This window comes from Sinohyriopsis cumingii, chromosome 17, assembly GCF_028554795.1.
Source record: "Sinohyriopsis cumingii isolate HCF-2022 chromosome 17, ASM2855479v2, whole genome shotgun sequence".
In the NCBI taxonomy this organism is placed as follows: domain Eukaryota; kingdom Metazoa; phylum Mollusca; class Bivalvia; order Unionida; family Unionidae; genus Sinohyriopsis; species Sinohyriopsis cumingii.
The window spans coordinates 66,407,184-66,479,272 of NC_142977.1; the positions used below are offsets into that span (position 1 = coordinate 66,407,184).

Consider the following 72,089-nt stretch of genomic DNA (forward strand, 5'->3'; position numbering starts at 1 on the left):
GCCGAAATCAGGAGTGAGAGACAAATAATTTGGGCTTGATGAAAACCTTGAAATTTGGGATCTATCAATAGCGTTCATGTAATGAATGATACAAAGTTGCAATAGTCTGTCTTGGTTACGGGGCACGCGTACTGTCATTAACGCTTGGTTGTTTTTGTTTCTTAAACCTATTATAAGGTCCTAAAATCCGATTATTATAAATTAAATATTAAAATGTCCAAAGGTCTCTCTCTCTCTCTCTCTCTCTCTCTCTTTTGACCATTTTAGCCGGAGAAGGGCGAAAATCCATAAAAGGCGAAATAAGGAACCAGCAAGAAGTAATTGAAACATAAAAATGTATTACAATTGTTCTAAGTCATTAATATGATACATTAGAAATAAATCAGTGATTTTATTATGTATGGTACAAATGCAATTGCATCCAGTCAAAGTATCGTCTTGATAAACAGCACTTAATAACTTCGACAGTTGAGTTCCTTTCGACCCATTAGAATATCCATTTCCGGTGAACAGAAAGAGACGTCAGTGGAAAATGCTATATACTGACACGTATTGCTGTAAAGTACACCGTCCTGACCCACGATACCTAAAACAGAAAATAATGCTATACCGATTGTTGTCTTTAGTTATCTATCTATCTATCTATCTATTTATCTATCTATCAATTTATCTGTCAATAAATTTGCAATTGTTTCGTATATTGAGCTTGATGTTATGTGTTTATATATGTCATTGTCACGTGCTTGAAGTATCTGTTCAGAATTACATCCTGATATTGAGGCGAATGTTATCACTAAATCAGCTATTTGTTTCTTATTAGAATTTCATTACGTATCATGTTTGTAAAATGTACTCATTTATTATTCAATAAACGAGACATACACCTGGTGCCATCAGTTGATGCCACTAAAACACTTGTGTGTTCATTAGTACTTTCAAGACTGGACTATTGTAACTCAGTTCTGTCTGATTCATCTCAATATCTACTGCAGAATCTTCAAAAAGTTCAAAACACAGTTGCTCGGATCATACTTAGAGTACCACGATCAGAGCACACCTCCCCGCTGATCTGTACCCTACACTGGCTATCCATTCCATCCAGAATCAAACACAAAATTTGTTCTCTGTGCTACATTTCACTGTCAGACTCTAGTCCAACATACCTATCTGACCTCACCCCTGTGTACACACCAGCAAGATACTTACGCTCCTCTTCCGACAATCGTATACTCATTATTCCCACTATGAAAACAAAGTCATATTGACAGCGTTCTTTTGCATACCAGGGTCCAGCAACGTGGAATGAATTGCCCACTGAACTTAGACACAAAGACACAGTGATGACATTCAAGAGGGCTCTCAAAACTCACTTATTTCGACAGCAAGAACAAATTTAAAGACCTAATAATGTTTCCTACCTGAAATATTCTCAGCATGTTTTTTATTTTTTAATGTTTTTCTAATTTCATGTTGCTTGTTTCTGGAATAATATTATTATGTTTCTTTTCTTATAAGTGTTGTCTAATGTTGTAACGCGCTTAGAGCTTCTAAAGATTAGGCGCTATACAAAGTCGTTATTATTATTATTATATACATATATTAAAAGTGCAAGCATTGGGGCTTAATTATCATTCTTTATTGACTACTTTTCTACTAATGTAAGCGCTAGGTTATTAATTTATTTCTAACGATTTGCTGTTTAAACATGTATATGTGTATGCGTGTGTGTGTTTTAACAATTGTACATGAATGTTATGAGATTAATGACTGAATTTTGAGACAAATAAATAAATACTCATAGTCACATTATCTTCAGGACAACTATACATATCTTAGCAAAATTCATGTCTTAATCAACATTTATTTAAAAAAAAGGAAACACCTGTAAACAACTACTCTTGATTTGTGGATATTTGTCACCTCAAAGGAAGACATGACAAACTGTTTTATTCTTCTGAGTATGGTTTGTAGACTGACGTTTTTCACAATGATTTTTCCCACCTGAGAATGGTATTAAATATCGCAAATCTGACCCCTCTGATTGACCCTGCTTTCCTTAATGTTGTGTAGATTCGATTATCAAATGCTAAGTGCAATGAAGATAGAAGGATTAGACTTGTATAGGTATGCATGCAAAACAATGCAGTCCGTAATTTATGTGTGACTGAATCAGGAAGCAAAATTCCTAAATGAACTTAGCTACATACTTTTCTGGCATGTTAAGCATTGTTGGCAGGGACAAGCCTTTCTCTCGTAAAGATGGTATTTTTCAAATGAATATTTCACAGCAGATGAACATATTGTTGTTCACATGAACGTAATAAATTTCACTAAACTGGAATACTAGTAAATCTTGCATGTTTAACGCCTTTAACATCTATATTTTACTACCAACATATATCGTCTTTTTGGACTAAATACAATCAAATTCACAATACGGGAAGCTATATGACGCATTCTGTTCTGCAAGTTTGTTGTTCTCGAAACTGAAATTTAGTAGCCACGTAGGTACAAAACATGTTGCCAATGTTTCCAGTTCGTAAAGTTCTCTATCATGATAATAAACAGCTTGCAAAAATAACAAACAACACGAAATATGACCACAAAGAAATCAGATACGTATATGATTAAATCAAGGTGAATCTACTCTAAAGAGTTAGAAAGTTTTGTGCCTGTGTACGCGTGCACAAAGTAGTACTTCAAAACTGTCGTCTTTGTAACCGTTTCTACGTTGCCAAGGACGCAAAAAGTGAAATGAGGTTGCTCTTGAATTTGCAAAGTTATACATCTTACCAGAAACGATATAAGTTTGGCCTCCGAACAAAGGACGGCCACAATCAGTTTCAGAGTTGGGCAACACCACAAAGAAAGTACCATTACGTACGCCTAATGGATTGGAGCCATTCTGAAAAGATAATGGTGAATTACTATTACTCTTCGCCATTGCTGCTTGTGAATCAACAAAATTAAGTTTGAGATTTTCAGTCCTATTACATATTTCATAATTTGTTAGAAGAAGTAGCATTGTTTAGATTCCGTATTCAGATTTCTTCAATTATAACAGTAGTTTACTGTCCGTTGATAATACAGGATGGACTGTATAGATTCTTAATGCATCTTTGAACGCGTTTGTTTGTTGTAGTAACTAACAGAGAAATACATAAGCTTCCTGCAGTTCATAACATTATCCATCTAATAAGCAAGCAATTCTGGTTCGATTATCAACGTTACTGGTACTGTTAATGGGTGGTGTCTGTATTTATTTCATGCAGATAAGTAAGCGACACGTGTCATTTGCGCCCCTTAATATAATATACGCTTTAACGCCGTTCAACAATAGAATTTGCAGTTATCCAATGAGCTGGAAATGTATCTAAAGGTCATTGTTTCATGCTCAATAACTACTGGGTCATATTTTGTTTGGCAAGGAATGACTGTACTTTCAAGGAGCGTTTACGCTACTTGAATAATAGACCCGTAACCTTGGCACTCAGTCGATAACCTTTGGCCTCGATTATTTACAGTAAGTAGATTTGTTTCTTATTCTTATGATATGGATATATTAAATCGCAAAGAATCTATGTAAACACTTCAGCATTTAAATCAATTTGGTAAATTTGAAGCATTCTAGCAGTGCAAAGAAAAACATGGAAAAAATACATCTCCCTATATCTACCATCTGAACTTTTAACAGTACCAATGTTCTCGTTGGATCATTTCATGTTTATATGGATTTAGCTTTGGAAAAAGAACGTACGCTTGACTCATCCTTAGAGTGCAAACGCAATAATAAGACTTTGGTATAAAAGTTTCATTAAAAAAAGGACCCTTAAGAGAACAATTATTAAAATTAAATGCAAAATAGATAAACAGTTATGACACAGGGCATTGAGTTAACACTGTTAATAAGCAGTTAATCCCCCATTTTGTTCATCTACTCACTTAAATATTCTAAGGTTAATCTCCACCCATGAAGTATTGGATGGTTGTTTAAGTAATAAATTGCCATTTTCTTTAATCATTCAGAACTCAGCTATAAAGCTTACGTGACGGGATTGGTTTTAAAGATGTATCATAGTCAGATGTACTTACTTTAAATATTTTTTCCAGATGCATCGTGTAACCTCCGCAAAAAGCCAAATCTTCAGGGTCACCACGATTGCGTAATATCTCCGTTAGATGTTCACCTATCACTGTTCCTTCGGCGACTATTGTATAGAACAATTTTTTTGTATAGCGACGAAACTCCACTTTCAGATTTTCTAATTTGCCTTCAATAATTCTGAGTATGTATGTATGTATGTATGTATGTATGTCTTCAAACCCTACAACAACAACAACAATAATAATAACAGCATTAAAACTGAAAAAATAATATATTTATTAATGTCGAATTTATCAAACTTTCTCATTGGTCATATATGCCTTTAATTGAATGCAAGGAAAATAATAATTATAGTAGTACTAATTTGTTTCGTCGACAATTTATCTACGTTACCAGTACCTTAATCTCCACAATTCTTACTTTTGTTCTCCGCCTTTTTGCAAGTACAAAGACATGGCTAATGTGTATTATGATTAAATGAAAGTGGCAATGGCCGGACTAGTTTCTGTTGTAAATTACAGGTAAGATACCTTACTTCTGTAATGGGATGGACATGCTTTGTGCTGACGTGACGTGAATTTTTCGATTGAACTGAACGTTATCCACATTTGGAATGAATCATTGAAGGAAAACATATTTCGACACATGATATGCAATTAATAATAACGAGAGACAAGATTCGAATCATTCTTTCCACTGAACCCGTTTCCAAACTTTAAAAATGCTATTTTCCTGGATATCTGATATAATAATCAGAAAACAGTACCGCACCCAGAACGGCATATGCAAGTGTAAACATCCCACCCTATAGTAACTCCTTGATAAGCAATACAAACTGTACAGCGCATGTCCTGACTGTCCATGTGTCAGAATGTTATTGATTACCACGCGCACTCAAATCTAGCTCTACCTAAAATGTCGCAGACCACTCATAAAATTCACTATATAAACCCTCTCCAAGATTATAAACTGGTTCCGTGTTTTGAAAGTCACCAGTTTGCATATTAATAGTATAATATGGAACAGATAAACGACATCAATACACCAATTCCATCCTCCTATCAGAACACTGAGCAGAATAAGAAGACCTTTGTTTGGAAAAATATTTATTTTAACGGTAGAAGTAGATGATATAGAAGTAGTTGTCTTGATGATTGGCAGTATCGTTATGGGGTCTATGTAATTAGAACAAGGAGAAGAGTAATTGTATTATTCTCAGAGCCACTTCTTGCGTTTCCTATTCGTGTAAAAACGTGAATTCCCGAAGATTATTATATTTTTACCAACCTGTTTTATCACGATCTGGACACATGATATCCTCCCATTTGAGCATTCCCCCTCTGCATAGACAGCATGAGGTCTCGTGTAAAGTCATCAATAGTACCAATAGACACTTTGCGAAGATTACTTGTGTCTCCATGATGCAAACACCTTAAGAAACAAATATTCGATTTAATCGATTAGGACATCTGGAGTATATTGTAAAGCATGAAGAGTTGAAACTGTGTATACATAAAATCATCTTTATAGCAAATATAGTCGTAGGCATCAATTTTAAAGTATACTAGATAATGAATGACAATGGATGTGAACAAAATTAAATTAAAATAATATTAAACAAATGAGTATTGCCTATAAAATTTAAAACTTAAAGGAAATCTGTAAGGTACAAATAAATAATGCTGATGTAAAAGTAAGTGATAGTAATTAGATTTGTGGAATAAATAAGTGACTGTAAGATAGAAGATTTTGAATTTCGAGCTTCTGGTCCAAACTACCCAAAAGTATGCTTCGTAAGGATATCTCTCTTGCTGACCATTAACTACGTTTTCAAAAGCTAGATAAGGATATAAGGATGGAATGCAGAGAATGCATTATAACAAGAATAAATATGAATTTCACCTTTTCTCAGGTCCCGAATATCTTGACTGCTTGTTAACACGATTTTAACATCACAGAGGAAGAAACGATTCGGATTTCTTTTATAGTCCCAATCAGATATCGATAAACTCTGATCTGATGGTCATATGATAGAATGACGAATTTAAGGTTTCTGTTCCTCAAGCCGCGAAATCATCGTTACCTCAATGAATCACTTACTAAAGTACAGCATAAATCAAGCGCAGAGTACTATATTTAAACACTGAAATTCATTGACCTTCTCAGATAAAAAATAAGTAGCCTTGGTACGTATTCTAGAGCAATTACGCACATATTTTAATTTATATGTCCAGTCTCCATGCACTGTGCTCTAGCTGTGTAGTTAATTGGCAATAAATATTATGTATTTGTTTCAAATGCTTGAGATGATAATAAAGTGAACATCAAATGAAAACTATTTTTATAACCCGGTGTCTGAATAATGATATGTAGGATACAAAGTTTCGTTTCGTTTATAAATTACATCTCAGAATATATGTTTTCTTTCCGTTTATAAATTGCATGCTTTTACACACCAACTATTTCCAGTCTATTTTCGATCTGACGACGAGTTATACCAACATCTAAGACAAGTGTAATCAATATTTTACAGTATTTTACAGTATATAATTTTAATTTCCTAACACACAGTATGTGGTCATCGGTGTTTCTTATACTTGTATACGTCCAGCAACTCTAGTAGCTTTAACAGCGTATATTACGCTTTGATCAGATTTACTTCAATTAATTGGAGCAATTACTAAAATATTTATTCAAGTGTTAATCCTCATACAAATATATTTGTAAAACAAGTTTAAGTCTTTGATTAAAAATAGAGCAAGTAACAAAGAGGTCACAATGAAGTACGTACTACGAATTTATTGTCCAAAATTATTTGGATAGTATTGTTGCATGTGCCCGTTCAACAAACCTCTTATTGTAAGACAAAATTGTTGGATAAAACAAGTCTGTGATTACGAACAAAATATGAACAAACATAAGGGTTCTCTACCTCGTATATTGTGATTAATGGAATGTGAATCGTAATATGACCATCTACTAGACAGTATTTTGGTATTACTATTCTCACAGTATTTAAGTTCCCCTACCTTCATGACTATTTCCTGCAATCTGATATTTCTGGTCTCTTTTGAATTTCATTTGATCACACGAGTATAAAACGGTAATATAATAATTTTGGTACTTCCCCCCCCCGCGATAAATACAGCTAAATATATCTAAAATATGTTCTAATTACACGAAGGTGTACGAGGGCAAAAATATCATCTATCTATCTATCTATCTAAAATAAGAGAGAGAGAGAGAGAGAGAGAGAGAGAGAGAGAGGCTGGGGTTAGAGGGTTGGAGGGACATACATAAACTTGGGTCACGACGTTCCAGTTCGTCTTTTGAGTGACATTCCGACATCAACATATGACTGTTACATCAAGGCCAATACGCGTCATATCGTTACATCTTTTAAGGTCAATAGTAGTCATATTGTTACATCTATTAAGGCCAATATGAGCCATATTGTTACATATAGTAAGGCCAATATAAGTCGATTGTTTCGTTAGGAATGAATGGCTGAATCGCTTCTCGATTAGACATGCTCTGAATTTGGCCTAATGTGGTATTTCCATGGTTTTAAAAAAATATGGGTCTAACCAAAAATTCAAAACACAAGGTACCCCTACCCCATGATAGACGTTACACCAATGAATGTGTCATTGACTATTCTAGTGTACACTTTGCAATCTCACGAGTTTCCCCTCTCTCATTCTTTCTCCAAATCCAACGTTTCGAAAAACATCGATTTACGAAAACAGGAAAGACTAATTATTTATAAGTTCTTTCCTAACTATGCTAATGAGCTAAGTACTTGTATTCCGTTGTAAAACCATCAATAATCCCAAGATGTTTAGGGAATTGTTGTTTTCTGTTTGAAATTTACTTAATTTATTTCTGATCTACTGACTATTTTCTCGTTTCTGAGTCATTGTGTTTTATGTTTATATGTCCTCTATGACAACTATTTTAAAGTTTCCCTATTTATTATGTCAACAGAGTAAAAGGTTAAATGTATGAGCCCTTATAAAAAGTTATCGTCAGCACACGTTTTTTTAAATGCGTCAGCTGAAGCTAAGTCATCTCACTCGAGTCGTACATTTTAGATGACAACGTATACGACAATCGAATCAACATACACACTACATATTCATCTACTATAAGGTAGTGTACACTGAAGTGGGAAATGGGATTGGTTCATCGGACACAATCCACACAGCTCTTGAAATAGCCAATAACCAACTCATTTCACATGCCTCGATTTATTTTGTATACTTTATTGTATTTGGATATGATCCTTGTTTTTTACATACCGCGTGGGAAACGTCACCATATAACGTCCTCGCAAACATAGTTGAATACGCATCTAGCCCAATGTTGCGAGTGTCCAATAACCTGCATATCTTCCGTACTTGGTGATACTTTCAACAAAGTGGAATTGAGATAGGAACATTTAAGATTTGCCTGGAATGCTAGTCGACGACACCTACATTGTTCCAAATTTTTAATTTAGCTAAATATGAATTAAAAATGTTAGTGAACATGATAAAAAATACAAAGCCAGTGCAAAGAAAAATCGACAAAGAAGGCATATATATGGACAAAGAAGGGTCATCTTCTACCTAGGGTTCATGGGCCCCGAGTGGCAGAGTGGTCTAAACCGCTCTCCGTTACGGATCACTGCCATCTCACATCTGTCTGCGTGAGTTCGGGTCTAGGATTCGGTCAATGTAGGTATGTCAGAAAGCTTGCCAGTAGCTTCTCGTGGGTCGGTGGTTCTTCCCGGGGTTCTTCCTCCACCATTAATACTGGCCGCCATGCATAGCCCATCGTGTGCTGAAAAATGGCGTCAAACCCAACATCAACAACAACTACCTAGGGTTTAGAGCTACTGTTAGAAATTGCTTAGAATAAAAGTATCTTAAGAGATCAAGGGAATGTAAACTATTACATTACCAAGAGGAAGCATATAAGTACACTGATGACTTTATTATAAAACCCTTGCCAATATTACAGAATATCACCCGTGTCTGGTCTAACTTAAAGAACACCACATTGTAAAGATGGTCCAGAATGCTATATCGAGTACAAAACTTATTCGATTTAAGAACGGTTATGTTGAGAGAGTATTCACGCTCTACAGGGTACTGTATCTAATTAACAAGCAACATTTTACAATGATAAAACCAAAGCAAAGTCCTTAAAAATTTCTAATAAAGATAGCTAGCACGATAAGGACAGACTACGACAATTCTAATTTTAAAGACTGCAATAATTGCATTTGAAAGATTGTAACTTTAAAATTTGTAATTGATGATCAAACAGGACATTAGTAAATTTTAAGGATGTAAATGTTGTTGTTGCTGTTGTTCTAGGATTTAACGCCATTTTAGCACAGGATAGGCTATACATGGCGGCCAGTATAACTGGCGGAGGAAAAACCCTGGAAAACCCAGGGAAGAACCACCGACCCACGAGAAGCTACTGGCAGGCTTTCCCACGTACTCACGCTAGCCGAGCCTTGGACTCGAACCCACGCAGAGGTGATATGGCAGTGATCAGGAACGGTGAGCGCTTTCGACTACTCGGCCACTCGGGGCCCCGGATGTAAATGTATTATACGTTCGAGTATTTTAAAGCCTGATTTAAATTATGCTATTATTCCTGTATTATTGATAGAAAATTGTTTGCTATTAAAATTTCTGTAGAAAAGATCCCGTTTTGTAAATTATACTGGAAATAATTGTAAAGAGTAAGAGGATAAAAAGCCATATGTCGAAGTTTTACACTTTCAATTTAATTATGAATGTTGTCCAGAGTTATAGTAATAATTCGGCACTTGTCTTCAAATATCAATGGTCCGTTAAAGTTGTCAAGACGTATATTGTAAAAAATATTTCCTTTTAGCCCTGACGAGTTACCATGCAAATCATATTTAACATATTAATTACAGTATTATTTGTAATTCTGGTAATTGTTCCATATTAGTTTGCGGATATATTTTTACAAATACTATGTATGTATGTATGTAAGTACGTACGTATGTATGTATGTATTTATGTATGTATGTATGTATGTATGTATGTATGTGTGTGTGTGTGTGTGTGTGCGTGCGTGCGTGCGTGCGTGCGTGCATGCATGATGCATGCATGTATGTATGTATACATGTATGTATGTCTGACTGAGTGAATTTTTTTTCTGTATGTAAAGGTCTGCATGATCCTATGTCTTAATATGGAGGAGTCAATTATTAGATTCGTGTTTTTGTGGTTTGTAATTTCCACAGTTATATTATGGAAAGTATTGCAAATATATCCCTATGTTGAAGGACTGCTGAATATTATGTCTCAGTCGTGTGAGCTTTTGGAGTCTGTGTTAACACATTTGTCTGACTTGTCTGAGACCCAGTTGATGACGTTAGCAGCAGACTTGTCTGTTGGGATGAACGTGAGTGTATGCTTATTGCTGTTGCAACTGTTTGGTATTTCTGAGAGGAAGGTATTGTCGTTTGCAATGTAGACATTTTAGACATCAATTATCACCTGTACGGTAATTTCTTATTTCTGTTGGCTGTTATAATGATTGTTTGTGTCTGAACATCTTACACTTTTATGTTTGGAGATCGGTCTGAATCGTAGTTTCAAATGAGGTTACGTGTCCATTCACCCATTGCTGTGCTGACTTAATATGATATAATTCTTGTTGAACCTGTTATATTTAAGCATTCAAGTCCTTCGTTATTGAGCAGCAGCGAGGCTGAACAGACCTTTTACTGAAACGTTATTTTTGAAAAATAAAGCTTCCTACCAAAATGAAAATATAAGGTCACTAATGCCAAACCATAACCTCTTACTTTACCGAGAGTTTACCTAATAGGGTTAGTTTATTTTGTTATTTTACTTTTGTCGTTAGTGTTTCTCTAAATTTGTATGTGTGTTTTCGTTTACCCACCGGACGTTTTATTGAGGTCGCACCCTCTCTGCTACCATAATTAAATCATTATTAGATCAATAATGACACCAACTATGGCGTCTTATACTGCTAGAATAGCTCGAGAAAGATTAGAATCAAGAAAGAAATTTCTTCCTGTTCGTGATTCTGTTAGACGAAAACTACAAGAACGTCCAGAATATTAAGTTGAATTTGCAGAAGGTTCAGAACAATTATTTAAACCAATTGTCAAACCAACAAAGAAAGTTGTTACAGCAACTGAGGCGACTCAAAAAGCTCTTGAAATAAAACCTATTGATATTGTTGGCCGTCTGTAGCAGCTCAACCACCACCCCAGCATCCTCCCCAAACACAAGGTTCAGAACTAAAATTATGGATAAAATTACGCCTGAAGGTATTGCTGCAGTCAAAGACCAAAACAAATTGCCGCGTTTGGATATTATGACAGAGATAAGTATGTAAAACTCAAGTATATTAATACTCTAAAGGCTGCTGATTGGAGGAGATATTTATAATTTTGAGGTCTTTGAGAATTAAATAGATGAGTATATTAATAAAAGACAATACAAGATAAAGGACAAAAGGAAGAAGAAATGAAGCAGCAGCTTAAAAAACAAAGCTAGAAAGATCACCTCATAAGGTTGTGGAAGAAAAAAGCGGATAAAACAACAAGTGAGGAAGAAAGTGCAACTGGAAGTGGTTTTCTACTCAAAGAAGTGGTTTTTCTACTCAAGGAGGTGGTTTTATTGCTTGTCCGAACAATGCTCTTTCTGACGTAGATAGATTAAAAATTCTGATCAGAGAAAACCGCGCAGGAAATAATTCCAGAAATTATTACTGAGATATCTGATATTTGTCAAAGATTGTTTAGAAGCGATGTTATAGATCGTAACATTTATCATGTTGATGATGATCACAGCGACTGAAAACAATTAATTAATCAGCGTGTAATTTAAAAATGATTATACACACTGCTCAAACGTGGACATGTAATAGATTAGTAAACTCACGATTCCCAGTTTACAAAGCGATTTACGGAGATGGACTCGTTGATATCGTTATCGGTTCATTTAAGAGAATAGCTCCAAAAGCAATACCGATTGCAAAACAATTAGGGATGAAGGCTATTGAGGCTCTTCGTAATAAAGGCATTAGTGCTATTGGTAATGTTGATGTTAAAGCATTTTCATCGGTCAAAGAAATATTAGCTCGATTAGTACGAAGAAAAACACAACCAGTACAATTACCCAGTACTGATGTTATGCCTGCAAATATCAGTAAAATAATAAATCAAGCTGCAAATGAAAAACTAGCAGGATTGGCTGTTAATGAAGTTGTTCCTATAAAGTTGACTAATGAAATTATGCCGACAAATACAAGTTTTATTTCAGGAAGTGAATTTAGAGAAGATAGTTATAATAAGATGTTAAACGTATCCAGTCCAGCGTTCGATATGGATGCACCAATTCTTACAGATGAAACCATACGCGATTATCAGTTTTATTCTTATGACGCAAGTGTATCAAATCAGCGTGGTCGAATCGAATTGCAAGTTTAAGATACAAGTAGATATTGTTTACCTGCTGAAGCATTTATTGAAGTAGAAGGAGATCTTGTAACAAATGTTCCTCTTAATACAGCATATATAACTACAGCCATAGTTGGTTTTGTTATTACTGTTTGTTTTTGGCGTTGTTTGACAGCGTTACGTACATGATTGACGAAAAAAAAAACATTGAAAAAATTCAAAAAGATGTTGATGCTGCTACAACGATAAAGATTTAGCAAGATCAGCTGGACCGTCAATGATGTTCGCTAAAAATAACACAGATCATCCTGAAAGTGACAGTATGATATAAGACGACCAAGAAACAATGTAGGCATTACTGACATTGATGCTGAAAACATGATTATTAACACCGAACCAAATTACAAAGTAGGATTTGCTATACGTAAATCGATGTTGAAAGATTGTCGTGGAAGATTTACAAACGCGATTCCATTATTACACATTTTTGGATTCTGTTGAAATGTCAGAAAAGTTATCTTTGGAGCGAAACATACAGTTCTACTTTTAAGAAAGGTAAAGATATTGTTGCCATTTGGCGACCAGCCGCTGTTGCTGCTGGTAAAGTAATATTATTTAAACTTGTGGATACCAGTAATGACTCCATCAATTGCTTAAGAACAAATTTTTACTTTATTTTATGGATTCAGGTGGTAAATCATTATTATCATGGTTAACAATGACCGCATATAGCATTTAGAGTAATATTGCTGGGTAATTTATATTACATATTGCGTCACAACAAGGTGTTTCTGCGCCAAGGAATATATTTAGCGCTTTACAAAACGCTGAACGATTACATAGTAAAGAACGTAGTCATGTTATATTTGACGATTTCGATGTTAATGAAGTTTCTTTACGGATAAATGAACATAAAGAACTATCTGAATATATAATTTTAATTTAGCACTTTACAAAACGCTCAACGATTAGATAATGAAGAAAGTAGTCATATGACATTTAACGATTTTGATGTTAGAGGAATTTCTTTACGGATAAATGAAGAACCATCTGAATATATAACTTTAAGTTTTGAAAATAACTACGTAGATCAAAATATAGATACCAGTTTGCAAATATCACAGTTGGATTGTAAAAATATGTATCCAATTTATTACTTTCCTCTGGAACATCTTGATTTATCTAGACATTCTGTTGTCGATATTCACCTTCCAGCTCGTGTAAACCCAGCTGTTGGTGTTAATTGCTGACCAATCGCTGTTATACTCAGCGAAAAATCAATGTTACTTGAAGGTGTTGGTGGACGAATGAGTGGTATTGAAGCTCCAGTAGCAAACGTGCAATTAAATCACTTACGATATTTATAAACGTCATACCATCATTTATTGTCAGTCTGACTCCTGGTCATATTAAAAAGCTTCAATCAAATTCAGCAAAGAATTATGGAATAAAATTGGCGCTACAAAAAAAGAAATCGCAATTGGTCCGAATAAATTATCGCCGACTGAACGTAAATGTAATCATTTCAAACAGTCATGAATAGGAGTTAATCTTTCTGCCGACGCTATTAAAAGTTCAATTTAAACAGATGGTATATTTCCACTTTTTACAGCTTTACCGGCGTTAATAGCCGCTGAAGCTCGAACCATTGCAAAAACAGCTGCAAATAGTGTTTTAAGTGGTAGTGCTGGATATTCTGGTCAAATGTTAGCCGAAAAAATAACAGGAGGGAGAATACAAAAAGGGAGAGGGGTCTAAGATTACCAGGAACCCACTATCGATATGGAAAAGGTCTGTGACTTCCAGGAACAATTAATTAATCCGTCCTATGTAAAATTATGATTTAATAGATACTGCTAAAAAATTAAATGTAAAAATGTTTAGAAGGAGATTTTATGCGTCATCAATTGCCAAAAAAGCAAATAATATTTAAACAGGAATTATTAATCTTGATTATAGTTCTGGGCCTGGTACTCATTGGGTTGCATACGCCTTCTATTTATTTTGATTCATACAGGCTTCCTCAGCCAATAGAATTTTTAAAATACGCGCAAGAATATTTAATTTTGGTATTCATCATTACCAACAGAAACACTAACTGATTCGCCAGTATGTGGTCGTGAAGTAATTAGTGTATTAAATGCTATATCATCATCAACAGTACCACCTCATAAAGTCGTGCACGAGTATACAAGTAGCCGTTAATCGTTTTAAACAGATCTTAAATTATAACGGTTGATAGTTACGAAAGATCTCCTTCTATCAAAGACAGGAAAAAAAGATGATATTGATTTTTCAAATAACACGACTAAAGTTGAACTCGCCGATATTATGAACCTCTCTGTAGTTGACCGAGATGATGGTTTTTTTCCTTAGGATAAATACGGTGTTTTAAAGACGAGTAATTTCAAATGAAATGACATAGTTCGTAGAGTTAGCGGTGCTACTACGGATAATATTCCAATATTTGCGGACGGCCGTAGAATCAGAGACTCAGATATATCAATCGCAACTATTAGAAATGAAATTGCAAAAGTTGTTGCTAATCGTTCACGACCGACCGGTGAGTAGAATGACAGGTGAACTCAGCATGAATGGAAATAAATTAGTTGTTTTAAGGGATCCTACATCTGATTAAGATACCGCAACAAAACAAATTATGTAGACACTAACTATAATACAGTAGATACTAAATTATCCTCGCTACGAGTTGACTATGACGCTCACGTAAGTATGTTTTAAATCTTCGTAGAAAGTTTCGAAAACTCAGTTAAATCGTTTAAAAATTGCCTTATCACGATGAGTTGCAGTATGTCCTGGTCTGATTTTGAGATTAATCGTTTTTCATCAGAGATGACACGGGACCAAGAAATTCTTTGCCATGATCAACTTGTAATAGTTGTGGCCATCGTAAGAGTTCTCGTTGATAAATTCGTTCAATAACAGAAGAAACTTGAGTTGATGTTTTATTTGATAATGGTTATGCTTCCTTATGTCTACTTGCAACGTTAACGACTGTTAACGCGTATATATACGTACATGATTGCCGTCATCCAATTTTAATAGTATCATGTGGTAAACATAAAATATTTGCTTGATGAATTTCATTTGGATTGTTGACATCAAATGTGCATGCTGAATAATTTTAGGTGGTGGTAAATAAATTTGCCTAATTGCCTGTCGTGCTAACCATTTTGCAGCAATATAACGTGCAACATTTCCTGCATTAGCGAGTTTACTATTCGCTGCTCTACCCCTTGGGTTATTATAAATCGATTTCATTATTTTATAATAATCGGTTGATTAATTACCGGTTCCGAGTAAAAATTTACCTTTAATCGCAGATCTTACCAACCAATTAGCTAATGATTATCGGAAAGATTTTTTTTGTTATTTTCTAGAATTTAATGCATGAATAAGTTTTACGTCTGCAATATGTCGTCGTTGCAGGTCTTTACTTTATAAGCTGCATCATGATCGATCAATATTTTATAGGATACTCTCCAGGTCTCGGTTGATCTTGTTTATCAAGTGGAATATCATATCGGTTTCCAGGACCACAATAATTATATCCAGGAAGAATTTTTTCCCCTGGATATTTAGCAAATGGAGCAACTGGTTTTTGCCCTTATGAAGTAGCGATATCAACACCATTTTTTAAATAAAAAATTAGAAATAAATTTATATCTATTTGTACCACATTTTACACATTTACTTGTAAGTGCACGCTTTTTATTTTTTGTGATGATTGTTGTTAATCCACTTGTGGGGGTGGATGCTCTACATCGAACACAGTATAGAGTCATATTATTTATTTTATTTCTACAGCATGGATTTTATTGATTTCTCAGCGAAACGAAAACAAGAGCCAGTAAAACATATTTCAGCATTAGTGAATTCAATAAGACCATCTGGGTCTGGAAAAACGCAATTATTACTTAATCTGATAAAGCTATGGTTAAAGTGGGATAAACTATATTTAGTAGCACAGTCAGTTGATAATCAGCGGTGTTATGATGTACATATTTTAATGCAAATTGTTAAATGAAGATGGCGATGCCATTATTAATTTTATAACTGATATTGATGAAGCACCATCCGTAGGCGAATTAGGTGGATTTATGAATAATTTATTTGTGTATGATGATGTTATGCTTGACAAACAAAGAAATCCAGCAAGAATATTTTCCCGTGGAAGGCACACAAAAAAATGATGTGATTTATGTTACTCAGCGATATGTACAAATACCTAAAGTCATAAGAAATAATTGTAATAGTTTAGTTGTGTCTGACGGAGTCGATACACATACTCTGCGAAATATTGATCAAACCTGGTGTAGTGGAGACATGGACATAGTTAAGTTTAAAAACTTCTTTTCAAAAGCACAGGCTGTTCCACACGGATTTATAACAATACATTTACACGATCCCAGAACAAGATATCGTGTAGATCTTGATAAAATATTTGGTTGATATAATAATGATATAAGTATAGCAGAAGAGAGGGTGCGATCTCAATGAAATGTCTGGTGGGTAAACAAAACACACATGCAAATTTAGAAAAACACAAGCGACAAAGATAAGGTAGCAAAATAAATTAACTTAATTAGAGAATCTCTCTGATGAGTTAGAGGTGTGGATTTGGCGTTATTACACTTATATTTTTCATTTTCGTAGGAAGCTTTATTTTTCAAAAATGGCGTTTCAGCAAAACAACGGTTCACCTTCTCTGCTGCCAATTGTTTGATGTCCACGCATGGAAAAATTAGTTTTGCTTAAGGGAGCACTAGAATGTTCGTAATTTATATAGCATGTAATTGTTTTGCATTCTAGAGAGGTGTGATGTATCACGTAGATCGAAGACTTTAGAAACTGTATAATACTTAGCAATACATCTATATACTGACTCAGCATTAATCATGTCTTCATTTATAGATTACATAATTCAAGCATATAAAATATTTCTGTCCTTGGATGATATCATTTTGAAAACTTCACTTATATCGTCACAAAAGCCTATGATTGACATATCTGTTTTACAATTTGAAACGTTTGTTGATCTGTATTGATAGTGTCACTGCTCTGTATATTTTGTTTAACCACCAGAAATTATTTACAAGTGTCCGTGATATTGTACCAATCACTGTCGTTATATGTGTTGGTATTTTATCTCTATTCATGGCTTTCATGTGCTGGGTTATATGTATAACTCATGTCCTATAAGACGTAGAAAACCTCGCGCCTTTAGAAAAACAACAACAAAAGCTATTTTATTATTGTTTATATTATTCTGGTATTTTCTGCTTGTTGATAAGACTGTTAAGAGAAAGAAAGCTAATGTACATATCCATACTTTTAAACACTATGCATTAGAGTTTGAATCGTTACTGACATATCTCATCTGTAGTTCAGATATGGCAATTTGCAGTTCAATTTAATCCGCTTTTAGTTCCCATTTATAAAAACTTAAAATCCATAGCTTTGAACAGCTTTCCTAAATTGTCTTCTGTACCTGATACTCTGCACATTAAACATCATACTAATGTTATCTTAACTACATTATAGATTATGATAATATTAATTGTTATTATACAACACTCCGTGAATATCAAATGGAGATGTTATAGATACCTCCACCATACCCATACACGTGGTAGACATTTTGGAACTGAATATCCTTTGACATAATGACATCATCATAATTATCGGTATTTTGCACAAACATTGGGACAATTTTATGGTAGTTATAAGAACCGTAATGAAATCAGACAAAAGACTGCGTTTGAGAAAAATTCACGAGGCAACATGTAGGTAAAATATATAGTCATGTCACAATGTTGTAAGTCTAGCAGACATTTGTATTAAAATCAACTGTTTTACCTTTATACATTTTATTTTCGAGTCATGTTCCATTTTTATATGCGTTGTTTACCCGTATATATATATATATATATATATATATATATATATATATATATATATATAACATAATCAATGTCATGTGCAGTCTCGCATTTTCTCCTGCAGACATGATAAGGTGAATATTTATTAAATTTTTTAAAGATATTTGACGAATAAACAATACATATTGACATTTTAGCTTCTCAGTCACGTTTGAATCACGAAATTTGTACTGATTCACCAGATTACAAATCGTATCAGTTCATCAAGCATTGCATGAGTTCAGAGATTTTGCAAGAAAATCAAAGATTAATTTGATGTATGTCACCGATTTGAAGAAGGAGTGGTAATAATGACTAAAATATACAGTGCTCAATGATATCTGTTTTAGACACAAGCCCCGGGCTGGTGACTTAAATAAACTCACATGCAATGAACAGAATTTCACAAGCCCGTACTCCAATTTGCACGTGCCCAAAATTTTCTCTTTTCTAACATTGTCACACAATGTTGCAATAGCTACAATTCGATCATAAGTTCAAAAGGGTCCAAAGGGGTTTGAAGGTGATGCAAATGTCATTGGTGTTCATCACTACGCTGGGGTGCCTCACAAAGCGAAACTCCATCAACCAAGAGTTGTGAAACTTATTTTTGTTTGGCTTTGCTGATAGCTAATCTAAATCGGCTTCATAAATGAATTACACTTGAACACTATACCGACAACTGAATTTGTATTTGGTTGGATATTTTCTTAACGTAGTTTTAAAAATTTTTCAGTCATATCGCTACAATGTCTCAGTGTGACAGTTTTATAGTGATGCCGCAAACACGTGGCATGATGTCCCACCCAGTCACATTATCCTGACCAACCTAACACTAACCTCTTAATGCTGAGCGCGAAGCGAGGAAGCTCTTAGTACCACTTGTATGATTCTTTGGTAAAGCTCAGCCGGGGATTGAACCCACAACCTCCCGCATCCGAGGCGGAACGGTTCAGAGAACTGAAAGAACCGTGCTTTTCATTTTTATATGCAGTGAAACCCCGCTTCAAAGAAACGTTGCCGCTGTTCACAAACTAGTCATAAATATAATACATATGGCTTAAACATTCCTATTCAAGGCAATAATGTGTAATAACTTTTGTTTTCTGTCAGGGCCGTAGACAGCGATCACGGACCCTGGTGTAAGAAACACCCGGGCCTCTCCTAGTTCTTGTTCAAAGAAAATGTTTCTTTTATTAAATTTAAAAGTGTTGTTTGGCCCGGGCCCACTTACGGACCAGAGCCCTGGGGATATATCCCCGGTTGTCCCCCCACCCCCTTATTGTCCCTGGTTCCTGTACACGCATCTAGCATCTTTGATTTACCTATAATAGGTTGTTCCATTTCTTGATCATACCTACACAAATGAGCACAATGGGCTGGCCTACTGGAGCATTCAAATACAACTCACTTGCTATTGTCAGCCACTTAAGTAATACGTAAAATGTTGGTTTATACCTGACCTCTTTGCTTTTCAATGCTGCTAATTAAACTGCCCAAGGGATATTTTTTACATTAGCTCCAATCAGGACTGTTTACCGTTTATACATGCTACCAGGGCTGGCGCTACCATATAGGCAAACTAGGCAGCCGCCTAGGGCGCTGATTTCAGGGGGCGCATTTTTAAAAAAAAAAAATTATTGTTTATAAATTTTGAAATTGATATTTTCCGGGGGGGGGGGGCCCCAAAATCTAACCTTGCCTAGGGCGCCAGATAGTTTGGCTGGGTCTGGCGCCGGCCCTGCTTGCTACACATAACGGGCATATACTGAAAGTGATGTTTTGTTGCTTGTTTCTTTTTTTTTTGAAAGATTACTGGAAATTGTATTTTCTAGAAGCACAACCATGTCAGGGAGATTGGGAGTACAAAATGGTAATAATAGCATGACAAGCTATGCTTCAATCGGATTAAAATCAGATCTCAATTTCACAGAGGAGTGAGGTGATCTGATTGAGATTGCGCCGGGTTATGGCAGGTTATGTCAACATCTTGACAATACATTTACACATTTTATCAGCGTCATCAAAGTTTCTTCAGGCAAATACTTTTTTTTTCGACCAGCCCGACGGGAATCTAACTTAAAATACAGGACGGGCCCAATCTAAAATTAGAGGGGCCCCGACCGTCGAGCTATCCGATATTTTGAGCACTAATAATATAGCTGAGAGGTTTCCTTAACACTCTTATCTAAAAAGACATAGAGGCACTCGTCTCTAATGATTAGACACCTGCTTTTCATAATGGTGCGGTTCGTGTAGCCCCAAATATAAAGCACCCCGAATAGTGTTTGCAATATGAAGTTTAGATGAAAATTTAAAGAGTCCTGCACATATTGTACTGTCACACACACACACACACACACACACACTATTTTCTTCTAACTGTATATGAAATGTAACCCTTCCTTTTCTTCTCATTTGCACATCTATCAGCATATGCTATTCACACGTGTACTTTTTTCAATCCTTTGTTATCGGCATATGAATTCAAGGTGCTAACAAATATACACGAAAAAGAATTTCTTAAATTTAGATATCCTAACCATGATGTGAAAAATAAATGAATGTAAAACATGTTAGAACATAAATTAAAGAGATTTGTAAAATGTTTGGGTTCCGTATTCAACATAATTTCTCGACCTATCTTTACCTCTTGCGACTCTACGTTTCAACTGAATAACGTTGATATACGTTAACGGTGATTATTTTAAACATAGTGTAAAACAATGTAAAGCTAAGCTACGTATATTAAAAAAGTCTAGTATCGTTAGCGACAATTACAATCCAGCAAAGGTTAAGAGACATTGGAAAGACACTTTTAATATTTTCTTCCTTCTTTTCCGGTGTTTATTTAAATTACATATTCCTGGTATGGAACGTTTTCCTTTAATTAGCAGTCTGCAAAGGGCATACATGCTAGCAAATGTAAAACTTCAAAAGGCAAAGCTGTGCCATTGCAACTCACTTGTTTCTCGCCCCTCCCTAGACCCTACTTGTCCAATTAGCTACACTTAGTATTTATCTTTCTGTTTGTAGTTTTGTCGCTTAGATCAGTTACTGTAAGGCTTTGTTTTTTGTTCGAGTATTTAAGTGTACATGTTGTCTAGTGTCCTTATTTCATGAACAATGTCTTCCTCAAGTTATTACCTCTACTACGATATTACGAAATGATTGTATTAATAATTTATTGCATGGTTTTAAAGTGACCCATTTGAAATTTCGAAATATGTACTATTAGTGACTAGTCGGATTCACTCTGGTGGATTTGTTACTCTTGTAACGTTTACTTTACAGTGTTATTTGTTATCAATTGTCACTATCACTGGAGTAAAAGGGGACGAACGACTGAATATGAAAGGTATAGAAAAGGGAAAATATAACCATGATAAATATTCAAACTTTCTGAGGATCAATAACTCATCAAAACGATATCTGCCTTGGCATTCACAATACTAAACGAAAACGTTTTCGAAGTAAGACATTTGTGAGCTACTTTTCTGTCTTTACCTACAATTCTGTTCAACAAAATATATGGATAGTACAAAGCAGTATCGACCCATGAGTGATACTTTGACATTCTAGTAGAATCTCAAAGGGTGGTTCCGAGAACAAATATGTAGAAAAGGCGGCTACGAGCACAATATATGATATTTCATCATAATAGGTTACGTTTGACAATAACATACCCCCACCCCCCATTGCTCTGATCCACCCGACTACCACATTTATTAACGCTGAATCTATTTGATGTACAAAGGCGGTTCCGAATGCAAAACAATATATGAAAAGGCGGTTGATCTTCGACCCCGCTGTGATGACGACTGCCGCAGTGTACTGCGTACATCGCAACGATCCGTGCTCGTTCCCCGTTTACACGTTGGTGGTGTGAATGAGTTTGAAAGATGTTCTAAGATTGAATAGTACGTGTTGTGTTTTATGATGAGTACTATTTCGTAGACGATATGGATCGTGCCTCGATCGTACAACTCTTTTTGTTGCTGATCTGTGAGCAAAACCTGATCCACCATCTTGATGAGTGTTAATTCCACCGTGATGCCAATATTTAGCAGGTACGCGTTAATGATATGAAATCTCACAAAATATACTATCCCTTACACCACAAAAACACCATCCATCACACCACTAAATCATACAACATCCATACTCTATTCAACATCCCATACACACAAAATCACTAGCGGCCATTTTTAGCTTAGACTTTAAGAGAACAAGATGAAATCCCATCCAAATTCTCTCACATACCTTATATAACATCCAACATCTCCTTATGCAGACTATCCAAAACGCCATTTGTTAGCTTAGTATGTAAGAGAAGGAGAAGAAATCTAACAAACGTAGTACGAGATAGTATATTTTTTTAAAATAGGTTTCCTTCTCTTCTCTTACATTCTAAGCGAATACATGCCTATTGGATAGTGAGTATGATATGCTGGAGAGCACAGTGTTGTGATGGATATTATTTATCGCGTTGTGAGTTTTCATCGTCGTCGTTTACATTCTAAGCTAAAAGGCAAGACTTTTGGGACAGTGTGTTTACGGGGTGTTAAATGTTATAGTTTATGTTATGGATAGCCTTTTTTGTGGTGTATGGCATATTCTATCTTGTGAAATTGCATCTACTGTGTTTACATTTTCAGCTAACACATTTTGTTTGGAATGTGTGTGTGTGTGTGTTTGTGTGTGTGTGTGTGTTTGTGTGAGTGTGTGTGTGTTTTTATGTTTTTGTTAGTCCCTATAAAACTCCCTTTGTCCTTATTAAATTCATTTCACCTACCCACCTACAATAGTATATATTCAGGTCAGCTACTTGCAACACTCTTAGTAATCAACCGATTGAGGTCAGTCACTTGCAACCCTATTGCCAATTATTCCCTAGTGTCTAGGACCGTGACGTCATTGAAGCCAGAAATATCGAGGCTATAAATATAAACCTAGACTTTTCCATAGGATGTTACTAAAAGATAAAACTATGAATATATTCTGTTTTTTTTTTTTCCATAGGATTTTACTAAAATATGAGACCATAAATAGATTCTAGCGTTTTACAAAAGATTAGGATTTGCTATAAGTTGTAGCTATAAAAAGGGTGTGATGTTTTCAGAAAAGGAATTTCAACAAGTTGCAACTATAAATTGGTACTATGTTAAAAAAACACGGCAAAAAAGAACAAAAAAAAAACAAAAAAAAAACGTGTGCTTCAGTTATCTACAGCGTGCGTCTCTGATGAACAAATGTGCCTAAAGGGAAACACTGCTTAACAAATGACACTTGACACAAAATCCGACAAGGAAAACAATTCAGCTCCGTATATGATTAAATCACTGTGGCGCGACTGAGAATATCGAACTAATCTATATGGGATCTTCTTACCTTCTTGTCTATTTTTGTGTTTGTGTGTGTACCTATAGCAATGCCTCAAAAGTGATAAACGGAGAAAATTTAGTTCGAGTTTGTATTCGTTTCTACGCTGCCAATGTCTTAAAAAAAGCCAACAGAATTTGCTCCCGAGTTTGAAAAATTATACATCGTACCAGCAGCAAAATAATCTCTGCATACGTACAAGTGACGGTCACACTCATTTTCAGAGTTTGAGAAAAATATAAAGAAAATACCAGTGTCTACGTATAATGGATTAGTCTCGTTCTTAAAAAGATAAAGGTGAACTACCATTATTATTCGCCAAAGCTGCTGTCTTGTGAATCAACAAAATTAACGTTGAGTTTTTCAGTCCAATTACATATTTCATAACTAATTAGAAAAAGTAGTATTATTCAGACTCCGCATTCAGATTTATTCAATTATAACAGTCGTTTATTGGCCGTTGATAATAGAGGATGGAATGAATAGAATTGGAATGTATCTTTGAAAGCATGTTATATTTTATTTTTTAGTTTGTTATAACTAATAGTGAAATACAAAGTTGGTACAGTTCATAACAGTAACCATCTAATAAGCAATTAATTTATCACTTACTGGTAGTATTAATGTTTGGTGTCTGTATATGTTTCACGCAAATCGCTTAGGGAAACGTGTCATTTGTACTCCCTAATCCAATGTATGACTTAACGACACTCAGCGTTAGTATTCCACTCATCCAATGTGCTGGAAATGTAATTAAAGGTCACTGTCATATATTTAATAACTACTATGGCAAAGTTTATTTGCCGTGGAATAACCAAACTTACAATAGACTCGTATTCTTAACACTCAGTCAAATATATTTTGCCTAGGTTAGTTATTATTCGTAGCTAGTTTCTTATTCATAAGCTTTGGATATATTAAAACGTAAAGAAAGCGATGTAAACACTTTAATCTTTCTATCAACTTGTCAAATTTGAAACATTCATACAATGCAACAAAAAAAAAAAAAGATGGAATTGTGGTGTCTGTTTTTGTCTCATGCAGATCGGTTAGATGTCATTATAGACCAATAATCCAATGAATGCCTTAGCGCCATTCAGCAGCAACTTTGCATTCCTTTAAAGTGCTGGAAAGATACTTATAGGCAGTTGGTTCCTAAATATTAACTGCTGGGTTAGAGTTTTTTAGGGAAGGGTTAACACGATACACCCTACATAAACATTAGTCCCGTATTCTTCATGGTTATTTAATTACATTTTGGCCATAGTATTTACAGCTCCTAATTGTTTTATATTTCATTTGATTTAGATACTTTACGAACTAGGGGTTTAACCGACTTATCAAGAAAGAGCGACAATCAACAAGCTTTGTATAATTGAAAATATAAATTTATTTTCCTAAAATACAAATTGAAAATGTTAAAAAGAAATTGCAGTGGTTGCTGAACTTCTACTACATCATAAAAATCCTAGAAATTCCGATATATTTTAGTAACCAGAACACTTCCAAAGGTATTCAAAATGAAAACAGCGATGTTCGCATGAAGAATCACTATGTTTTAAATCCAAATACCATTTAAGTAAATTCACGAAGTATCGCTTATACAAGAATATAATACACAGTAGCAATACAATGTATTATTATATGCTCATTTATTTCTTTGTTAACTTTACATTGTCAAATTTGTGCAATATTTTACGATATTGCCAACCTTCATATTGCACTCACGTGCAGGACACGTGCGCCCATTAGTGTATTAGGAACTACTTTGTAAACAAATCATGTACGCTCGTATAGCAGACGCTTTACGATTTGGTTGTTTCTGAATGAACTAAAGCAGATATTTCGTGGACTGCCACATACTAGCTGCTTTGCCACATTCCGCGTTAACTTTTTTGATACAATGTTTCGGATTTTGGCGATAGACGCCAGATGTCATAACATTGGTGGGTACATACAAAGAAAATGCAAGTTAGAATGCATAAACTGTCTCATTTAGCTGGTAATAAGAATGGCAAAAATATACTTACAGTTTTACATCCTGAATTTCCTCAAAATGCACTTTCTTAGTTCTGCAAATCCAAATTATATGAGCCATGTCATGGGTTCTCAAGCTTGATTGCGCATTTCGAAACTGTACTTTACTTTCGACCATATTCCAACTGCATTTACATCCTCCTTACTGCACTCAAAATGAAATAAACATTATATTCCATAGCGTCTTTTGGATAATTGCAATTGATTGACTTCATATTTTTCCAAAATTATGATTTCAAACATTGAATTGCAGAACAGAAACAGTCTTGCAGATGTCAAGAATCTGCTCCGTCGCCGCTGAATTCCAATGTACTTCATGTAGAATTTGCATATTAATCCAGTCCATAATCACGAAATTTCGTAGAAATTACAAAACTACCAAACTCTATTCATTCCGGATCAAATGGAAAGGTTGTTGCAATGCACATTCATTCACAATATAATTCCAAATTTCAATTTTAAGTAGACCATTTCTTTCGAAATGTATGTCTAGCGCGCGACTAAATTCAAATTTATCTGGGTGGAGTTAAGCGCACATTAATAATGTTGCTGTTATGTAATGCTGAATCTGCGCTTATGTATTTAGTTTGGAACACGGCATACGTTCAGTTACTTTGTTTCGTGCAGTGTATTTTTGTTTACATAATTAAGCGTTAGGTAGAATAAGAAAATGAGCATATAATAAAAAGGTTACTGCATTTGTATGGGAAAATATGAACTCATTTTGTAAGCTGGATATACTGCACTCCCAATGTCGTGCAGTATTTCCATCAGAAAAAAAACTCGTTCATATTTTCCCAAACAAATGCAGAGACTTAGGAATCCTATCAAGAATGGACATTATGTATTTCAAAATTTCAAATTCAGTCAATGAACTCAGCGGTTTCAGTTCTAGCCAATGAAGAACGAGGACAGTCTGATCTTTTAACAGTGGCAATGTTCTCGTTGGATTATTTAATGTTTACCTGGATGTAGCTTCGTGGCTTATGAAATAAACCATGCACTTAGTACACTTGACTCATCTTAAAAAAAACAATGAGTAAGACTTTATTATCAAAGACGTGTCACAAACTAAATCACCCATATAATATAAATAATCACAAAGAATAAATATAAACTCTACACCCAATCGACCAATTTGGCAAATTTAAAACTTTGTTGTAATATACAGGAAAAGGTTCAGAACATAATTACCATATTTGAAAAGAACCTATAAGATATGCAAGTCAAAACGATTTTAAAGTCAACACAGACGATGAAAGTCCTCATTGCAGTAGATTAATAGAACTGTACCTATTAAGCGACTGGTGAACTTGCAGTAAATTAATAGAACTGTACCTATTAAGCGACTGGTGAACTTGCAGTAGATTAATAGAACTGTACATATTAAGCGACTGGTGAACTTGCAGGTGTAACAGTTATATAGAAAAAGTTATACGGAAAAACAAACTTTTCAAAAGAGTAAAATTAGTGGATTCAGTGTAGTGTATTCAGTATTACCGGTTGTTGTTAATGAATGTAAATAAATATGTATAGAACAGAGCATTGAATTTTCGCCATTAATTATACATAATTTCCCTTTTTCCAAACCAAGGTGGAAACCCCCGTTTTGTTATTTCTTTGATATATGCACATTTTATGAATAACACTTTTACTAGTACTTAAGTTTTAAATGCTAACAGATAAGACTAAATGAGCGAACTAAACTGCTATGCCTACAAAGAAGAACCAAATTCTCATCCTTTCAGGTAATTGCATAGAAGCATTTGCCAAACTGATCATGTCGACCTTGTAAAAGCGCAAAAGACGGAGAACGTAAGTAAGAATTGTAGTTTTTAAGGTATTGTTAACGTAGCTTAATTCAAAACGAGAAAAATTTATACTACGATAATTAATGTGTTTCTTGCAGAGACTGAAAGGAATCAACGAGCAATGAATACATACATACATACACAACACACACACATGCGTACATACATACGTACACACACACTTACATTCAAACATACATACATCCATCCATACATACATACATGTCCTATATGTCCTATATTTATTGGAAACGAATGTCGGAATCTTAATGTGTACAGTGCAGGGCCAGTAACGGTATAAGTGTGCACCAAAAGAGAGAGCCAACTAAGTTAGTAATATTGTTCAAGATCTGTCACTCAGATGATTCCAGTCCACAATTGTTTTATTTGATACTAATTTTTCGACAATGTTTGCACTTTCAAAATTTAGAAAAGATTTGGCTTTAAAATATCTTTGAATGCGTGCTTTATGTTTTTCTGTTGCAACTTATAGCATTAGCTATCTAACAAGCACGAAATTCCGGGTCGTTTATCACCGATACTGGTAATATTAATGTTTAGTGCCTGCATGTATTTCATAAAGATCGGTTAGCGACACGTGTAATTTTCGCACCCTAATCAAATGTATGCATTAACACCGTTCACGAATAGTCCTGGAGTTATCCAATGTGCTGCCAATGTATTTGTAGGTCATTGTCTCATGCTTAAGAACTACTACGTCCAAGTTCATTTGGAAAGAAATGACCACTTACACGGATCGTTTACCCAACAAGAACAATATTATCGAAATCTTTACCCTCAGTCAAGTACCTTTTGCCCAGATTATTTACTGTTCGTAGATTCGTTTCTTTTTCATATGATCTGGTTATATTAAAACATAAAGAATCAGTGTCAACACGTCACCCTTACAATCAATTAGGCAAATTTGAAACATTCTTGCAACCAAAAGAAAAAGGTGTAAATACGATATATCCAGTTTTGAATTTAAAAAAAATATTGCAAAACAAAAACGATGATAAAACCAACACATACCATGAAACCACAGATCGCAGCAAACGAAAAGAACTTTATTTAATATGTAATTGTTAAGTATCTGGAAATTCTTCCGGTTCTAGCCAGTTAAGGACTATGACAATCGGACTTTTTAACAGTACCAATGATCTCGTTGGATCATTAGATGTTTACTAGGATTTAGCTTTGAAGTTCATGAAGAAACCTTTTACGTGACTCATCTCTGGAGTGGAAACGTAATATTAAGACATTAGAATTAAAAATATCATTAACTAAATGGCCTTTGTAAGATCAATTACTATGAAAGTAATATAAATAAAATACAGATATATGTAACAATATAATAAATACAGATATATGTAACCATATAATAAAAAACTCGATATAAACTCTTTTGAATATCAATTAATTTAGAGAATTTCAAACGTCCTTGTAATACAAATCAAAGTTTGAAAACCTGCATTACATAATTAGACATAAAAAGCAAAACGATGATAAAATCAATACAGACCATGAAACTTCCCATTTAAGTAGACTTATAGGACTCTATTTATTAAGCAACTGGTAAATGGCAGCTATAAACATTATATAGAAAAAGAAATGTGGAGGATAATATCATCAGAACGTGAAATAAACTTTTCTAAAGAGTAAAATAATTAGATGCAATGTAAGTAGTATATGGGGACACTTTACGTACAATGGGAATTAGCATTAAAAACACCCTTGGGACACTTTACGTACAATGGAAATTTAACATGGAGAAAAATCGTGGGACACTTTACGTACAAGGGGAATTAACATGGGAATAAATCGTGGGATACTATACGTACAAGGGGAATTTAACATGGGAATAAATCGTGGGATACTATACGTACAAGGGGAATTTAACATGGGAATAAAATCGTGGGATACTATACGTACAAGGGGAATTTAACATGGGAATAAATCGTGGGATACTATACGTACAAGGGGAATTTAACATGGGAATAAATCGTGGGACACTTTACGTACAAGGGGAATTTAACATGGGATTTTTTTAAAAAAAAAGGGGTAGGCAATTCAATTCAAAGACTATCTCTTTTCGAGAACTATGGATACTATACGTACAAGGGGAATTTAACATGGGAATAAATCGTGGGATACTATACGTACAAGGGAATTTAACATGGGAATAAATCGTGGGATACTATACGTACAAGGGGAATTTAACATGGGAATAAATCGTGGGACACTTTACGTACAAGGGGAATTTAACATGGGATTTTTTTTTTTAAAAAAGGGGTAGGCAATTCAAAGACTATCTCTTTTCGAGAAATATGGCTGGCCCTGAAAAGGGCCTTTGGGTTTTCTTCTTCTTCTTCTAATTTCTTCTTTTCCTCCACCAAGTTCTTATTTTATCTCCTACACTCTTTTTCTCTTTCTTTTTTTTTCTTCTCCTCTTCTTTCTTCTTCTCTTCCTCCTCTTCTTTCTTCCTCTTTTCATTTTCTTCTTCTTTTTCAATTTTTTCATTCCATTCTCTCATCCTTATCCTTTCCTCTTCATCCTCCTTTTCCTCCTTGATTTCTTTCAACAGATCACTAATGATTACCTTCATTTTTCTTAAATTATTTATCTCCATCTTCACTCTATGGGGACTATATGAGTAGTGATCCTCGTTTAGGTTAACCAACATTTGCTCAAACATTCCTAAATTGTCCATGACGTTTTGCAATTTTTCCATTTTGTTAAGGTGGTTTGACGCCATCTTCTTTGTATTCTTTGCAGAATGGTTTGAACAACTAATACTGTGGGTTCTTATACGAAAAGCGCGAACGTGAAGGAAAACATCCCCCTAAAAACATAAAATTCATCTTACCTAGATGATGACCCAACATCGTGCGGACGTGAAGGAAAACATCCCCCTACTTTCTCATTTCATATAATATAACCCTAACTATACTCTCCACATTTGCTAAAAAACCCATAATCTACTATTCACACAAACATACCTGAGTTCTTACAAACACAAACACACAAACACATACCCTCACAATATCTTAAGAAAGAGTTAGTGTTTATTTTCACACTACTCTACCTACACACATTGGCAAATTAATAGTTATTTCTTTTCTAGAGTATTGGGTAGCCCTGAAAAGGGCTGTTTTGTTTGGAACTTCATGGACACCTGGTTAATGGTGGCACCTTCCAGGCCTGGCACCACATACACATCTTATCCCCCAGTTACTTTTTACCTTTTGGGGGGAGAGAGCAGAGGCAGGATATGTCGCTTCAGAATCCCAATTTTCACTCTCTGGGATTCTGAAATTTTTTCTTCTCTCCTTTTCCTCCTCCTCTTCTTTATATCTTCTCTCCTCCTCTTCTTTTTTTCTTCTTTCCTCCTCTCTTATCCTTCCCTCCTCGACAATGGCTTCAGCGGCCAGTTCATTTAATATGCGCCTGGCATATTCCAGATGCACATGAAGTTCCAACAGTTTCTCCAGTCTCGTGTTCATTTTTGGTGTTGATCAATCAACAAGGGTAGCTGGACTGCCGAACGAGTTTCAATTTATACTGAAAGCGCGGACGTGAAGGAAAACATCCCCCTAAAAACATAAAATTCATCTTACCTAGATCATGACCAAAAAAAAAAAAAAACAACGCGCGGACCTAAAAGAAACACTCACTCACTTTTTTATGCTACCCATCACTATTATAAAATTTTTTATGAATCACTTCAATAGACTATTTACATATGCAAAGCAATCCAATCTAACCCCAAATCTACACCTCAAACAGCCCAGAAAAAACAAACATCATTTTAATCTACTATCCACACCAACCTACTTTATCACTTACAAACACACAAACACATACCCTCACAATATCTTAATAAAGAGTTAGTGTTTATTTTCACACTACTCTACTTACACACATTGGCAAATTAATAGTTATTTCTTTTCTAGAGTATTGGGTAGCCCTGAAAAGGGCTGTTTTTTTTGCTATGGCATTCTTTTTTAGTTTCTAAGAATGCGATGTCCTCTGAGGATAGACTTTCTGGCGATAGGTCTGCTTCTTCGGAAAGAGAAGAAGAATTCTTTGGTGTCGATACGACAATCGACAAAGCCTCTGTCAGCTTCAGGTTGCTGCTGTTGCTGCTGTTGCTGTTGTTGCTGCTGTTGCTGCTGTCTCTGAAGTCTGTACTTCTCTGTCCATTCTTCTTTCTCCCTGTTCATTTCTTCTCTGAAGAGCTCTTCTATCAGGTCTTCAGTGATTTTTAACATTCTCACATTCTCTATTTCTTCTGGTTTCGGTATCAGACTGTGTCTGACCCTATGCAGATTCACGTAGGCTTCGTTGAGCTTAGCTAGTTTGGAGCACATCTTCTTAGGAGGATGAGTCGACAATGGATGGCTAGACTGGGAACAACCCGGTTCTTAAAGTGAAAGCGCGGACGTGAAGGAAAACATCCCCCACACGGTTTTCGAGCCGCAACGTTCATGAGAGGGATAGTAAGAAATGAAAGAGCATCAATCCAACATTCTTATAGCTAAACAAACCACAAAGGCATTTTTTTTCAAAACACAACATTTTTTATTCAAAAAATCACTTAACACTAAACAACAACATTTTTAACAATAATTCAACATGATAACATCAAACAATTTTTTTCAAATGACAAACATTCTTTTCTTCAAATACAATCTACTTTAAACAAGGCTGACAACGTTGTGAATGAAATTGTGATTTCCACTGTTGGAAATCATTAGGCCATTGATGGACACTACGTTTCCTAGCTTGAGACAAAAGATAAGCATAATGGTCACAAAACCATCGATCTACTTTCACATCGTTTCTAGCAGAAGAACGAGGATCAAAATGAGTCACTAAATGTTCTAAGGAATAGCCCAGGCTGCGATGATGCAGAAAATACACGCAATATTGTCCACACACCAAGGAATCTGTGCCTTGTAATTTCACGTTATTGAATCGGGTGGTTTGAGCATTTCTTCTCATAAAGTCGATGATATCGTCTTCCAAAGGGGGCAATCCGTACGAATCGAAATATTCCACACATCCTTCTTGAGGAAAGTAGACGGCTACCCAGTGGGTTCCTGGGAGATGACTGTCGTCCGTGTTGATCACGTAAGCTTGATGGTCTTTAGGTTTGCGATGAGGGAGTTCATCTTTAGCACAGACGACAGGATTCCAAGAAGACGTATACGAACTGTGGTTCAAAAGGTAATAAAGTTCCCAGGTATCCATTGATTTGTGTTTTTTTTCTTCTTCTTCACAGGTAATAATATGTCGTCAATTCGATCCTGACTTTTTGCTTGAAAATGTCTGACGAATAAACGGTTATTCGTTCTGTTTCCTCACTCTGATTCAGGAGAGCTTCGATACGATGGATCTCTTGAGTGGTTAATGCTGGACAAGAATGTTCACGCAAGTCTTTATACCACTGGTGCAACACGTCTTTGTTCGAGATGAGACTCCAAGCTTCGTCCAGATACTCGTCCAATTTTTCTTCTTGACTTAACATCAGGCATTTATCGTGTTGAATTTGACTGGGATGATCGTTTTGACATCCATAGCAATTTTTCTTGATCAATTCCGTTATTTTGTCGACCAAGTGTTTGGCAAAACAGGAGACTAAATGGGCTTCTTGTTCTGGCCATCTCGACTTCATCAAAACTTCTTCGTCTTTGTCTTGAGATTCTTCTCCTTCCACGGTCTCCTCACATTTCATCTCCAAAGTTTCTTCACTAGGTAAAGAGGGATAACAGTCTTCCATGGCTTTCTAATAATCTAGAATGACTTCTCTCAAACTGTTGATTTCTATGGTATTATCGAATTCTGCATACAGGATGACGTTCACTGTCTTTGATAGTTTATCTGCAAACTGAAGTTCCACACGAATCTGGCCAGATTTTATAGGGTGGAAATGTCCCTCGTCGCTGCCTTGGTCTGGAGTGAAATCGAAAGCCCACAAAGCATAGCCTTCGTCATATTCGTCATACTCAATGCCGTGACTGGTGTTGGTTCCTAACTGACCGGTGGCTTCGTACAGGGACAAGTACGATCTCAAGTAATTTTTGTTGGCAAAGTCGGGTTCGAAAGGTCGGGTACACAAGGTCTTGCCATCACGACTGACTTCGATTTTCTTCACACCGAAGTGTTGAAAGTGGAAAGGATTTAGATGAATGGCTCCGTTGAAGGCTGCATTATCGACCATACCAAGGATTAAACGCTTGGGTAGCTGTCCTTGCAACAGATGATCTTGGGTTATGGATTGCAGGTTAGCGGGAATGGTGAACGTTTTCACTTCCACACGTCGTATGGGATACTTGGCGGTTGTTCTGCTCAACGTTTGACTGATGTCGTTACCTACTTTAGGTAACACTTCTACGCGTCGTACGTAGAGTTTGGCTTCTTGGATTATGCTTTTAGGAGCCTTAGCAAGATCAGCAGCCTGCAAATGGAAAGTGGTACTGCTACGATTCAGTCTCAAGCGGACATTGACCCCGTTCAGCAAATATTTCTCTTGCAACCACATGTCCAAATGCAAACGATCCATCAGTTCTAAACTTCTCTTGTCTAAGATTTTGCTTTCTCTTGCCTCAAAGCCTTCATTGGTTTGATCTGTTGCCTCGAACTTGCCCGCTGTGTCATCTGCCCACAGCACACAGGCATTGAGATGACTTGTCTTGGCATCTGTTCCGTACGTCAAGAGATTTTCCAGGTAGGCACGGTAAGGGTAAGTATCCATGCTGCTGCTGACTAGTTTGTTATTCAAGTACAAATCCACTGAGCTGAACAAGGAATGCATGAAATTGTTGACGGGAGCTATATTATCATCGTCTTCTACTCCTTTATCATCTTTTTTTAGAACTTGGACTTTCAAGTACAAGTAACTGCTATTCAGATCGATGTAATCTTCGGGCTGCCCCTTGATTTCAAACTCGATGGGAGCGGAATCGGTCAATGAGGAGATGGGATTAAATTCCACCCATTGGGATTCTTGCATGGTCATCATGGTGGGGGGCATGGCAAACAGATCCAGTTCCGTCTTGGAACAGGCGCAAGACTCTCGGTGCATCATTTTGTTTTGTGTTTCAATAATCGAAAACGTCTAAGTCTCGAACGGTTCTTCTTTTCTTGGCCTTTCTTGCTTGAAGTCTGGTGAAAGGGTGTTTTCTTCTTCGTCGTCTCTTTCTGCCTTGTCCTTGCTGAATGCTTGACTCGGTAGCGTGCAGGGCATTTATAGGTGTCTCTCGTCGGCCCAAAATGTCTTTGCCCGTTTGCAGCAAGACATTTTTGCCAGCCCTCATGAAGGCTTCTTTAGGGTTTTGTTTGTCGATGATGACATTTTGGAGAAATTCTTTGCCTTGTGTCAGTGCCGCATCTTTCAAGGCGTGCAATCCGCGTGTCACCATCGGTTTCAACACTGGGGCCACCGAACGAAAGGCCGATTTTAACATGTCTCCTAAACCGTGTCCTCGCTGTCGAGCCACCCCTTGGTACACTGGATACATGACTTACGAGTCGTGAGAGAACCGTTTTCGAAAATGGAGTTTCACCGTGACTTTTCCTTTGGTGAATGGAATATCTTGTCCCAGATCTCCTTTTATAGTAATGTTGACCGTGTCCAAATACGACTTACTGACCGGCAAATAGTGAGGATGGACAAATTCGCGGTGGACGTGGTAAGTGTTTCCACCTTCCTCGTCAGCGTTCGTGGCAGAATCCACTTTGAAAGGAATGACACGCAGTAACGGCACGGAGGTGTGTCCCACCACGTTGTACTCCACCACATCGGAATACACGAACATCAAATTCAGTCCTTGGTTCAGTTCTACCGGGGTACGAAAATACTTAACAAAAGAATCGTTGTCGAAAATGCCTGATGATTCGGGTGGTATTTTTTGTTCTACTTGCTTCCTCATCTCCATGTCACCACCCAACATGTCAAACAATCCAGGACAAAATACAATGGTTACGATTTTAGGCCGTTCAAATTTCATCAAGAAGCGACGAGCTACTTTGTGGTACTCCATGGTGACACTTTTGTTCCTGACATTGGCATTGACATTGGCATTCTTAAAAGCTTCCCCAAACACACTATTAAACTTGGTAGCTATGGTGTTGACCAAATGTTGACCACTGAAATAATAGCCTGGGTTAATCAGAAAGTTGTAGGTCCACGTTTTAGTTTTCTCATTATAGGTTTTATTGGTATATGTGCTACTAGTCTTATCCAACTCTTGTTGCAAATGTGAGTCATGAACTTCCACCGTAAAACAATTTTGATTGGGAATGACATTGAGGACTTGGGTCGGGTGAATCATTTCCACTAAAGCCACTTCCCAATGGGCTTCGTGATCTAACGGGATGGCTTGAGGTAATTTGGCCGTGTAACAGCACAACGTGTTGTTGGGAAACACCTCCATGGAACTGTCACTGGGTAAGGTTAAGTAAAATTGGTTTTGGTGACTCATAATTCTAGAGTTCTGTGGCTGTCCGAGGGGATATTACTGGATGTCAGAGGCGTGTCTCCGCCCAAAATGGGGTTCTGGTTGTGGTTGGAGTGGTGACTGGCACTGACACTGGCACTGGACACAACGTTCCCGTTCGAGGAGAATTTCAGGGAGGGATTGGGAAGCAGGTAACCGATGCAACTGCTCAATAAAATGGTCCACAATTGTTTGTCTCCTTGTTGCAAACTCAAATTGGCGATGGCTGCCCCGATGACACAATACACCACGAAGATTTGGCAGAAAAAGACGATTTGCGTTTTAGGCACACGTTCTCCACACCACACCCACAAGGGTTGTTTTTGTAAATCTTGCACAGAAGAACTAGGGGAAGAAGGACTGGTCGACGTAGCTGCGTCTGATGTGTGAAAGGGCATGATGGTCACTTCTTCTTTTTATAGTCGATGACTTGCGAAGCGTCGATCCAAGAATCGAAACTGGGTGGATATCCTTTCCAACGTACTTTGACTTCTTTGACACGTCGTTTGCCCACTTTACGGGTTCTGCGTTCGAGAATGCTTTCGATGTCGTACACGTCGTCTTCTTTTTTGGTGACACGTTGTAACTCGGGCAAATAAAACGTTCCTTTGAGTACTTCTCCGTTCATGTCTTCCAATTTATAGACGGCAGGATGACGGCCATGTACTCGTCCAGTGACGCGAAACAGTTCGGTCGTCCAGTTAGGTAAGTAACCTTTGTCGAAAGTGCGTTTGGTTTTGCCAATGCGCACCCAATCTCCTACGGTCAACTCTCCACTTTTCTTGGGGACAGCCCTCGTCGGGGACGTACCGAACAGGCGCTGGAACACCAGCACTTCGTTGTCGGGAGTCACGTCTTGCGGGGCACGTCCGATGCTTCGATGGTAAGATTGGTTGTACGCTTGCACCAGGTGCGGTAAGATGTCGATGTACTTCAGAGTGTGGTGATGCGTAAAATATTTCCACATGCGTTCTTTCAAAGTGCGTTGAAAACGTTCCACGATGCTGGCTTTGGTTTCGGGATTCTCGGTGGTACAAAAATGAATGTCACGTTTCTTTAATTCTTTTTGGAAAGCTTGGTTCAGAAATTCGGTGCCTTTGTCCGTTTGCCATCGAAGAGGGCGACGGCCGCTTTGTTTCAACACCCGTTGCAGGGCTCGCACTAACTCGCTGCTCGATTTGGAAGTCAAGGGCACGACCCAGGCAAATTTGGAAAAGACGTCGATGACACAAAACAAATATTTGTAGCCACGATTGTAGCTGGCCAAATGAGAGACATCGGCTAAATCGGCTTGCCATTGATGATCGATGCCTTCCACTCGGGTGCGACTTCTGGCAAACTTGCGTCGAATGGGTTTGTGTAAAGTGTAGGTAGCTTGTTCTTGTAACCATCGTTGCACTTGAGGTAAACGGAGACTTTTCAGTCGCGTTTTGGCAGCACGATACAATTTTTGAACTCCTGCGTAACCTGCAGGATGGGAGGGATCGTAGTAAATGCTGGCTAAGACTTTTTCCATTTTTTTGTGTGAATTGGTGTGTTAATAAGGCACCCACTCTTGGAAGAGGCTACTCTTTTTCTCTTGGGGTATTTTCTTGGATTGCAAGGCTTTGCGTGTGCGGCCAGCAATAGGTGTCGAAGAGGAGGAGGATGTCTGAGCGGGGGATATCGGTTCTTGTTTCACTTCTGTCTTCACTTCTGTCTTCACTTTCTTTTTCTCTTGTGAGGAAGAAGGGGTGGCCATCATCTTTTTAATCCATCCAATTCTGGAGGTAGGTGGTGTTGTTAACTTGCGTACTTTTTCTGGTGGAGTTTGAAATCCTTCTTCTTCTTCTTCTTTTCCTTTTTCTGTCTTGGTCACGGGTAGTGGTGGAACTGGTACTGGTACTGGTGATGGTGCTGGACTTTTCATCAAGGTCTTAAAATCTTTCAAAGTGGGTAGAGCTGTTTCGTCTAAAGCTTTCTGGTGAAAGAGTTGCAATCGTTGCAAGAGTTGACCGTACTTTTGCGATTTTTCTGTTTCGGACAAATCTTGGCGATCCATCAAGGACTGCAATTCGTGTTGTAACTGGGACATTTCGCTCAAATTGGGATTGGGAGGTAAATGCGGGGTGCGTTGTTCTTGCCACCGATGGTATTCCATCCATCGTTTGTAAGGCACTAAAGCTAGTTTTCGTCCTTCCATGGGGTTGTCAGGGGTCGATTCTGAGATCTTGGGACTTCCGAAGGCCTTTTTATCTTGCTCCCACCAGTCCTCCCAACATGGTTCCCAAGACTCCTTTCAGTATGGGGCCTAACAAGAGAGGCAAAATGCCTCCACGTTGGACCAACATCTTCTTTTTCTGACGAATGGGAACTTTCTTTTGAACCATTTTCCGAAGAACGTGACGATGTTTGCCTAAGCATTGTTTCTGGTGTTTGGACAAAGGGATCGTGCCTTTCAAGACGTTCAAACAACATTCGCACACGGTATCGATGACCTCTTTGGAGGCCGTTTGAATGAGTTTTTTTCGTAGGGGTGGAGAAGCTTTGGACAGGACAGATAACAGGTCCCCATGTTTGGCTAAACGTGGTGGTAGTCCTTTCCTTTTCTTTCCTTGGGGTTTTCTGGAGGGTGACATCTTTGAGTCTTTAGGAGCACCTAAAAACACTGATACTCTACTCGGTCACAGGCCTTTTTTATACTGGAACGCGTCGCCACTGATTGTCTTTACGTTTTATCAGTTTGAGGACAGGCATGACACGTCGTGCAGGGGTACGTAACGGACTAAATCGAGCCAGTTCTTGCTTGGACAAATCCAGTAAACTTTGTAACATGCCCGATCTTTCATGGACTTTGATTTTGGGAGAAGGTACTTTGTGAGCAGCAGCCACTGCCGCTAAATGGGAGGGTCCTGCCACTGGGGAAGTTCTTTTGGGGGTCATCAACGGAGAAGTTCTTGGTGTGATCAACGTCTCCAAGTACTCTTCAGTTCCTGGTGACATCAACGGAGAAGTGGACAAACGTGAGGCTGCCGGAGACGTTGTGGCAGGTCGTGGCTTGCGAGTGTAAGGTTGCGTCCTGGCCGAAGTGCCTCTCTTGCGACTAGTTTTCTTCTGTGGACTTTTCTTTTTTTGAGGACTTTTTCTCTGTTTCTTTTTCTTGGGGCTTCTTTTCTTTTTCCGGGGTGATGGTGGTGGTGTCTGGTAAGAGGAGGGTCCCGCCACTGGAGAAGTTCTTCTTGGGGACTTGGTCTTTTTCTTTTTCTTCTTGGGGCTTCGTTGGACTTTTGTCTTAGGGATAACTTTGGGGTCATTAGGATCCCATCTTAAGAGTGAGCGAATGATGACCCCTCCTAGAGTACCGCTCCCTCCAGGTTTCAAAATGATTTGTTTTTTGGTTTGAGTGTCGATGCGGGGATCGGCCAGTTGGACCAAAGCGACTTTGTTTCGATCGAAAAAGCGTTGGGTTTGATGAGGAATCTGAATGATTCCTTGGAGTAATTGACGTGCCGTCACCGTGAACCATCGTAAGACGTCTTTGAGACTAGCTTCTAAGACACGGGCTCGTGTTTGTGGATCGTTTTCTCGACTGATGCCATACAAGGCACGAATCAATTTGACGGGAAGATGCGACTGAAGGGACGTCATGTTCACACTGTGTGAGACAGACGAAAAAGGGTCTGAGGTTTTTATAGATTTTTTGATGGGGAGTGAAATGAAGTCGAGGACGGAGACGTGTACAGGACAGGCCCTCCGTCTTGGCACCAGTGGTGAAACAAGTGGGTACGAAATCGCAAATCCTCGGGGGTCGTAGGTTTCAAATCGACGAGTAAATAGGCGTGTGGCGTTTGAGTGGCATCGTCGTACGCCTGAGTGAGCCAAGGCGTTCCTAACTGTTTGGCTAAGACTTGCACTTGCGATTTATCTCGAGGGCTTTTAAACAAGACCACGTAATGCGCATTGAGACTGATGGTGCGATGGGCTTTACTTTGTTGAAACAAATTTTGGGTGATGTAAATGACACTGGCATTATGGTGATGCCCTTTGCGCGTGAACCACAATTTAATTTCTTCTTCGTCTTCTCCTAACATGTCGTCGAAAATGACCAAATGGGTTAGACGGGAGTCAGAGACGATGCCGTCGTCTTCTTTAGGAATGCCTTCCACAAACACGATGGAATCGCCTTGACTTTCTCGCAAAAGGCTGTACGCCGATTGCCACTCTTTGTAACACCACACGATCCGTTGAGGGGGCCGATCGATCAAACGATGTTTATGTTCGATCAAACGTTTGACGAATTCGGTTTTGCCTGAACCGCTAGGTCCAGCAATGAGCATGTTAAAGGGATGGCGAAGATACAAAGCCTCCCAACTGGCACGATCTAAGTGTTCGTCGATGACTTTGACAGTAGAGGAAGAGGGAGCAGAGACAGCAGAGGTAGCCATGGTATGAGAAATGTCACTTGTGACACGAAAACAAACAAGACAAGAGTTTATATACTTTTTCAGAACACGTTTATTGAATGTTTCAAATATGAACACGAAAGACAAAAATACATACAACCCAAATAGTGATGTACAGGAATATAAAACACAGCAAAGCGATCAAAATGGAATATAAACAAGTGTCTGTACAACATGTTTTGGGTAACCAAGATGTCCTAGGGACAGTGTGTAATGTTCTTACAGTCTCTACATGAGGTATTGTCACACAAGTGTCCTCTCGGAATGACCTTTCAGGCATGTCCATGACAGTCCTGTCCTGAAGCGAGTGGTTGTTCTCGGTGACGGGTTCTTCTGGCACCGTCACTAACACAGGTTGAAAAGTAACTTTTTTCCTTGAACAACTCTTGTGCATACTGGGCCACTTCTTGGGTCCAAGCCTCAAAACCCCCCTTTTTCCAATCACGAACATCTGTCCAATGAGGGTGTAAGTCACAAGCTACACACACATCGTCATACACGTCTTGGGTCGCTAAAAGTTGACGAATCTTTTTTTCCTGTTGAGGTCGAGAAGTATCCAGATGAAAACGCAAGGCTTTGAACAAAAGGAGTTTTTCGTGACCATTTAAGGCCATGGAGGTGGTAAGTACTGATCGTAAAGAGTCCACAAAGAATCGGCTGGTAAACGAAATCCCAGAAAACAAGTCACTAAGACACACACCACTTGTCGTCCAAAATTGAATGGATACAGTTCTTGTAATAATTGATGGTAATGATCCACGGTTTGAATATGGTCATTGAGTTCCTTCCACGGAATCTGTTGGATGACATGTGACATAAACCGTGGCATGACAGCCTGTTTTTATATTCTCTTTTTTTCGGATGCAATAGACGTACTTTCTAGCCAGAGATCTTCGTTCTCCAGTAGGGAATCTAAATCTTGCATACTGTAACCGAAACGTCAGAGTTCGTTTAGGTGTTTCCTCTTCCTCTAAGTAGATTCCACGTAAAATATGTTGGTAATCCTTTAACTTGTCTTCCTCAATGTATTGCTGTAGGTGAATTTCGAAGTAACCATAATCATGAACATGTCGATCATTAGCGACCTCAAAGTTTTGAACAAGGTCTGACCATTGAAAGAATTTCTGACGAATCAGTTCTCTTATACCATTCAGGTACCAGTGGTTAAAGATCTGGTGACGTATCGGATGCAATTGTTCTTTACGTTTCACTTGTATTTTCACCAGCTCTCGGTAAATGCGTTCTCTCAACTCCACAGGCAAAGCACGAATGTTCTCTTGTAAAGTATCCATGAATAGGTCATACTAAATCCTCTTTGGTCTGACACAAGAAATGTACTCTTTGCACAAACATGGTTTCACTTCAGTGTCGAATTTAAATCGTTGAGTCACTAATCTACACATTACAATTCGTTCAGAAGTTTCCTCTTTCACCAAGTTGACATTGTGTTCAAGATGTTGGTAATTCGTTAACTCTTCCTCTGGAATTCGATGCAGTACGTTTACAATGTAGTAGATAAAATCGTCAATACCAAACCATTCCTTTTTATAACCAGGAGGTCGTTGATCAATGTCTGTCCAATGGAACACTTTCAATTGAATCAGTCCTTGTATAGCCTTCAGGTACCAGTGGTTCAAACACCGGTGACGTATCGGATGCAATTGTTCTTTACGTTTCACTTGTATTTTGACCAGTTCTCGATAAATGCGTTCTCTCAACTCCACAGGCAAAGCACGAATGTTCTCTTGTAAAGTATCCATGAACAGATGATTATGGTAAAAAAGTTACTTCAATGTCTCGGTCCCACTAAAGGTAAGTAATGACAATTCGGTGACCATCGAGCATGTTCTACGTAGGCCGAATCTTGCGGTTCCCAGTGGTGAAGTGACACACTGCAACTGAAGCACTTGACTTTATCTCCTTCGCCCAAGTAGAAAAATCCGGCTCTGGCTAATTCTTCGGGGGTCGGTCCTCCCAGATACTTAGGCCATTTTCCTTTGAACGATTGAAGACGATTTTCAAAGTCGCAGTATTCCGACAAACGCACAGGAAACGAATATTCGTTTTTCACAGGTTCGTTTCGATGAGGGTTGAGTGACATGGGCAGGAGTTTGCTCAGGGCTGGATGACATCCGTAGGGAGGTAAACGTGAAGGTCGACATTCCCCTTTAAAACGAAACCCAGTAAAATGTCCAAGAGGACGAGCAGCATCGCTTTCGCATCCCTCAGGTTTGACACGCACAGCATCACTTTCCATGACAGGGGTAGTGAGAACAAAGTTCCCATGATGCTTTACGGCATCGCTCAGGTCACAACGTACAGCATCGGTCCCATCGCAAGGCTCACAATCGCACTCGTCTGCAAACTCCGTTACGCAATTACAATGGTAACCACATGGACAATCGCAGTTTCCTTCCGGACATTTTCCGTCGCAATGCATGGGTCTTATCCATACAGCTTTTTTACAATCCCCAAACTGGAACGATGTCTTTTTCAAAGTATTCATCTTGTTCGCTCGGTCTTGGTAGTCCCAATGAACTATCGATCTTGCCTAGGGTTCCTTTTTTATATACAGACCAATACCGATGTGACCGTACGGTAAGGTGAAATGATTGGGAAGTCGAACTCGCTTCTGGTACACGATTTGATAGACTTTTTCCAGGGGTCGACTGACGATGTGGTGAGTGGGTAAACGTACAATCTTGTTCGGTTGGTAAGTGGTCACTTTAAAGTTTCCATCCTCTCCCGATTGCAAGGCTTCTTTCAATACCCCAAAATTGACCACTCGACTGGTACGATAATTCAGAGTCAGTCCTTTCACTTTGCACGTCATGTGCACTTCTCCTTGTTTGTCCCGGTATTCGTAGCCGTAATTTTTGGGACCGCCACTGACGAAACTTAGAATCTTGTCGTCGGGATGCTCGTCTGTCCAGGCTCCTAAACGGTCTCCTTCGATGTTAGGGTGATGTTGAATCGGGTGATGGATGTAAATGCAACTGTCCGTGTCAAAGTACAGGACGCGTTCTTCTAACAGTTCTAAAGCTTCGTACAATTTTAAGCGAGCATGGGCTGTCACGTAAGCCGCAATGATGACATTTCCAAAAGGGTCGTCTTGCACAAAGTCCAGATCTTCTTCGTAATTGACCAAGATCAAATTCTCTCGAACGACGTCCACGTGTTTCATGTACTTGGTTTTGTCGTGAATCATCTGGAAGTAGCGGGAAGGTTCTGTCAAATATTCCGTCTTGGGTAAACACGGTCGTTGTGCCATTTTACCCCACAAGCAATTTAACATCACTTTGGCAAACGATCGCCTGCCTTCGTTTTTCTCGATGTGGTCTAAAGTGATGCCTTCTTGTTCGTAGTATTTCTCTTTGAATTGTATTTGGTCTTGGGGAGTGTGACACCAGGAAGGATAGCCGCTGGCTTCTTGCTTCAGTTTCAAAAAGGCATCCACGTAGTCGGCGAAAATGCCTTTCTGACTGGGATCACCCTTGCGGTATTGTTGTGTCTTGGGAAAGTGGCAAATTTCGTACACTTCTAACAGTTGGTATCCCATGTCCATAGCTTTGAACAATTCTACGCTGACCCAGGTTCCCGTCAAGGCCCGTTCTTCCTGGGTGTGCTGACAAGGCTGGTCTTGGTTGCACGTTTCGGCACAAGTACGGCACAAGGGAAACATCAGTTTGCCTTGACAATGGTGAGGTAAGACGGGATGGTAGAGGTTCGTGGGAGGCAAAACTTTGCACTTGATCAAGCCTTCGTATTGTCGAATGTTGACCAGGTCGATGTGTTCCGTCAGCAATCGCGGGTGCCCTGTAGGAAAGTGACAATATTTGCACACGTAGGGATACAGCGAACACACATCCAAGTATTTGATTTCTTCTGCTTTCTCTTCGTCGGCTTGGTACAGCAAACAGGTGGCATTGGTCCTTCCTCCGTACAAACTATCCCTCGGGTTCAGGGGGTCCATCAGCTTGTAACTTTCCACGACACGTTTAAACTCGGGATCGATTTTCAAGCGGTGATCGTATTCGTGTTCCCACATTTCCACCACTTGGTATCCTTGCTGTTCTAACTTCAAGCGTCGCTGACAAGTGTCCTGGTACAGGTCTTCCATGGTCCGTTGTAAAAACTGATTTTTAGTGTCACGGTCAGGGTAGCAGACGGGACATCCGTGAAATAAGCAACCGTTAAACTCGTACACGATCTTCGGGTTTTCTAAGTCCCAGCCATCTACCGAATATGTTCCGATGGTCTTTTCGCCCCCTCCGTTGCGGGCATGCTGAATCCACTTGTCTTCCTTGTCGCACAAGTAATGTAACCAGCGTAGGGCTTTGACCGAGTATTGACGTTTGACAAAGTGGGTCGTTTGAGGACTGATGACAGCCACGGTGTTTTCAGGCATGAATCGTTGTCGATACACTAAGGAACACGCTTTGGCAATGGTGCAAGCTTCTTTCAAAGGATCGACCCCTCCGTGTTCCATGAACAGTTCTCGAAATTTTCCACAGCAACGTCGTAAAATGTCCACGTCGGAACGACAATACTTTAGCATTTCTTCCTGAAAGTCGAAAGGGTCCGAGGCGTGAGCCTGGTACCAAGCGTAGAAAGCTTCTCGTTGTTCGGTACGCATGTTGTCGGGGTCGTAATAGTGAGCCTCAGGTAAATGGGGTAGAACGGCGTGTTGATTGGCTTCCGTATTGAAAAAGTGTGGAAAGTACCCTTTAGCCATTTCTGTCATTCCAAACGTTTTAGGCATTCGACTCAAAGGCATGGCCAAATAGCTCATCGAATCTTTAAACTGTACTTGTCCCACTTGCATGAAAATGATTTTGGCTCCGTTCAAAGTGACTTTAGGACGTTCGGTGCCTTGTTCCGTATAGTACCTCAAAAGAAACTGTCCATCGTATCCGGAGAAATTGTGAGCCATCACTGTGGCATGGCGATGACAATCTCGGTAACGTTCGATGTCCTCTTGGCTCCACGTCTTGTCGATGGGGTCTAAGACCCATTGGGCAAAATCGGCTAACGTGTTGGGTCCCCGAAAGATTTTTTCACGCCCTCCGGGTATCTTGCTGCAGTGAGGGCAATGACTGAAGATAGGTTCTTGAATGCACTTCTCGCACGCTCGATGAGCCACGCAGAAATTAGGAATGTGAATGCCGGTTTCTTGCATGCATTCGAAATCGAAAAAGATGAAATTGCCTTTCTTCTTGTGACCGTCCTCTTTCTCTGGTGGGGGTTGGTATTTTTGCACGTAACATTGGTGTTCCAAGTCCACGATGTGGTGACAAATGTGACATCTTTTCTTTCCTGAACATACGTGTGCCTTGACACTATTGGTACGTATGCCTTGTCCACACGTAGAGCACAATCTCAGCAGTTGACAAGCGCATTTCTTCTGTGAACCTTGCGTTTTCAGATGTTGTTGGTAACAGGTAGGGCTGACAAACGTGCGCAGACAAGTGAAACAAGGCACTGGTTCTTCGCTCAGACAGGGTGAAGAGGCCAAACATCCTGTGCATTTCGATCCACAATGCTTGTGTTGCTCTCGATTGTTATAACCATGGTCACATTTCTCACAGTAATAACCGTATTTCAGGAATCCGGTGATACTGGTAATGGTATCGAAATGTTCATCGTGATAATAGACATGAATGTATTTTCCGTCCTTAAAGTCTTGGCCTCGAAACAACAAAGGTCCGCGCACTTCTTGAGGGTGCACTTTCAAGGTGTAGCGTGGAGCTAGGGCATCTTGCAATTTTTGCATCTCAGGAATGCCACAGGGTGTGTCTTTGGACAGGCCAGCTTGTTGCAACAGGAGTTCTGCTTCGTTTCGTTGCTTGGCTCGATGGGAACGTTGAATAGTGTTCCAGGTTCTTTTCCATTCTACCGTGTCGTTCTTGTCGGCATAGGTTCGTCCCACCACGATGGCACGTGCTAAACACATCTGGTCATGAGAGTTGTTAATTCGGACGAGACTCTTTTTGGTGTTGCGAAGGTCGTCCACCAATAACATCTTTTTGCGTCCTGTCCCTTGAGGAGGAGAGACGTGGGTCATGTCCAGTGTGGCTTTACCATCGGTGATGTCAAACTGATCATTAGATTGTTGTACGTGTTGAATCTTGTCCATGACTTTGGAAGCAGTCAATTCTGCAGGGGTGCTAAACTCGATCCAAACAGGGGATTTCAAACCGTCGTGTTGTATGGAAAGTCTCAAACGATCGTCTTCTTTGGGTTGACATTGTCGCTTGAGTGTGGTGAGCAAAGAATCCCACACCTCAGTGATGAACACTTCTGCTTTCTCTAACGGCACTTCAGCCTTGAAATCTTTAAACTTCACCGTGTATTTGTAAGCCGTGGTTCTAAATTTTCTAGAGGAGCGCTTTTCCGTCTCTCGAATGGAATAGTACTTTTCAGGGTTGACTAAGGGTGGTGAACTTGTTTTAGAGGGTTCGGATTCTGGTTCACTCATGTCCTCTTCAAAATCACTGGCATGAATTTGTGCCAAGATTTCAGCCCTGGTACGAGGCGATAGATCACGTTTCTGCCTCTTACTTTCTTCTTCTTTCTTCTCGAATGAATGGGATCGTTTCATCTTGAAAGCAAAAAGTCAAATGACTCAAGTTCAAACACCATAAACTACTTTATAGTCATAGCAGACCAGCGTATATAAAAGGGTGTGTGTCTTGTCCTTTCACTATTCATTTCACTCTCAAGCCGAACACAACGATGGAAGAGACTGACCAGATGGAACGTTTCGTCAGAGCTTTGCGAGGGGTCATTAGAAAATTCTCTTCAGACCAGCCTACGGACTACTCTCCTTCCTTTAGAGATAAAAGTCAAGATACTTGCTATATCTGTCAGAAGAAACGGCATTGGTCTTCAGAGTGTCCAGACCGTCAAAAAAGAAAAAAAACAGGGGATAAAAAAGACAAAAGTCAAGATACCTGTTATTATTGTAAAGAAAAAGGACATTGGTCTCCAGATTGCCCAAAAAAGAAACAAGAGGAGTCAGAAGAAAAGAGGAATTGTTCAGAAGAAGAGAGGGATTCTTCAGAGGAAGAGAGGGATTCTTCTGAGGAAGAAAGAAGACAGGTGAAGAAAAAGAAACAGGAGAAAAAAAGAAGAAGGGAAGAAAGCGAAGAGGAAGAAGAGGAAAAGAGTGTGACGGTGAAGAAATTCAAATAACAGAGAGACTAAACAAGGAGAAAAGAAGAAATCAATGAACTTTTTATTAAAGTGATGTGTTGTGAATTGTGAATTGGATTGTAAAAAAATGGAGAAAAGAATAAATGAATGATATAAGGTAAGAGTCTTTGAGTTTTGATTTTAAAATAAGAAGCTACACTCACGCACTCATACACAGACACGTACTATAAGGGTAACATGGGTGAGTTTTTCTGAGTTATTGGCAAATTGAAATTGTATTTCTTTTCGAGAAATGTGGGTGGCCCTGAAAAGGGCCTTTTTTCATGGTGTAGGGGTGAGTTTAAGCAATCAATTTTAACTGCCTTAAGCCTTTGCCACGACCAAGGCCTACTTCTGGACTGCGTAATGTTGATGATGATGATGATAATGATTGGGTTGAAATCACTAAGGGTGGTACGGTAGGCTTAGTCACAGGGTTGACATGTTTGGCTCGGGAAGGTCGTATTCTCTTCGTTCGTGATAAAGAAGTCTGATACATTTGTTTCAGACTTCTTAACTCCGCTAAAATGTCCAACAGTACCGTGACCGTTTGATTTTCACCCTCTTGTTTCTTTGCTGCTACTTCTTCTTGCTGTTGTTTTTTTCTTACCTCTTCTTCTTGCTGCTGTTGCTGTAGGAGAAAAGCCTGTTCCGCTTCCTTTTTGTCGTTGTATAAATTTCTCCAATTCTTCTTTCTGTCTCTGTCTAAAATTCTCCACTTGCGGTAATGAAGAAGGTAACGAAGGTTCCGGAACAAATTCTTGCGAGGAGAGAAAATCCACAAAATCCCAATTCACCTCTTCTGAAAGTAAGTTCGGGTTCCCTTGGGCGGTCTCCCCTGCTGGTGCACCCCACTGGATCGTTTTCTGAGTTTCCGTCATGTTGAATCACTATCGCATAGATTGACTGCACACAAGCGCTAGCGAATCTATATTGACTACGTGACGTCACAGACTGCTCTCTTCGGATTGGATGCGGGCTGACTGAATTCTGTAACGCGTGTTCGGATTGGTGAATGAACTCAATCCGTTTCAATCCTTTCTGTCCCTATAAATAAGCGCCGTTCACTGCATTGATTCACCTATTCTCGGAGCCTCAACATGTGGACCGACGTTGAATCTTCAACCCTTGTGTCAACAATGATGTTCAGGACGGACATGCTCATGTATGTCCGATCCAAGTGGACCGTTGTCTACAGGACCAACAGCAGCCTGTGGATAAGAAGAGTCTATATAGAGAGACAAGGTTGCCTCAAAAGGACTCTGATGTATGGCCCTGCTGTAAGACGAAGTTTGAGGAAAAGAAGATGTCGCAAATGCCCTCTATGTTAAGGGCATATTAACATAAACCCAAAGGCCCTTTTCAGGGCCAGCCATAGTTCTCGAAAAGAGATAGTCTTTGAATTGCCTACCCCTTTTTTAAATTTAAATTTAAATTTAAATTTTAAAAAAAACTTTTTTAAAAAAAAATCCCATGTTAAATTCCCCTTGTACGTATAGTATCCCACGATTTATTCCCATGTTAAATTCCCCTTGTACGTATAGTATCCCACGATTTATTCCCATGTTAATTCCCCTTGTACGTAAAGTGTCCCACGATTTTTCTCCATGTTAAATTTCCATTGTACGTAAAGTGTCCCAAGGGTGTTTTTAATGCTAATTCCCATTGTACGTAAAGTGTCCCATTATACTACTAATGTAACATATACAGTAAATTAAATGGAGAATAGATAAATCTGTATGGCACAGGACGTTGAGTTAGCACTTTTTATCTGCAGTTGATCATCCACTGTGTTCTTATACTGACTTAAATATAAGGTCAATCTCCGCTATGGGAAGTATTGGATGGTTGTTCAGGTAATAAACGGCCATTTTCATTAACCATTCTGTATGTATCTATTTACAAGTTTGCCGGCTGTATATGTGACAAACAAAACCTAACAGACGTGATTTATTCAAAGACGTATCACAAGTAGATGTATTTACTCACTTTATATATTCTTTACAAATACATCGTGTAACCTCTGCAGAAAGTAAACTCTTCAAACTGATCACGATTTCGTAATGTATCCACAAGTTGTCCACCTGTCTCAATACCTGCAATCATACAAATATGTAGTTAGAGCCAACTAGCATTTGGCGTAGCATGGCACTGATCTTTGAACAACTGCTTGATGATAATAATACTTCAAAAATGGTGTTACGTCTGTATTGTTATGTGCTGAACATTAACTTTAAAATATTAACGAAAAGGAATGAAAAACCTGTACAATTTCAACTATATATTTATTTCTTCCTTGATGACAAATGTATGCACGTATATATGTTTGTATTCATGTATGCGTTTTTGTATGCACGTATATATGTTTGTATTCATGTATGCGTTTTTGTATGCACGTATATATGTTTGTATTCATGTATGCGTCCGTGTGTGCTTTTATTTATGACTTAATTAATGACTTCATTTCCTCTTCTGCAGAGATTACATCAGGCCAATACAAATACGGATTATACATATTGCAAGATTATGAGACACAACATAAAATCGAGAACATAAACAAGAGAAATGCATCATCAAAAAACGCAATTACAAGATCAATTATATAAATACAAACAATCGTGTACTAATCTCTGTGAAATTTTGGGATTAATAACCCTTGACGTAATATGGCTCCAACCTCAACTTACATAGATAAATACACGTTTCACATATACACACACACAATCTCACACACACACACACACACTCATATGTATGTATGTATGTATGTATGTATGTATGTATGTATGTATGTATGCATGCATGCATGCATCTATCTATCTATCTATCTATCCCTTACATACATACATATATCTATACACACACATACACATGTGTGTATGTGTGTGTGAACATACCTATATATATATATATATATATATATATATATATATATATATATATATATATATACGCACATGCATATATACATTCACGCATGCATATATGTACATAGATACACACATACCTATACATATACGCATACACTTGTATGTATGTATGTATGTATGTATGTCCGTTCGTCTGTATATATGTTTCCATAAGAATGTCGTTTTAAGCAGTGTTTGTATTTTGGCAATTCTTTACGGACTCTTTTACGTGAACATTCAGCAAATATATTTATTAGTGTGTACTTTATCATCGTTTTCCTTGCTCATTTATGTCATTGATTGGCTGCCAAGAACATAATAAGTACCGTAGTGCCAGTTCTTCAAGTTCTGAGTTTAACGACGTTAGCAATGCCTTAATTTCCAGAATTCTTATTTACATTCTCCCCCTTTTGCGAGTACAACATTCTCGACATAGCTAACTCGGCATATGCATCTTTGCAATTGTCATGGAAATATGAGAATTTATTTTCTTTACAAATATAACATTTAGTTCTCATAGTTAGTCTGATATCTGATCACTGTTTAAAATTAAAGTACTGGAGGAAACTAGATGTAATAATTGTTATGCACAAACTGTAGAGAATCAAAGGAAAAATGAGGAATGGGACTTCCATTATTCATTTGCTTGAGAACAGATACATGAGCTCGGCTGATTTCTGACATGTCATTATTCACTTATGTGTAATATGATCTTCTGACAGCGGCAATGACCAAACCCATTTTCTGTCGGTACATTGACAGGGAACAGGCTTCATTTCTGCCATAGGTTGAACCGTATTTGTTGTTGACGTGACGTGAATGTTTCGATTAAAGTGAAGGTTACCCACACTTAGAATGAACTCATATCCCGCTATACAAATTATACGTTCGCGGTTGACTGATAAAATTGGTCAGAAACCAAAACTGCACACAGCACGGGATAAGCAAGCGTAAACAGCCTACCTTTCATAAGCAATACAAACTGTACAGCGTCTGTACTAACCGTCCATTTGTCAGAATCGTATTTATTATTTTGCCCACTTAAATCTAGTTCTGACAAAATGTCGCAGACCTCTCATAACATTCATTATATAAAAAACACTGCACGATAATAAACCGGTTCCTTGCTTTCAAAGTTGCCATGTAAAACGACATGAAGACCCCAATCCCCTCCCCCCTAGACAACATTAAACATAATGAGCTGCGTGTTCCACCTTGATTTGAGAGAAGGAAAAAGAAAAAGAAACTTTTGGTAGTCAGTAAGATAAATTAAAACAGGTTTGCCGTTTAAACTTTTGAGAGTGATTGTAGGCTAGACTGGACGATCACAGAATTATTATTTAATTAGGGACTCAAGACTACAAAACTGGCAAAGTGATATTAACAACTAACATAAATATGGGTACGATATGATTACAAAGCGAAATTAGGACCGGAAAATACCTTTAATGTGGATTAATAGCATTTTCTTTTGAAACTACTTATCAAATTTGGACGCTCAGCACATACGCTGAAAATAGAGACAGGTAGACATAGCGGGATTGTTGTTGTTGTTGTAGGGTTTAACGCCATTTTTCAGCACACGATAGGGTTATACATGGCGGCCAGTATTAATGGTGGAGGAAGAGCCAGGGAAACCCCGGAAAGAACCACCGACCCACGAGAAGCTACTGGCAAGCTTTCTCACATACCCACATTGGCTGAATTCGAAACTCGAACCCACGCAGACAGAGGTGAGATGGCAGTGATCCGTAACGGACAGCGCTTTAGACCACTGGGTCACTCGGAGCCCCCCATAGCATGATTGAGAGAAATAATAGGTGGTATGGAGTATGCTAGAAAAATAATGGTTATTTGGGTGAAGATGAATTCCATTTTGTTTGTGTTTGTCCAGCTCACGAACATACTAGAACGCAATACTTCATTGAAGTTTATTATCTCTTTCCGTCTGTAGAAAAGTTGTATCCCTAATGCGTCATAACAATATATTAATTATAATAAATCTTTCTTACTACATCAATTCGGCTTTTTTTTTCGCCATAGAGTATCTTTAATAACTCAGACGAATGGTGAATAATATAGTTAGAGGTAGTGTCATCTTTATAAAATAATGCACCGATTATTGGAAATTATGTATCTATACTCATGATGAATGCCATATTTAACGTCTTTAATGCAAAGCGCACATTATATTTAATTGTATTATATTTTGTTATATCGGCCGATGGCCTATTATATGGTGTTCATTTTGTGGTAAAATACATATATATTTATCATGTGTAGATATACCAGGCAAGGTTGTTTGACCGCTCCTGTGGCCTAGTGGTTAGAGCGACCGCTTCGGATGAGGGAGGACGTAGGTTCGATCCCCGGCTGAGTCATACCAAAGACTTACAAAAATGGTGCTAACAGAGCCTTCGCTTGGTGCTCATTAAGAGGTTAGTGTTAGGATTGGTCGACATGGTGTCAGGATAATGTGACCGGGTGGGACAGCACGCTACATGCCTGCGGTATTATGTCCCAGTGCAATGCATCACTTTAAACGGCAACACTGCAGACATCGTAGCGATATGACTGAAACATTCTTAAAGCTACGTTAAACATATCCCCCAAAAATGCAGGTATGGTTGTCTTGTCTTTAAAAGCAAATTTATGTCATGTAACTCGGGACAGCTTTAATATAAATTAGAAATATTCAGTAATATCTTTTTATTCCATAGTTCCACCAAAGATGAATATTACGGTGAAGTACTCGCTTAATGTTACAGTTATTTCATTGTCATGTCGGAGGCCTGGGTAGCGGATTCGTCTAAAACGCTCGTCTTTACCAATCACTGCCATCTCACATCCGTTCGCGTCGGTTCGAGTCTCGGACTCGGCCACTGTGGGCATGTGGGTATGAGAGAGTAACTTCCCGTGGGTCGGTGGTGTTTATCAGGTTTTCTGGGTTCACCTTGCAAGAGATATACTGGCTGTTATTTATAGCCTACTGCGTATTGAACAATGACGTGAAACCAACAAGAATAACAACACTGTTATGACTGCATTAATGTCATAATCTGGTTGTGGCATGGGTTCACTTAACTGATTTAAATCGAGAAGGCTAAAAAGTGAGCTAGTTTTAGTTGAAGTCCGACAACGAAGTATTTTTATGAGGACCTGTAAAAATAATATTTTATTGATCAGTAGAATCGGTAGATGTAGAAGTAGCTTTCATGATGATTATTAACATATTTATCTGGTGTATTCACTAATAACAATGATAAGAACAGTTATATTAGCTCGTGACATTGGTGGTAGTAAATATAACAGTAGAATCAGTGTTATTATTCTACGAGTCACTATCACCACTATCATGGTAATCATCAAATTTAAGTACAGCCTTGCTTTTTCTATTCGTGTAAAAACGTGAATTCTAGAAGTTTATTATATTACATCAACCTGTTTTTTCACGATTAGGATAAATTATATCCTCCAATCTGGGCATTCCGTTGCATTGACAGGCAGAGGTCTCGCGTAAAACCATTAACAGTACCAATATACACTGTGCGAAGATACTTATCTCTCCTTGACCCAAACACCTTAATAAAAAAACTATTCAACTAGGACTTCAGGATTCTATTGAAAAGCACGATGAGTTGAAAGTGTGTATACAAAAATTCACCTCCATTGCAAATATAATCTTTGGCAGCAATATTAAATTATGCTAAGGAATGGCAATAAATGCCAACAAAACTAAATTTGAAAAACTATATGAAACACACAAATATTGCCAATAAAATTTAAAACATAAAGGCGATCTGTAAAATCCTTGCATGTTGTTTAAGTATAAAAAATGCACCTGTAAAATACGTAATAGTAATTGTATTTTGGAATAAATAAGTGACTGTAAGATAGAGGATTCTGAATTTCGAGCTTCTGGTCCAAACTACCCAAAAGTATGCTTCGTAAGGATATCTCTCTTGCTTACCATTAATTACTTTTTAAAAAGCTAGATAAGGATATAATGATGGAATGCACAGAATGCACAATAACAGGAATAAACCTGAACTGGACCTTTTCTCAGGTCCAGAATATCTTGAATGCTTGTTAAAATGATTCAAATAGTACCGAACCGTCCGTTGATATTATTTTAGGAAGAAACGATCCGGATTTCTTTTATAATCAGATATCGATGAACTTTGGTCTGATGGTCATATGATAGAATGATGTATTTAAGGATTTTGTCACTCAAGTTACGACATGCTCTTTACATCGATGAATCACTGACTAAAATACACCACAAATCATGTGCAGGGTTCTATATTATAACACTGAAATTTATTGACCTTCTGAGATAAAAGAAATAAGTTATATTGTCAGCATCCTACCTATTGCATGACTATTTTAACATAGTTGTTCAGTCTCTATTCACTGTGTTCTGTTTAGCTGATTGACAATAAAGCGACATTTGTCTATCCGGATTACTTTTATAGTCAGATATCAATGAACTTTAATGTGAAGGTTAAATTACAGAGTGACTTATTTAAGGTTTAGTCACTGAAGCTGTGGCATACTGTTTACAGAAATGACTAAATTACACCACAAATCATGCGCAGAGTACTGTATTTGAACGTTGAAATTCATCCACCTTCTGTATAAAAAATTAAGTTATCTTGTGATATATCCTAGAGTAATTACACACCAATTTTAATATAGTTGCCCAGTCTATATTCACTGTATTCTGAATGTTTGTGTATATGTATGTATGTATGTATGTATGCATGGATGCATGTATGTATGCATGCATGCATGTAAGTATGTATGCATGTATATATGCATGCATGTATGTATGTATGTATGTATGTATGTATGTATGTATGGATGCATGCATGCATGTATGTATGTATGTATGTATGCATGCATGGATGCATGCATGCATGCATGTATGTATGCATGCATGCATGTAAGTATGTATGTATGTATGTATGTATGGATGCATGCATGCATGCATGTAAGTATGTATGTATGTATATATGCATGCATGTATGTATGTATGGATGTATGTATGTATGTATGTATGTATGTATGTATGTATGCATGGATGCATGCATGCATGTATGTATGTATGTATGTATGTATGTATGTAAAAATCTGTTCAAATTTTCAACTGTTTCCGTCCATCACGAATATCGTTTCGACCAACTATAATAATAATGTTGTTTTATTTGATTAGTTCTGCATTCAATATTCTGTCCAAGATGGTATTGCTTTTCCAATTTCCAAGAGACTGGTAATCTGTTTTTAAAAGTCTCCTTTATACTATGCCTTTATTATGAAGGAGTCAATTGTTAGATTCCTTTCTTTCTGTGTTTGTAATTTCCACTGATGGGTTATGGATGTTATTGCAAACATATCCCTTTGATGAAGGGCTGCTAAATTTGATGCCCCATTTCTGTGAGCTATATATAACATACAAAACCCTTGCTAAAAAACAACAAAGCTATTATATGATTGTTTATATGATTCCGGTATTTTCTGCTTGTTGTTAAGAGAAAGAAAGCAATAGGACATATCCATACTTTTCAAAACGATGCATTTGTATTTGCATCATTACTAACGTAGGTGATCTGTAGATTAGATATGACAGTTTGTAGTTAAATGTTATCCACTGTGGTTTCCATTTATAATAACTTAAAATGATTTGCTTTAAACATATTTACACCTTTTTCCTCTATACTTGATACAATGCACATGAGATTTCACCTAGTTTAATATTATCATAAATCCACAGCATTAATTATGATAATTAGTACCATTCTTCTTCTTCTTCGTCGTCGTCGTCGTCGTCGTTTTCGTCTTCATCTTCTTTTTCTAATTATTATTATATAACTTTCCAAGAATATCGAGTACAGCTTTTGCAGATACCTTCACCCCCACCCCACAGCCATCATCGTATTTAACGCAGTTTGACAAAAAGATATCATAATAACTATCGGTTTAGCTTGCTGTATTTTACACAAGAACTGAGATGCTATTTATTTAAGTTATATCAAGGCTACTGGATTCAGACGAAAAACAGCCTTCGAGGAAAAGTAGAGATGCAACATATACGAACGATACTTAGTCACACTGTACGAGAATCAATATTTTTGCACAATTTTGTACGTCTTAGCAGATAGTTCTATTAAAATCGACTATTCTACGTACATACATTTTATGAGAGAGAGAGAGAGAGAGAGAGAGAGAATCGTATTTACTGCAGAGTCTGTATTTTCACATCTTGCAATGATAAACATATCAACAGGTTCATACGTGCCGCATGATTGTATTACATAACTGCAGGTAGTTACTTATATATATATATATATATATATATATATATATATATATATATATATATGACCTAAGATCATTTTGACACCTGTCACGTAACTTGCGAGATTTCGTTAGCAGATCTTTTTGGAAATAAAAGCAGTCATCTTTTATGATTAGACAGCGGCATTTCTTTAAGGTGAGATCAAAATATAATATATTTCATGCACACAATTAAATAGAGAAACATACACGTTCGCAAAAGTGATCTTCTAAAAATTGTTTTTATGTATACCGCCTATTTCAACTTAGTTGATGCTTCGTAAATGTACATAAAATAGGGCTCTGAAATCCTCAGTTGATCATGCATTACAGAATCGTGGCAGAAATTCTAACTTCCTTTATTGTTGTGTAATGACCCTGTTACATAGAGAAGGTTATTATTTCATTCAGTACAAAAGATATACCGTGTCTGGTTGTTACATTCATGGATCGTCAGTATTTAGAATGAAAAGACTGTGCAATTTTTAAATACGTGGCAGCAAGTAAAACTTGTCCCAGTTATCAAGGATATGTAATATTGTGCATTTCTTTTCACATCTTCACCTTTTCGCAATATGTGTCTAAATTCAAATATTCTAACCATGATGTGAAAAATAAGTGAACGAGAAACATTTTAGAACATGCATCAAAGAGATTCATAAATTGTTTAGTTTCGGTAATCAGCATCATTCATCGTTTCATTTGTACCTCATGCGACTGTATCTTTGAATTGAACAAATTTGATTATTGATAGAGCGTATGTATTAACGCTGATTAATTTAAACATTAGTGTAAAACATTTTTAAATAAAATTATATTCTAGAAAATCTAGTATCATATGCGACATTTACAGTCCAGAAAAATTCAAGTGAGATTGGAAAGACACTTTTTCGAATCTCTCCGTTTTTTCCAGTGTTTACTGAGATTACTGAATCATGGCATGGAACATTTTCCTATAAATAGTGGTCTACATCACGCTACATATATGCAATACTTCAAAAGACAAAGCTGTGAAATTCCAATCCTTTCCACTCATTGTCCTCCTCCCTTACCCTATAGGTAGAATTAGCTACTACTGATATGGCAGTCTTTTTGTCGTTTTGATCAATTCTTTTGAGCCTTCGCTTTTGTTTGAGGTGTTTAAGTGCATATATTAAGTAGATATACTTAATTAGACCTTTTCGGGTACGTTTATGAAAACTAAAATATGAATTGGAGTCAATATGACTCTAGCGTAAGTAAGCGCGTAAAATTAGGATGCCTTTTAAATATAATTCGTAGGAATAAAAAGGAAATACCTGAGCAGCAGGGAGGGTGAATCCTACAACTTTTAGAAGGTTCCAAATGCCGAAATAAGCCCTTTATGGAGGGCGAATCCTAAAGGTTCCAAATGCCGAAATGACGCTTTATGTAAACGCAATTGTCGCCGTCGTTGCTGCCCTTTGTTGTCGTTGCCCTCCCTGCTGCTTCCTCCGTCCTTTTTCGAAAACTAGGGTCTTTATCGAGATACGAAAAATTATCCAAAAATCGTATCTAACCCGACACGATACCGTGTTAGAGGATCATGTAGATTTATCGTTATAAATCCGTGCGGGGTTGACTGCGCCTGACTAAATAAATTTCTAAACATATTTATATCCATATCACCATGCACCAAGTCTGATGTATATTTCGTAACGTGTGTGTATCAACTCCGTTAAACACAGCAAGAATATTACAGTTATCCCTGATCACTTTAGGAATTTGTGTATATCACTGGGTTACATAAATCACATCAGTGTTTTTGTGTCTGCCTCTGGAAAATATCCTGGCAGGATTTAATTGTTTATCCAACATGACATCATCGTAAACAACTAAATTATTAATAAATCTATCAATATCATCAATACTTGGCGCTTCATTAATGTCAGTTATAAATTCAACAACATCATCACCGTTTTCATTTAATGATTTTTCACTTTCATTAAAATCTTTTAACACTTCGTAGCATCGTTGATCGTCGTCACTTGGTGCTACCAAATGCAACTTGTCCCACTTCATCCACTTCATTATTAAATTAAGTAACAACTTAACAACTGTGTCTTACCACTCCCAGATGGTCCAATTATAATCATACGAACAGAATTTGGTAGCGCTGCGTGATGCTTAACTGGTTCTCGTTTATTTGTTGCAGAAAAGTCAGTGATTTCCATTAGAATAATATAAAATAAATATGGATTTATATTGTGTGAAATGCAGGGCGCGCACGCCAACAAGTGATCTAACATCCATTACAACAAAAAATAATATATCCGCGGTTTCAGGCAAGTGTGAGCGATGCGGTACAAAGAAATTTAAATTTATCTCTACTAACAAGTCAGTGCAGTCAGCGCCAAGTAAAAAAAAAAAAAACGAGGAGGCGATATTGCCGCCAAGTTAGGAAAATTACCAGGGGCTCCGTGGGCTAAATACCCAGGAGAAAAACATCTCCCAGGCTATAACTATTGTGGTCCTGGAACCAGACTTGATATCAGACTTGATGACCAAAATCAACCAAACCCAGGTGAGTATCCGATAAACGCTATTGATAAAGCGTGTCATGTTCATGATGTAGCTTATAAAAGTAAAAATCTACAAGACAGACATCTCGCGGATGTGAAATTAATTCACGCGCTAAATTCCATTACTGATAAATCTTTCAAAGAGAGGTTAGCTAGTTGGTTAATAAAATCCGCAATGAAAGGTAAATTAGCGCTAGGTGCTGGTAATTAATTAATCGATTTATTATTCCCCAAGAGGATACTGGAAAGGTAGCGCAGCAATTAGTAAACTCGCTGAAGCAGCAAAAGTCACACGTGATACTGCAGCAGACTGGTTATCCAAACAGGCAATATGGCAAATTTATCTACCACGTCCCAAGATAATTCACTTTGCGCATTTTGATGTTAGTGCACCAAATGAAGTTCATCAAGCTGATATATTATTTCTGCCACATGATACCGTTCGTCGTCGAACATATAAATACGCGTTAACTGTAGTTGATGTTGCAAGTAAATACAAAGATGCAGAACCGTTAACGACTAAAACAGCATCTGAGGTTGCTTCTGCTTTTGAACGAATTTATCAACGAGGACCTCTACGATGGCCAAATCTATTACAAGTTGATCCTGGCAAAGAATTTCAGGGTGCAGTATCATCAACGATGAAGCGACATAATGTCACCATCAGACGAGGACATACTGAGATTCATCGTGATCAGGCAATTGTTGAACGATTTAATCGAACACTTGCTGAACGGTTATTTGGATATCAGTATGCGAAGGAATTCATTCAGGACAAGAGATCTCGCGAATGGGTTGCAAGATTACCAAGCGCGATAGCTGCATTAAATAATGAAATTGCTCGAACAACCAACATGAAACCTATTAACGCAATTACCAAAAACAATATACCACAACGACGTGATTTTTCAGCACAACCAATACTGGGTAATGTCACTGTAAGATATTTATATGAACCAGATGAACTTGAAGGTGGTAAAAAAAGAGCGACTGGTCCTATCTGGAGTATTACCACACACAAGATATCTAACATAACTAGATCTACTGGTAGACCAGCAATCTACAGGCTGGATTCAACTGCTCCTCAACGTGGATTCACACGTGAACAATTACAAGTAATTCCCGAGGACACACAATTACCGCCCAGATCACTTAACTAGCACCCCTACGTCGATTACATTCAAGACAGGTCATCATCACATTTTGTCGTGTATGACCGCGACTACTATCTTTTCTATCTACGGTGAATTGTCTTGGATTATTACTCGAATACTGTCACAACATTATACAATTACAGCTCTCACAGTGATTATTCTGTTGTTGTTTCAGTGTCATGAAAAATTCAACATCAAGGTCAAGATCGCGATTATTTTTTTTGTCACTCTGTTTGTAACCAGCTAATTTTTTTCTTATTATATCACTGTTGTTTTCATTATTAATTTCATCAGTCATTGACTCATCCAAAACAATTCTTCGCAGTTGAGATATTCTTCTGACTCTGGACACAGCTAAGTAAACTAAGTTTGACCAATCGATGCGATCATCAACGATCCAAACAACTGTATCAGAAATAGTCAGTCCTTGAGATGAATGAATCGTCATTGCGTATCCTAGCGTCCACGGGGATTTGTTCATTTTTAGTACATCTTCAACAGCGTTGATATCAACTGTGACAATATCATTTAATACTAAATTCTGTTCCTCTGTTTTCCCAGGAATATCAACGTCAATCTTTTGTAACCGTGTATCAGCTGGTCTATAACACAATGGCACTGGCAACACTGGAAACTTTTCTCGTTGTAATTGAAATAACTGTTGTTGAAGTGTGTCTCTGACTATCTTTCTACTTGCCACTATCAAATCGTTTGGTTTCCACGTTTTCCAAAAGTCGCTCATTGAAGTCTCTGAAATTATTTTACGCATAATTTCACATTGAATTTTATTCGGTTATAGTCTGATTAATGTTTTAAATTCCTTCAACGTTGCATCAAGAGATCTATAATCATCAGACACTTCTTCAACGTAGTCAACAAAATCTTTTAACCACAAATGCGGAGATAGACCAACAAAAGGTGGTGGCTGACCGTGATCGCCGCACATTATCACTGCAGTATTTTTTGTTAGCAGCCAATCAAGAAATATTTTTAATATATCTAACGGTACCGTACATATTTCATCCCAAATACTATTCCGTGGAATATATTTCTCTCCTATTCGATCTGGAGTGCACACACCACCGCTGTATTTGAAAAAGCTGTGATAAGTACAAGAATTAACTCCTCGTTGTTTGATCTCCCTGGCGAGTCTGTGTGTTGGTGTTAGCACAATCATATCTGAATCGAAAATCTTCTATTTTCCACGAAATAATTCAATCGCTTGAGTTGTCTTACCAGAACCTTCCGGTCCTTTCAAATAAACGGTTTTGTGTCTGGTGATTGGATCATATACAGATGGTGCATTCGACATTTCTGATAATTCTGATTTACAATAATTATCTTTAATCGCAATATCAGCCGATTCACAATATCCATGTAACATTTCCTTTTTTATTCTCCATGAACTCCATGATTCATCATTCCTTGTAAAATGAGCCAGTGATTCTGAATATCTTTTATCGATATAAAATTAATCCGTTGCAACTCTAACTACAGTGTCGGGAAATCTATTTACTTGCGATAGCAAATTTATAGAAGCATAAGCCAGCATCGAAGATCTTAGATGTGTGTACTGAGGTGATTCTCCATTAATGTAACTAACAATTGTGCCCAACCGTGTTCCGTCGGACAAAAAAGCGTCCTCCCGATTACAAAATATATTTCTCGCAGCGGCATCAGCAGTTATAAAATTTAATTCAGCATCATCCATAATCAATCGTGAGTGATGTCGTTTATGATCATATGAAACCACCTTGAGTGAATTTACCGATTATTCTTCTACCGAGATCTTTTGCTGTTTTTTCACTATTGCTGGGTTTAAACTTAAGAATATTAGGAGCGTTATTGTTAATGACATCCATGGTCTGATGGGGCACTCTCGTGCATATTCCTCAATGACTTCATCGAGACTGATACGCTCCGGTGTTGGTAACCAAACCGAAGTCTGCGGTCGATATGATATGATTGCTTCACTGACCGTCAACGATACCAGTATTCGGCTGTCAAGCATATATCGCAACAACACTATTGGTGTCCAACGTTTCTCTGAGAAATGTCTGCCAAACCAAACATGACAAATTGGCTGAAGCTCTTCAGCGAATTCAAACGATGTCACAGGAGCAAATCCTGTCAAGTCAAAATCGGGTAAGGGACCATTTATAGCAACTCGCGTCATCGAGTTCGTGGGATGTCCAAATCTTTTAAAATATCCACTACACTCGCCCATCCCAAGAAAGCTTCCCGGATAACACGCAACCATGTCTACGGAAATGATATCCTTGTGGTCATACTTGGTATTCCACAAACCGCCATGTCCATACTCGACAAACTCAATTGTATATCCTCGAGAAACTCACTTCGGGTTGGATTCCATGAATTTCTTTCTCTGGCGGCGTGAGCGGTAACACTCGGAACTGTAAAAAAATTAGTTAATAACTGTTCAATGTTTTCTGAATATCTCTCTGCGAGTTTTTTCATTTCCTGTTGCAGAGATTTCGTCCGGTATAATTCAACGTTAGATCTTACAAATTGATCATACTCGCCATCTTCGGAACTTTTAAACAACCACACCGACACAGGGTCGTTTTTGCTTATCTGTTTAATAAAATCAAACATATTTTTACCAGAGTTCTCCCCGGAAAACTCCGAGGGGTAATATTTCACAACACGATCCCGCGAAAATATTGTAACTGCGTTAGTCCAATCGTGAGCGTTATGATCAATGACATTTATTGGAGCTCCGTTCCGATTATATTTCGATTTGTATAATACTTTCTCTGTTATCGTTGTTACGGTTATGGGGAATCTTAGTGCTTTTCCTAGCTCGGCAACATCATTTATTGACGCTCCTGTATCCTTGACTTTTTCTGCCCACGCTTCTGTCTTGGAACGTCTTAGATCAGTTAGACCGTTGCCGCGCATCGCATTTTTGAAATGTTCCATTACTCATTGGGGCAAGTTTATTGATTTTTGATGTTTTTATCGGATAGATTCCATAAATGACCGCGGTCACAGGATACGCTCGAACGTAATATGGTTTATCAATCCCAGTCAAGATTCCTGGTTTGGAATCTTTACTTAACAGAACGGTTTTTCCATTAGCAAGGACAGGGTCACGTTTGTCACGGATAATCCACGTATCGGAATCTACTTGTACAATAAATTTTATTCTGATAAAATATTTCTGATTATCAAGTAATCGATAATTGTTTTCGCTCGTGCATCATTCATTGTAGCGTCCTTGACAGAGTCAGTGTCGCGTATAATTTTAAATGTGTACCATACGTGAGATGATCCATCATTACGAAATTCTTTTTTTGGCATTCCTGATAATATCAAACAGATCAGTCAAGGCTTGTCTCCGCGAGCCAGGGATTAATCTGTCAAGATCGAATCTAGAAGCTTTCCAGGGTTTGATTGCAGATAATCTTTCAAGCTCCTCCATATTATATTTAAGACAAACATTTAAATAAAAATATTATGAATAATGAATCAGTACAAGTGGTTTAAAATGGGATCTGTAACCGCCTGTAATAAATCCTGCAAGAAGGAATTCTGCGGGGAACATTCTCAAAGCATCCGAATGGGGAGTTTAGGACCAATACCGTGTCTGCGATGTGGTGTTGGGGCCAGGGGTAAAAGACAGCTATGTGCAAGTTGCGGGGTAAAAAAAGATACCGTGAACTTTAAAGATATTATAACAAAAAAAAGAACGATGTTGCGCTAAAATGTGAGCGCGATTGTTTAACTAAGTTTTCAGACAAATTATAAATTAGACAAATAATATTATTATATAAATGAGCCAAGAATTTGTCCCACATCCTATAACAACAAACTACGAATCAAATCGTGATGGCGTGATGAGACACTGTCAGAGGAAAGTACCAGTTGGTTCTGTTAATAATACTGGTTATCTCATGTTCTCGTTTCGTGCTGATAAGCAGAAATGTTATTACGGTCATCGTTTTGTGTACGAGTGTTTATTTGGGATAATCAAAGATGGTCTTGTGATCGATCGTATCAACGGTGTGAAAACCGACAATAATTTATTCACTCTGAGGGTTGTCACACGAAGCCAGAATTGTAGGTTTGCTAATACTGGCTATAACAATAAAAGAGCCAAAGCAATTTATCCATAAATTTAGATACGAATGAAGAAATAATATTTCATTAAATGTGCGAGGCTGGCAGTATCTTGATATTCACAGATTCTCAATACACTCCGTGGCGAAAAATATAACCAAATCTGCCCTATCAAAAAAAATATAAGCAGAAAATCACCTTCCAATATCAATAATGGAGATAAACTATCAAATAATTACGTAGAATTATATTTAATTAATTTTTTCTATAAATTTTAGTGTATTTAAGGGAGATTACTCCGTTAAGCATATCTCATGGAATTAGTTCCCTCCCTTGTCAAGGTGACTTCGTCCAACACCTTTTACAGGTAATAGCAGAGCGGTACACAGTTATTTTTTTTTACAGCCAATTGTATACACACTGCGTCCCAGTCTATAACACTTCCGCGTTTGATATTGTCAGTACATGTAAGTGTTATTTTCACAATTAAAATCCAGTTCAGAATTTAAATTTAGTGTTTAAAATCCAGTTCAGAACTTAAGTTCAGCAGTAATGTTTAAGAACTTGTTAACTGTCTGTCAAGTTACCTATATGATAATTTTTAAATCCTGTATTTTCAGATGAGACCGTGGTACAGTGGTAAAGCGTTTGACTCTCGTCCCGACTTTATCAAATGCAGCGGTTCGTGTCTCGTCACGGACATATTGTCGACGATGCCCATTTAGTGTTTTAAAATTGGGAGCTCCAGCAGGCGCCTTGTGTACATATTTCCTCCGCGTCGAATCGTGGTGGTGTGTTCTCCACCCCTGGGATTTTGATATGGGGGGGGGTATGTACACAGGCAATTTCACTTTTGCTTTGGAGCCCCCAAAAATAAACAGTAACCTTGGATGCAGAAAGCTCTACGTCACATGGGTCTCATTCAGAAAGAATGCGGCCATTGACTCTGTCACGAGGATGCCGAGAAGCCATTAGAAAGGCTCTGTAAGACTGAGATAAAATCTTCAAGATAAAATCTTCAAGATGAAATCGCCTTGCTAAAATCAAGGAAGTTAAAAAAAAGACAGTCTGAAAGGACCTCGAGGCCAGTGAAAGACCCATGATTGATAACCGCTCATCATGGTTGCTGTTTACTTTTTTTCTTTTTAAATATATAAGATTTATATAAATCCTGAAACAATCATGTCTGATTTTGAATCACTACATGAAGGTAAATGCGCAGGGCGTTATATTTTGCCTGCTCAGTACAGATTTCCAGACGAATTTATATAAATCGCTGGCTACAGTAGAAGAAGCACAAATAAATGAATTTGTTTCGTTGTCTCGTGCAATTGACAAAATTAGGCCAAGAATATGAAACAAGGAAGGTGATAAATACTCGTGTAAGACGGCTAAAACATTGTATGTCCCTTCCCTGACTTTGTCAAGGGGAAGTAAATACCTAGAAATGAAGTCAAGTACTTGGAAATGAAATTGAAAGTAAAAAAAAAATATATCACTCTTTTTTTACTTCCTTGATACTTGGTTAGATAATATTTCCCTTAGTCGATCGGATTTAATGCAAGAGTGCGCATAATTGAGACTTTGATCTCGGTTACATATAATGCTCACGTCTGAGACTATCTAACTGTTGCTGTGTTAGTAAGAAATCTTCCTTTCCGCCTTCGTCAATAATGAATTTCTTCTTGGGTAAATGCAGCCCTAACTGCTTGCTCGAGCGCTTGTTTGTCATACACGGTGGTGGTACATATTTATAAATCTAAGATCTAAATACACGTATATACTCTAAAATTTGAGGTATACTGCAATGTGCGATCACAATATGATCTTTTTTTTAGTCTTTGTAGTTGTGTATCAGTCAATATAAAATCGTCAGTGCCGTATTCTTCAACAATTATTTTTTCCGGGGTAACTTTTCCGGTTTTGACAGCTTCATCAAGAAATTTTTTGTTATGTATGAAACATTTTACGCGGTGGTACATTATATAATACTCGCTTGATTAATTGTCTGTGTGTGTGGATATACTTCCCCTTGACAAAGTCAAGGCGAATTGAAAGTGGAAATCTTTGACTTCTAAGACTGAAAGTCTTGAGATTGAAAATCGTTTCACGATTTCACAAGTAAATTAATATGTAGTGTTTCATTTTGAAAATCAAGAAGGTGGCCAGACTGGTCTGTTAGTTTGAACTTTATTCTGGTCAGCCACGGATTATGACATCGTAGATACACTGGATTGATTGGCTCTTGCACGATTGGATATCCAGGTGGATCTTTCGGGGTGAATGAATAAAGAACAAATCCTTGCTGGGCTTGATTTGATACTGTCGTGTCCGTGCTGTAACTGCCATCAATGACATCACACACAAGATTGACCGCGACCACTTCAGTTATGTTTACGATGCCCGGAGATACATTTCGGCCTTCTCCTTGTGAGTTATTGTTGTGCCGGAGAATAGTTGGCTCCGGTAGTGATCGCCTGTGTTGTGCAAGTATGTCATCAAAGAACTCATTGATTAGATCGTTGACTGATTTTTTTAGTTCGGTTGCATTATACCCGGGAAATTTAAAATTTGGCAGAGTGGCTTCTGTTAGCGAATAGGCAGTTAAAAATTGTTGTTTAAAGCGATTTAAGTCGTCAGTATAATCAATTGTTGCCTGAATTCCTCGCTGGTTAATATATTCCATGTCGGATACAAGCTGATTTAATATTTCAATCCGCGTGATGATTTCGCTGCGTAAACTTGTTATATCAAAAAATGTTCTTGGAAGCGCTGCCGTAGTCGCTCTAGTTGTGTTTTATGTTCTTGATTAATGATTTTAAAATATTTAATAATATCTCTTAGGTCAAGAACAAAAGCACTAGTTCCCCCTCCCGGAAGGTGTTCATTAATAAAAAAAACACCGAATATGGTCCTTACTGTAGAAGCCAAAATTACTACCCAACTTTGATCCTTTTATATTATCCAGACGTTGTTTGTATGACGGGGTGATTTTGTGATATGATTGTTTGTCAGTGATATAATCAGACTTTACAGGCGTTGGTGGTATTGGTGGTGCCGGCGGTGGAATTTTAGGCCATCCTAACACTATTCTGATCGAACTCTGATATATATCCACGACGTAGTCTGAGGTGCTTATTTCGATGGCAGAAGACAGCGTTGGCTCATTAACAGTTATTGTTATCTTAGATTCTTTTTCTGTGATATTTTTTATTCGACGTTGTAGTTCCTCATTTATTTCTTCGATTTGATAAGACCCGGTTGGTAACCCAATGACATTCCAGTCTGGTGTACCGTCGGGTTTATTTTTATGTGCAAACACAAACGAATTATTTGCTGGCAATCCACCAAACGATTTTGATCTGATATTGGGCCAGCTGTGATATACTCGTAATTTGTGCTAACGCGATATAGTTTACTGGAATCGCAATTGGAAAATTAATACTGAATTCTGGTTCAGTCGAAATTATTATTATCGAAGAAGTTCGTTTTGGGCTTGTATTTTCGACTATCTGTTGAAGTAATTCCGACATTGTTATTTATCTTTTGTCGCTTCAAATGACTGGTGTAGTCTTCATACATTTTTGACATTAGCGTAAATTCGAAATCTGATATTACTGTATCGTCGAGACTTGATGATATCAGAGACGATAATTTCGAGTAGGCGCTCGTGGCTGCATTGTTTAACTTTTTACACTCGTGCTATTTTGTTAGCGCGCATGAGGATATTTTTTTCGCGATAATATTAGCAACGCCTGCAATTGTCGTTGATGTTGAAACTGTAATTGTGACCGTGATTGCAGTTGTCACTGGTGTTAGCGCTGATAACACTGGTCAACAGTGAAATCATTACTGACTTGAAAAGGCCCTAATCTGTAGTATTTTGGTGTGCCGAACACGAATATAACCGTGAAAAATTTGTATTGGCTCTCGTTTTGAAGATATTCATATACCTCATTTTCTATGTTTCACTGTGTAAATTTCTCCAGTAGGACTGCAGCAACATCCGGAATAATGATGTAACATTGCATAATACCATCATGCTCACATCATCCACAGTTGATTGCATCATTTTCTGATGCAATGCAATACTAATGCCATGCGGCTGCTGAAGTAAGTTGACGTCAGCAGTGTACTATACATGTGTAGGCCTATTATACTAATGCCAGGCGGCTGCTGAAACTGACGTAAGCAGTGTACTATATAAAGCCCAATCAGATAGGTTCAGCATTTAAAATATTTTAGACGTTGTGCGAGACAGTTCAAGCTACTGTTACATAAAACTTATTATTTTATCCATTTACGTACAATAAAGAACAGTAATGCCTCGAAAGTGTGTTAATACCGCGGACAATTTTTGCTATATTTGTGGGGAAGTGACATTTGCCAACCAGAAGAAAAGTATCAATTCTCAAGTGAAGAAGGCATATCATCTTTACTTCGGATGCAAGGTTGGTGACCAAGACAAGCCTTAGGCTCCGCATATATGCTGTGCTACATATACAACACAGCTTTCACAGTGGTTGAATTGCAAAAGGTCATCAATGCCGTTTGCAGTCCCAATGGTGTGGAGAGAGCCAAGCAACCACCTAAATGACTGTTACTTCTGCTTGGTTCCTCCTCTTTCCGGCGGAATAACGAAGCGAAAGAAGTCGAGAATAGTCTACCCAAACATTCCGTCTGCATTGAGACCAGTTCCACATGGTGAGGGACTTCCTATTCCAGAACCTCCAGCAGAATATTCTCTTGATTCATCTGACGAAGACAAAGGTGAGTCGACCTGTTCTTCTCCTGGTCCATCAGCATGCAGTGATCCAGATTTTCACTGTGGTGCATCATCAACCCCACACAGAATAACACAGGAAGAACTAAATGACCTGATTCGTGATTTGGACTTATCAAAGAACAAGGCAGAATTGCTAGGATCAAGACTCCAACAATGGAATCTTCTAGAAGAAGATGTCACAATTACTGCATATCGAAAGCGCCACCAGCAATTGGAGCCTTTCTTCAGAAAGGAAAGTAATCTGATATTCTGTTCCGATATTGAGGGCCTCATGAATGCTTTAAAAATCACTCATGACCCACAATAATGGAGACTATTTGTGGACTCTTCGAAACTGAGTCTCAAGGCTGTGCTTTTGCACAATGGAAACATTCTTCCATCTATTCCAGTAGCGTATGCTGTCCACATGAAAGAGACATACGATAACTTAAGGCAGCTACTGAATTCCATTGAGTATAACAAGTACAGCTGGCACCTCTGTGGTGATTTGAAGGTAGTTGCCCTTTTAATGGGACTGCAGCAAGGATATACAAAATACATGTGTTTCTTATGCGAGTGGGATAGCCGAGCAAGGGAAATGCACTACATGAGGAAGGAATGGACTCACAGGCAGAATGTAGCCATTGGAGAGAAGAATATCCAACACCCAGCTCTGGTTGAGGCTCAGAAAATCTTGCTACGACCCCTTCACATCAAACTAGGTTTGATGAAGAACTTCGTGAAAGCCATTGACCGGACTTTGCCAGCATTCCGATACCTGCATGAAAAATTCCCTCGACTCAGCGAAGCAAAGATTAAAGAGGGAGTTTTTGTGGGTCCTCAGATTCGAGAGCTTTTCAAAGATGACCGGTTCAACAACTTGCTGGAAGGTGACGCGAAACAAGCATGGAATGCTTTTCGCCTAGTTTCTACAAACTTCCTCGGAAATGTTAGGGCAGAAAACTATAAGGAACTAGTAGAAGACATGTTGATGAAGTATAAGAAACTTGGCTGCAATATGTCTCTAAAGATTCACTTCCTTCATTCCCATTTGGATTTCTTTCCTAGCAACTGTGGTATTGTTAGTGATGAACACGGCGAACGTTTTCATCAAGATATCGCAACAATGGAACAAAGATACCAGGGAAAATGGTCCACTACAATGCTGGCTGACTACTGCTGGACACTCCTCAGAGATACTCCCGAACAGCTGTACAAGAGACAGGCGAAGAAATCTAAGATGTAGTCAATGACTTGATTTTTTATAGGTAGGCTATTACAGTTGACCTTTTACTATTGGAATGCATTTCGTTATGTAAACATTAATTTCTTGCAGATTACAAAAAAACTAGAGCCAATTTTGCAATTTGACTGTCATATTCGTGTTCAGCACATAAAAATTGATAAGAATTGACTAATTTTATTTCAGTAACATGACTTTTGTAAAAATTTGTTGTCCAGTGTAATAATACTCCCGTAGATGCCACTATCGCGGATACTGAATACACTATTGTGTCTAGGATGATTACACGCCGTTTGTATTTTTTTACTTTAATTGTGCATTCGTTAATGGTATTTTTTAACTCTGATTACCATTCACGTACTTGATCGTACCTATATTGCTGAGCATCTGACGCCATTTTATTATTTTACGCAGTAACCAATTGAGGCGTTTCAGCTACAAATTCCAAACACCACCAGTAAGATGTTGCGGTCAATTTCTTGTTGGCGGATTCCAGTATAAATGTTTCTTCGGTTCCCTTGTTTAATATGATAGCCACAACTCCGGAAAGCTTGTCAGCGGAATGTCGCCAGGGATACGTTGTAAATATCTCAAATTCTGCAGCACTGAACACAGACAGCCTGTATACTCCAGTGACTGTTCCTGTATATTTGATAGTATTATTTTGTTTAGACCATGTTGCAAATCCAGATGATACTGTGTATACTATGTTGGTAATATGCCCGGCAGTTACTTCAGATGGGATTTTAATCAAACCGGTTTTGTTAACGATCTCAGGAATCCCATTTACGATATCTTGTTGTGTTTGTTTGATCGTGTCAATGTTAGTTTTGATATCAGGAAGTTTCATATCGATGACGGGAGGAGTTCCAAAGAACTTATCCGTGGTCTCATCGGTTTTTCTAAAGTTTCTACGGAGATTTGTAAACGCGTTTACATGAACATCATACTCGGCCCGCAACGTGGAGAATTTACCATCAACGGTGTCAACATAATTTTTCGTCGCGACATCTTCCGGGGACGTTGGATCCGCTAACACAATTATTTTATTTTTGTTCATGTTGAGTTCACCTGTCATTGTGTCGCCGGTATTTTTTAAACGAGTAGCAAATATGGTTCCGACGGTTGTAAATAACGCGTCAACATATTGTTTGTTTGCGGCATCTTCCGGGGATGT

At 37.9% G+C, this 72,089-nt stretch overlaps 1 protein-coding gene across 1 annotated transcript; it reads right to left on the reverse strand.

The window, feature by feature from the left end:
• Positions 1 to 321: 321 nt before the first annotated feature.
• LOC149779143 (uncharacterized) lies at positions 322 to 58,806 on the reverse strand. Its single transcript, XM_089938568.1, has 6 exons — positions 58,426 to 58,806; positions 49,872 to 49,978; positions 5,393 to 5,536; positions 4,093 to 4,208; positions 2,794 to 2,905; positions 322 to 586 (listed from the first exon to the last, which is right to left on the reverse strand). Exons 3-6 carry the CDS (start codon positions 5,523 to 5,525, stop codon positions 453 to 455), a joined length of 495 nt encoding a protein of 164 aa, XP_089794694.1. The 5' UTR covers positions 5,526 to 5,536; positions 49,872 to 49,978; positions 58,426 to 58,806; the 3' UTR covers positions 322 to 452.
• Positions 58,807 to 72,089: the final 13,283 nt, after the last annotated feature.

What these genes read in the sequence shown, in the direction of transcription:
- LOC149779143 (XM_089938568.1), bottom strand. Translation starts at nt 5,525, where the DNA reads ATGGAGACACAAGTAATCTTCGCAAAGTGTCTATTGGTACTATTGATG. An exon ending in TCCAGATCGTGATAAAACAG is followed by an intron (nt 4,209 to 5,392) that starts GTTGGTAAAAAT and finishes TCTATACAATAG; the next exon opens with TCGCCGAAGGAACAGTGATA. An exon ending in ATCTGGAAAAAATATTTAAA is followed by an intron (nt 2,906 to 4,092) that starts GTAAGTACATCT and finishes TTATCTTTTCAG; the next exon opens with AATGGCTCCAATCCATTAGG.